Source organism: Urocitellus parryii, chromosome 5, assembly GCF_045843805.1.
Source record: "Urocitellus parryii isolate mUroPar1 chromosome 5, mUroPar1.hap1, whole genome shotgun sequence".
Classification (NCBI taxonomy): Eukaryota; Metazoa; Chordata; class Mammalia; order Rodentia; family Sciuridae; genus Urocitellus; species Urocitellus parryii.
This window is the reverse complement of record NC_135535.1, coordinates 94,792,360-94,864,448: the sequence shown is the minus strand read 5'-3', so window position 1 is coordinate 94,864,448 and position 72,089 is coordinate 94,792,360. Positions and strand designations below refer to the sequence as shown.

General features: G+C 38.6%; 2 protein-coding genes across 4 annotated transcripts; both read right to left on the bottom strand.

Moving 5' to 3' along the window:
* Positions 1-34,170: 34,170 nt before the first annotated feature.
* On the bottom strand, positions 34,171-50,869 carry Erp27 (endoplasmic reticulum protein 27). Of its 2 annotated transcripts, XM_026414177.1 has the most exons (7): positions 50,776-50,869; positions 50,332-50,432; positions 48,410-48,547; positions 40,057-40,173; positions 36,394-36,519; positions 34,626-34,823; positions 34,171-34,224 (listed from the first exon to the last, which is right to left on the bottom strand). In XM_026414177.1, exons 1-7 carry the CDS (start codon positions 50,867-50,869, stop codon positions 34,177-34,179), a joined length of 822 nt encoding a protein of 273 aa, XP_026269962.1. In that variant the 3' UTR covers positions 34,171-34,176. The 2 variants fall into 2 exon arrangements, with proteins under 2 accessions (XP_026269962.1, XP_026269964.1); XM_026414179.1 differs by lacking the exons at positions 48,410-48,547; positions 50,332-50,432; positions 50,776-50,869 and adding an exon at positions 43,073-43,098 and having other exon boundaries at positions 40,057-40,177.
* An 891-nt stretch (positions 50,870-51,760) lies between these two features.
* On the bottom strand, positions 51,761-70,250 carry Arhgdib (Rho GDP dissociation inhibitor beta). 2 transcript variants are annotated; one of them, XM_026414166.2, is made up of 6 exons: positions 70,106-70,250; positions 60,583-60,766; positions 59,858-59,941; positions 57,730-57,806; positions 55,253-55,316; positions 51,761-52,433 (listed from the first exon to the last, which is right to left on the bottom strand). In XM_026414166.2, the coding sequence occupies exons 2-6, from the start codon at positions 60,758-60,760 to the stop codon at positions 52,234-52,236; spliced, it is 603 nt and encodes a 200-aa protein (XP_026269951.1). In that variant the 5' UTR covers positions 60,761-60,766; positions 70,106-70,250; the 3' UTR covers positions 51,761-52,233. The 2 variants fall into 2 exon arrangements, with proteins under 2 accessions (XP_026269951.1, XP_026269952.1); XM_026414167.2 differs by lacking the exon at positions 70,106-70,250 and adding an exon at positions 69,892-69,949.
* Between the last annotated feature and the right edge of the window lie 1,839 nt (positions 70,251-72,089).

Below are 72,089 nucleotides of genomic sequence, written 5' to 3'. Positions count from 1 at the left end.
ATCCACAAAGAGGGGAGTTGCCACAAACAAATGTTTGCTTTTCTAATTTCTTCTCTGATCTACCCTCCTGGCCCTGACTGCTGGCCTTTGGGGCTTGATTCACAGACAGAGCCACAGTGTTCTGTTTGTTCCCTAGACGGAGGAGTAGGACAGGTCCCTGGGGGGAAAAGAACTTCACTTCCTAACTGGCTACAACTTAGACATCTTCACAGTAGGGCTGAATTACCAATCCTAGACCCCATGCACCTTTTGCATTTTTCCAAGGGCTCAGCTGGCTAGCCAGAGATCCCAGAGATCTCATCAGTTCTGTTTGTTAAATTAGCTCCCTTGTAACTTATCCAGTTTTGTGATGCTAGTCCAAACCTGTGAGGTAATGTTCTCTTAGGCTGATATCATTGATGGAGAAAGTGCAACAAGGAGAAGAGGGTTCTCATTTTCTGAAAACAATGTGTTGCTAATTAATTCAAGAGGCTTTTAGTGAGTGGCAGAGAAGGTGCGAAGTACTTGGTTAGATGCTGTGTGGGGGCTACAAACAAGACACACCCCTTAGTAAGTAGTAGCTCCTCACTATAGGCTTTGCTCTTTGGCTATAGTGTATCTTCACATACAAGTCTTCACTTTTACAATACACTGAGGGTCCTGGGGTGCTATGACTTTTCTTAAGGAGGATTTCCACTTGGTGCTTGTGGGTATCTTGTAGATTTTTCTTTCTCTTTCCTTCTTTTCTACCTGATATATCTCTGTCCCTTGGTAACCCAGGAGTTATCTTTGCAGATAAACAGACCTGAGTCTCAGAGCAGCTTGGGGATCTCCAACTCTTGAGTGGAATGGCAAAAGGGCTGAGCTGCCTTGAAATAAATCAGAACCGATTTATTTCAAGGAGCAGTGATGGACCACTGGACAGAGTCTCTCATCTTGTGAAGAGCTTTCACAAATACTAAAGGGTTCCCTGTTAAAGCAAAATAGCTTAATTGTAATCTGGAAGATTAGTGAGTTCTGAGGGACTCATAAAATTCAGGTTTTCCCCCCAATTTTTTTTTCACATTAAGACAAATTCTTTGTGATAAAATCTTCAAGATGATCTCAAAGGAAGACAATGTATGTCTATCCCTGACAAATTCAACCATCACAATGTCCACTAACAAGATTGTGGTCATTTCTCTCTTTAAATCACAAACTTTCTTTCAGGGTTGCTCCTGGGTCCCTTTTCCAATATGAACCACTCAAATAACTATGTTATCAATAAATAATTTAAAGTGCAGGAGCCATTTTCCCACATTGCATGGTTTTGGAGGAACAACTAGCCATGGGTAAGCATTGTATATAAAATCAGCTCAGTTAACCTAATATCACACAAGTACAGGTCCAATGTTTCACCCTTAAAATAGAAAGTTTTTCATGACCTAATCCTATTTCTAGAATTAAGGAGAATTTTTTTCCTTTTCCCAGCTATAAACAAGTGATTTAAAATAAAGTTTTTTTAAAAAGTTTTTTGGTCTAGGCTGCTTAGGGCTTGCTAAGTTGCTAAGTCTGGCCTTGAACTTGCGATCCTCTTGCCTCAACCTCCTGAGCCACTGTGCCCAACTTAATAAAGTAAAATTTTAATCAATACAAATGTAGTGTGATATTTCAATACATATAAACAAATGTATAATGATCACAACAGGATAATTGGTATATCCTTCACTGCATGCACATTAGCTCACTCATTCCAGCCAGTTTCCAGATGTTTCCTCTATTCTCAAGTTCAGATGCAACTGTGCTCTATCAGTTTTCTGACATCATGATTATTTTTACACTCTCTGAACCAAACCTGAAAATCTTACACTTCTTTTCCCAACTAAGATTTTCATCTTTTATCACAGTTGTTTTACTACTGCTTCCACTGTATTCCTGGGCTTATAAACATTTCTCTTTACCATCTTGGTTTTTGTAAGACTCAAATTTTCTTTTGGGAACTGCCCCTCACCAGTTCTTGTCTTTGCTTTTCACTGTTCTTCATCTGTTCCTGAGCTCTTTTTATGGGAAATCCCATTTATATATGAGTTTTAAAAATTATTAATGTATAGAAGAATTCAGCGCCCTTCTTTTTCTCTTCCTCATGTCACTCCCTATCTCAAAGAAAATGTTGTAGATGCTGACTTCATTCATATGCCTTTTTTTTTGTAATGGGTGCTGAGAATTGAATCCAGGACTTCATATGTGCTAGACAAGTGCTCTACCACTGGGGATCTACATCCCCAGTCAAGTTGGCTGTATGTTTTTATCAAGAGGGCTGGGACTACTAATAAATCAGGGATGGCACTTTCCAATGGAAGTGGCCAAGACAGATTCATTTGGATGAACAAAGAAGAAAAGAGTGAACATAGAATAAAAATAAAAAGTGCAAAACGAGAAGAGCCTTGCAGATTTAGTTTGCTGGGTGAGTTTTAGGTAGAGTTCGAGTTATAAAGAGGAAAATGTTGAGAGTTTTAGAATGTGAAAGATATTTAAAATGAGACACAGGAAAAGACAATTAAGAACTACATTGGTTGAGAAAGGATTATCTAAGATTATAAAACACTGAAAATTATCAGGAAATATTAGAATCTTAAAAATAAATTTTTATTTATAAAATTCACTTTCTTAATGGGAATGTCTTGTAAAGAGTAGACCACATGAAACTCTTACTTACGTTTGGATTTTAGATAATTAAAAACATTTCTATAACATTTTCCCTTAGTAAAGTATTAATTAGCTGAGAGGATAATTGAAGACCCTTCTAGAAGTGAAAGCAAAGATAGGACACAGTTATATGATTGTCAGTTTCACAAATTTTACAGGAGTCTACTCAAGTGAGATTGGCAATGCAGAAACCTAGGCAATAGAAGTTACAGAACAATTCAGGATCTCCTATCCCATTTGCTCTCAGGAGGAAAAGAGGAGCCTAGCCATGTTTGCCAAGACCAGAAGTAGCCCATGGTTTTAATCATCCAACCATCCACCTGTCCATGCCTCTATCCAATCAATATATTGAGCACTTACTGTGAGCCAATTCTAGGCTGGAAATACAGTGGAAAAAAACACAAATATGGGTCCTACCCCATGCATTTAGTTTGCTTTTAGGATACAGATTGAATTGGTGGCTCCTCTTATTTAAAATCTTGTTTAGGCAACCAGCTGGCCTTAGAGAGGATCAAGGGATATGCTTTTTTATTGGGCTAACCTTGCCCAGGGGGATTCAGGAGCACCGCTGTTTCCAGGCCATTCAGAAAGACAGATATGACAAACTGAGATAATTCTGAATTCAGGGAGAGAATGGAAGAGAAGTTGGCGAGCTGCCAGGAATCACTGTGGGGTGAAACTTCTCAGAAAAATACATTTGTTGGAGGATCAATCAAAAGAGTCATCCCATTTCTAGAAGATTTCTGTGTCTAAAATAATAGCACAGGTATAATAAGGTTAATATATTTCCCATCCAATTCTACCTCTTTTCTCTGTCCTTGCTCATCCTTTTTCTAAACAACTCTTTTTCAGGTGGCTGAGCATTTTGTCTCTTGGAGGAATTTTCCTGGTTCCCGTCAGACTTTTTTGTTTGTTTGTTAGTTTTTTCTTTTCTCTACCCTCGCCCCACCATGTTTCATGAGATTCAACTTTATTTACAGAATATTGGTTTTATGAGTTCATATTTATTTATTTATTTTTATAACCCAAAACCCCTAAATTTTTACCCTTGCCAATAAAGGAAAAAAGCAAATAAGAGTTAGGAAGCAGCCTCCCTGAAGATAAAAACAGAAACCACTGTCTAGGATACCACAGGACAATGAATGGAAAGAGAGAAATCTGGCCAGCTTCACGGGACAGTGATGACCTTTCCAGTCTATTCTTTTAAGGGAAGCTCCTTGAATGGGTTCTGTCTCCAGTTTCTTAATTGACATGGTTTCCCAGACATCTAAGATCTCTCATTCCTTTTCTTAATTTGTTTTAAATAAACTAGGTGAAAATAAACGCTTGTCCAACTCAGTCGTGGATGGGATATCTGGAGAATCACAGACAGAAACTTCTAGGGAAAGGTTAAATTAATGGAGTTCTTGGTTGGGGACAGCTGTGATTTTTCTTTTTATGTAGATTATTTCATCACCCTTTTCCAACATTTTTATTGAAAGTTTCAATTTTTTTTAAAAGATAGTGCTATATTTGGATAGTGGTATAGTAAGACCCATTTGCAAAAGGCTTGATTCTCAGAGTAGCATTATTGGGAGGTGGTGGAACCTCTAAGAGGTGGGGCCTAGTAGGAGGCCTTAGGTCACTGAGAGCATGTCCTTGGAGGGGATGGTGGGATCCCCCCGCCCCCCCCCCCCGCCTTCCTCTACCTCTTTACTCCCTGGCTTGTGATGTGAATAGTTTTGTTCCACCACATATTTCTGCTGTGATGTGCTGTCTTCCCATAGGCCCAAAGCAAAAGGGCTAACTGATCATGGATTAGAACCTACTGTGAATCAAAATAAACCCTTTCTCTTTATAAATTTGTTATCTCATGCATTTTGTTATAGTGATGGGTAGCTAATACAGATATTAAATATCAAATCAGAATTATACAACTATTCAAGTACTGTTATCTCACACCAAGTGTTTGCTGTATACTAGTTACTCTGATAATAGCTTTTTACTCATTGTATTATTGATTTCTCATAATAATCCTATAAACTGATCATAATTACTTACATCTTCTATATAAGAAAATAGAGGCTCAAAGAGGTTCAGTAGTACACATAGAAACTAAATGGCAAAGGCAGTTCAAACACAGAAGGCTGATTGATGCCAAAGAATATGCTTTTAGTCATTGATATAACCATGAAATGTTTCCCAAGGTCTGACACCTGTGTGAGTTATTTTGTGATTATGTCTATAGGTTTCCTTGAGTCCCTAGTTTCAGAGTTAAAGATAAAATTATACAGCCAGGCATGGTGGCATACACCTGTAATCTCAGTGGCTTGGGAGACTGAGGTAGGATTGTAAGTTCAAAGCCGGCCTCAGCAATTCAGTGAGCAACTCAGTGAGACCCGTCTATAAGTAAAATATTAAAATGGGCTGGGGATGTGGCTCATGGTTAAGCACCCCTGGGTTCAGTCCTGGAACCAAAAAAAAAGATAAAAGTTATATAGAGATATGCATATTTGAAGTGATAATTTCTTCAATGTCCTTTAAAACAGGACAATAGGAATGAAAGACTTACATATTGCCACTGAAGCCCAGAAAGTTAAATGACATGTAAAAACAGAGACAGAGATAAGTTTAGTATTGGATCCTACAGCCCCCATCTCTATCCTATTCTCTGCATACTGAAGTGTCTGCCCCAAATAAGTTACTTTTCAAAAAACTTTTAGCTTACTTGGAATCACCAAGTCTGACTGTCACCTGACACTAATTCTGTATTGGTATAGAAAATGCCATCTCTTCGTGTCTATAAAGCCAATTTCTGTAGTTACTTATATCTCAAGAAAAATTGGAAATCTAGGCTCACTTTACAAAATACTCCTCCAACTCAAAGCAAAACAGAGAGCAAGTTCTGTGTCTCCAGTCTTGGCTTGGAAAGCCTGGCTATTTATTCATCAGATTCTGGCTGCTTTTTCTGGATGAGATGCACTGAAGTTAGAGTCTGGGTAATTTCTCCCATAATACCATTGTCTTAGTAGGAGAGGAAGGAATCCTTTTATATCTGTTTTGCCTTCATTTCACACTCTGCCACTTGTTTGTAGTCTGCTTTTACTATTCAAATTCACTAAGATCAAAATTGTTCTTCCTTTATTAAAAAATATGCAATACCAAGAAATGGAGCCAAGTAACCTGTAGGAATTGAGGGAGATACTGGTGAGGGCTAGAGATGGGTATCTCAAGAGTAGGATTGGTGAGGAGGTGGGATGTGAGAAGCATGGTGTGACATATCCATGAGTGAGCTGGAGGCAGAGTGAGAGCACGCTTGCCCTTTGTAAAGACATGAAGGAATGGAAGAGGATGACAGCTTTGCTACCAGATCACGGTACACAAAAGCTTAAGAGTACAGTTGTAAGTTGCAAGAAGTCATTTTAGGGATGACAGAAATGACACCCTGAACAACAGCAAGTAATTGAAGAAAATGTAAGTAAATATAATAATGAAAAAAATAATTGTTAAAAGAAGGTAAAAAGGTTACTTTTAACATTGAAATAAGAAAATATTCTTGAAATACTTTAGCCACAAGTACGTATCTAAAAGGACCTTATGTCTCATCCAAGAGTACTTTTTAAATGAAAATTTTAATTTTTCTTAAGGTGACTTGAACTTCTGGTAATAGATTAACTAGAAGAAAATCTGGTAGCTGCATAAATCAGATCTACCAAATTCCTCCTGTGCTCCAACTTGAGGCATTTCACTTATTCTTCAATTGCCCTCTTGAATCAAACCAAACCAAAACAACAATAAAAATTAGGAAAGCGAGCATCCTGCAACTCCACTCCACGGTGGTGTTCTCTGCACACCCTTCTACCTCCTGGGACAGTCATCGCATAGGCTGGCTGGGATTCTGAGGAAAGGCTCTGTGGAAGGGAAATACCCCTCTGGCTAAGGGATGTGGGCTTTGGAATAAGAAAGCCTTGATTTGGATTCTGGCTCTGCCACCTACTTTTGTGTGACATTTCACAAGTTATTTAAACTTCTGAGCCTCATATTTCTCAGTGATCCAATTAGGGATTATAAAACCCAACTTGGAACACTGTTGGATGGATTAAATGAGAGTACACAAAGAGCTCCCAGCTTAATGGCTGGCACGTCATACCATGGGGTACACCACACGCACACACACACACACACACACATACACACACAATTGCACACATGTTATTTCAAAAACTATTGGTTCAACCTCATCGACTTAGTGTTACTTCTGCCTCCCTCCACCACCCTGAACTTGGGGGAATAGATTGCTTGTGATAACCGAAGCAGAGGAAATGAAAAAAGTGGGAGAGACGAATCAGTGGGATTCAATCATTCTTGTCCTCGGAGAACAAAAGTCAAATCTGGAAAGCTCAGTTTGGTTCTGACACGGCCACTCAAATGGCTGTGTGACTGTCGGGCAAGTAAATTGTTTATGTTTTTAAACAGAAGCATTAGAATAGACCTTTATAGTTTTGTGCTTCTAAATTACTGTATCCATGAAATGGATAAAAGAGATAGAGAAGTCATTATGTAAGGCAGTGTTTGAAGGAACATTCTGTTCATAATGCAATTTTTCAAGTGGTTCTTCCAGAGCTGACTGGTGTTTGGATGTCTGCACCGAGGTCTGAAAACCACTACGAAGATATGTTCCAAAAGTTGCATTCAGATCTGTGCCTGCCAATGCCCTGGTCTCTGGTACTTCTCAATCATAGTCAAATAACTTCATTTATTTGAAGTAGACGTTCATGTGCTTTGGAATCCTTGAGACAAGAAAAGCAATCTTTGCAACCAGGGTTTGCTGAGAGAAAAATCTCCTTGCCATGGAAGAGATCTGAAACTCTGAAATTCCTCTCCTCAATTCATCATCTAGTTGTTGCAAACTAAGAGGTGAAATGAAATTCAGAAATGCAAGTTTAAAGAGGACACAGAGGAAACATTTCCAGGGTAACAATAGGGGGAGTACGGGGTAGAGCATGCTTTTGCTGATTTAGCAAAGCAGTGAATTGACCTTGAAACAAGATGCTGTCCACACTTGATTTCTCCCTGAAAGAATTGTGATGGAGAAAAGGCCATGAGATGCTGCTAGGCTGACCCGTGGAAATTTATTTTAGCCCTGCCCTCTGGCATTGCTTTAAGAGGTCCTCGAATAAGCATTTTTTTAGATCTTGGTGGGCCTCACTTCTGACTCCAATTCTTCTAATTTATCATTCTCTGTGCGTCCTGTTTTCTCACATTCCTACTTTATTTATTTCCTGCAATTATGGAATTTTGAAACTTCTATTCTGTTGAGAGAATGAAAGGAAACTTTTTACCAGAATCTTTCTCAGTCCTACATGAGGGAGAATATGAATAGGACCAAAAGGAAGGGAAGGTAAACCCATGGGAACAAGATGTAACGGGATTTCTTGTCCCTTTTCTGAGTAAGCGATAGAAGGACAGGTGAGATGGATCTGGGTGTGGGATGAGTGAGGATGAGCGTCTGACCTGGGCACTTGCTGACCTCGTTTCTTCACTAGGCTGTGAGCTCTCTAAGGCTGGCCTCTGGATCAAATTGATCTTTAAAGTTCACAACAGCTTCTCATTATGTACTGAATTATGCCAATTTCCTCAAGGCATATTGAAAGAGTGGAACAGAGCCAGGGCTCTGGAGTAAAGAAGGCTCAATATGAATTTGTTCTTGCTTAAAGAAGAAAGAATTATCGTACTGATTTTTCATATTGAGTTAAAGGCCTCTAGTAGTATTTTGATACTAATTGTATGACACTTTTTTTGTGAAGCTTTTTTATTAGAGCATTATAATTACACATAGTATTTGGGTTCATTGTGATAAAATCATACATGCAAGGAATTTGATTTCAATCCCCAATGCCCCCTTTCCCTTCCTTCCTCCTTCCCCCCTTTCTCTTTCCTCTCCTTTATTGACCTGCCTTTCACTCTTTTATTTAATTTTTCTTGATTGTCATTTTCTTTTTTTAAAAAAATATATATTTTTAGTTGTAGTTGGACACAATATCTTTATTTTATTTATTTTTAATGTGGTGCTGAGGATGGAACCCAGGCCCTTGCATATTCTGGGTGAGCGCTGTACCACTGAGCCACAACCCCAGCCCTTGATTGCTATTTTCTACATACGCATACAGGTGAAATCTTTTTGGTACATTTATAAATGTATAGACCATGATATTGCTAAATTCATTTCTATTTTTACCCCTGTCCCTCTTTCCTCCCTCTCTCTCATTCTCCTATTTCAGCTCTTCTTTGTGATATCCAATCTCTTCCCCTGCCACCTTCTTTCCCTTCTTTTGCTCTAGCTTCTACATACTAGAGAAGACATTTGACTCTTGATTTTTCTGAGTCTGGTTTATTTCACTTGGCATAATCTTCTCCACTTCCATTCAAATGCCATAATTTCACTCTTCTTTATAGCTGAGTAAAACTCAACTATGTGTATGTACCACATTTTCTTGATCCATTCATCTATCCACAGGCATCTGGGCTTGTTCTATTACTTGGCTATTGTGAATTGGGTTGCTATGAACATTGAAGTTATTATATGGCTATAGTAGGCCAATTTTAGTTCTTTTGAATAAATAGGGAGAGTGGGACAGCTGGGTCATGTTGTTACATCCCTAGTTTTTTGAGGAGATTCCACATTGCTTTCCTTAGTGGTTGTACTGATATGCAGTTTTATGCAATTTCCTTGCAGAATACTGAAGTTGTCTGCTTACATGATTGCATTCAGCTTTGGATTTTAAGCTCTTCAAAGGAAGTCAGGGGTGTGTTTTACTCTTTTTTTTTGTAGCCCTCATCCCTTATACTTCCTCAAGCATGCAGTAAGTGCTCATTTGTGTTTCTTGAACTGAGCTTGTCTGCAAACCTAGTATAGCACTCGAACACCAGAAAGGCTCAATATAGTTGGTCTTAGCAGTCTACTACAATAGTCTCAAAACTTTAACTGAAAATATCCTTGCCTTTCAATTGTAGAATACATTCAATTTTTTTTTTGTGAAGGTAGGAAATGACTGTAATGGAAATACTAAATAATTATAGAGTACACTCAAGGGGGCAAATGCTGTTTCACTCTGATTTTTTTTCTACTTTTGACTTGTTTAGCAATCCAACTATTACATTGAAATGAATATCCTTTTATAAGATAACAACATTTCTAAAAATAACGTTGCAACAATAAACTATAATTTGTCTTGAAGGAAAATCTCAGTGAAAACTTTTGAATAGCAAGAATTCCTCCGGAAAAGTAAAAGTAAAAAAAAAAAAAAAAGTTTTCATATTGTGTTTGGGATGTAGATTCCCTTCCATGTGTTTTTCTTTCCATTGGGGTTTTCACGTCTCAGTTACTGGAGTGAACCTGTGCCTGCTACATGAGGTTGCGTACAGAAGCTGACTCTGTGTGTAGTAGTACCAAATGTCTGCAGGTTCTGGATATAAGAAGTTCAGTGGAAAGAAAATAAGAAGCTATGAAGATTGCCAAAGTTGTAGATTCAATTAATTTAATTAGTTACTTTTTCATTGATATGAATAATTAATATTTATTAAGAAGTGTTTCAATTCTTTCTTTTCTCACTTTTTTTTTCTGGCCCATCAAAACAAGCCTCTCATCTATGCCAGGTAGTTAAAAACAAAACACAACTTTTGGGGTAAAAAGGAAAAAAATATGAATGTAGTATCTATAAGTTAATTCCTGAAAAAGAATATGTCTCTCCTGAAGTTTCTCCCTTCTCATCCATAGTGAATAGCTGAAGTGAAGAAAATTCTGTCTCACTTTCCCTTTTCCAAGAAGTTGTGCTGTATTTGTTGGAATGAATTTCAGTACTTCTTCCTCATCCTTGGATGATGATACCATATAAACTCTCTCACAAGGTCAGCAGCCAGAGCTAGAGGATTTCTGGGGATACGTGTTTTGAAGCCAAAGGTTTTGGGAATAAATAGGAACTCAGACACAGATATTGGCTCTTCTCTATACCATGGACTCTGGAAGAAAGCTGTTTAAATGCTTAGTTTAATATTCTGTTGCCAGAAATTAATCAAATGGACAATGGATCAAAAATAAAAATGTTCCTGGAACAACTGAAGGTCAGTTTTGACCTTAGCTCATCTGGCAACTGCACTTGGATTTCTCAGACCCCATGTTTGATCTTTGTATTATGCCTTGTCCTTGGACTCACCCCTTCTAAGGCCAAGCACAGTTCATCTGACTAGAAATTTTCCTGTGCAGCCTCAAAGATAAATGAAAACCCTGACTCACTTCTCATCTGCCAGTGTGTCTTTGTGTTGCATTAAAACAAAGCAACAACTTAGGCTGCTGTGGAGAGATTGGCAAGATTGACTTGCAGGAATGGTTTCCATATGGTGTAAGATTAGTTGCTCAAACACAGGGCAGTTAAAGAATCCGGAGGTATTTTGTGTGTCCTGAAAGAAAGGTCAAGAGAAGAGATATTAAGGCATATCAATGATTCTCTGTATAGAATCATACAGACCTTGGCACATATCCTATTCTTTAAACTATCCAGGTCTTTTTAAATGATGCTTTAAGGAAAAAATTGCCACTGACAGTATGCACCAATGTTTTAAAAATAAAATGTATGCATAAAGGGGGCAATTTTTTTATTACCTTTACATCCAATATAAGCACTTTTGATGAGGTCCAGGAATTAAAGGTATGCAAACAGCTGAACAAATCTGTAATTTTGGCCTCTTAAAGGTCAGATATTTCTAGAGCTCTAAAATTCAATATGCATATTGTGTTAGTTAGCTTTGCATTGCTGTGACCAAAATACCCAACAAGAACATCTTAGGCAACAGAAAGTTTATTTTGGCTCATGGTTCATGGGTTTAGTCCATGGTCATTGGAGTCCATTGCTTTGGGTCCAAGGTGGGCAGAGCAGCATGGTGGAAGGGTGTGGTGGAGGGAAGCTGCTTAGGACATGGTAGCTATGAGAGAGAGAGAGAGAGAGAGAGAGAGAGAGAGAGAGAGAGAGAGAGAGATCACAGGGAAGATGCATATGCCCTTCCAGAGCATACCACTAGTGACCCGCCCCTTCCAGGAGACACCTCATATCCAAACCATACATATATGGATATAAAATATAATTCAAAGTGTTATCATGATAGAGATAATGTAATTTATTTTTATAAAGTACTTATGGGGAAACAGAGGCTCAGAGTTTTCAGTTGACTCTAACCAGAAGCTTTCATGCCTTGAGCCTTACCTGATCTTAAAATAGTTCTTAGTGTGCATATTTATTTTGTGTATATCATTTGCAGTAGATTGCATATCATTCATATTAGATTATTAATATCTGAAGAGTAAAAATTAAGTTCAACTCATATCTGTATTACCATATAACATGTTACATTGCTTAGCAAACAGTAAGCATTTAATAATTCTTTGCTAAATTGAATTGATAAATACAAGTTAATACATTGATGAAAGGGCAACATCTATGCATAATAATGATATTTTAATAATTTGTTCATTTATTCACAAAACAATTACTATCTACATACTCTATACTCCATACTGTTTTAGAGTTGATATCTTTTCAGAAGAAAATTACATTTTATAGAGTAAAACAGGAAGACATGTAAACAATTAATTACAATACTCTGAGAAAATTTTTAATTGATTGTGTAAAAGTCATTACAAACAGACAAAACATGAAAATATAACCAAGATAAACATGAATGCATCTCACATTTGACATGTGTGTATCTCATCTTGCACCTTGAAATAGATCAAAGAAGAAGTTACACAAGTTATCAGGTAAAAAGATTCTAAACCTGGGTATTTTAACGTACCTTTCCTAGAAATTCAGAAGCTGCATATCAAAGAAACAATACCCATTGTTTTTCTAACACATTTAAAAAAAATAACCTACATCATGACATAAAGGAAGCTTTGATAATTCCAAAGCATCAATATCATATAAGCTGCATTTTCTGATCATGATGCAATAAAATTCGAATTCAATATCAAAAGATTAGCTCAAAAATTCCCAAGCATTTTGAAATTAAATAGCATATTACTGAATAATCCCTAGGATAAAATAAGATAAAGGAAAAAATAAAGTAACACTTATATCTGAATAATAATGAGACTACTACATATCCAAATTTGTGAGAACCAATTGAAGGGAAATGTATAGCATTATTGTATTACATACATTAACTGGAAAGCAAATGAGGTTGAAAATAAGTGAGCTAAGAATGCAATCTAAGAAGTTGGAAAAAGAACAGAGCAACCCAAGGAAAGGAGGAAAGAAATAACAAGGTTGCAGTAAGAAAATCAGTGAAAAAGAGAACAAAATGTAATAAATAAAATTATAAACTCATTGTTTACATGACAAATAAGAGAGATATCTCTGCAAATACAAATGTAGCAAACCCAAAAGTGTCCTGAGAAAAATTAGGAATTTTGAACAAATCAATAAATGTCAAAAAAACTAAAATGTCAGCCAAATAACTCTCCCCCAAATCTCCCAGCTCCGATGGCCTGTAAAGTGTAGACCTATGAATATGAATATGTAGACCTATGATACTATTTTTGAAAAATAGTATCTATTATATAAAAGTTGTTCCACAGAATTAAAACAAAAAGTTAAGGATGTTTAACTCATTTTGGGAAACTAGTGAGCTCTTGATTTTAAGACTAAATAAAAACACTACTGAAGAAAACAGATTTACAGGCAGAAATATGGAAGCTGTTCATACTAGATTACTAAATAAAGCATTAGCTGACAAAATCCAAAAAATTGAATTAAAAAATAGAAATTATATGTACTGGTCAGGTGGGCTTATCCCAGGAACTGAATTTTTTTTAAAACACTAAAAAAGTCTATCAATGATATTCACCACATACTAGATAATAAGAAAAAAATCATATAGCATCTCAATTGATGAAGAGAAAAATCTATTGATGTGTATCTTTTGATATATATATGAAATATGCTACTAGCTAGAAGAATATATGTATGATATATAAAAATATTATTAAGTTAGAGATAGATGAGAAATTCTTTAAATTGGTAAAGGTTATATAATAAAAATTTACAGAAAACATTCCTCCTAATGCACAAAGTAGAGATGCATTTTAATTAGAACTAAGGATAAGAAAAGAAACCTCCTGTTATCACTATGATTTTTCATCAGATTGGAAGACCCAAACCATGTTATATAGACAGAAAAGACATAAAATTGTGAAAGAGAATAATAAACAGTTTTTGGAGACAATATTATCAAATAACCTAAAAATTAATTGTTAAATCAACAAATTATTAAAAGTAGTGAGTTTTGCCACCTTGCTTATACAAGAGCAACTGACATTAATATCTACATTTATCTGTAGCAACAGTAACTAGAAAAAAAAGGATGGTATACATGTCACAATATCCACAAAAATTTTGAAATCTAGTTAAGTTAATTGAACAAAGAATACATGGAATCTCTATGAAGAAAACTCTGAAAGTAACAATAGTGATGGAAGGTAATCTAAATTGATGGATATATCTTTTATACCCACAGGTAGAATGATTTTCTGTAGGAAAGGTAGCAGAATACAACAGTTACTAATATGGCATTATGTAAAAATGTGGATGTGTAACCGATGTGATTCTGCAATCTGTATACGGGGTAAAAATGGGAGTTCATAACCCACTTGAATCTAAAGTATGAAATATGAGATATCAAGAGCTATGTAATGTTTTGAACAACCAATAAAAAAAGAATTTACTGTCAAAAAAATCAATTTTCCTGAATTTAATTTATAAGCTCAAAGCAGTCAATTAGAAACTTTGAGATTTCATAAAGATAATCTCAAAAGTTTTTCATTTAATTTTTTCACATGTGGGTCTTCAATCCATCTGGTAATATTTTCATATGGTGTAAAGTAGGGTCTAATTTTGTCTTTTTCCATATGAATGGCAAATTTTCGGAGCCCTCTCGATGTAATATTCCATTCTCTCCCCATTGATTTGCAATGTCTTTAAGCTCCCATAAAAGAGGATCTATATCTAGTTTAAGTGTTTCATTATGTTGTCCTTGTCCCCAAAATGTATCTTCTAATTTTCCAAAAAATTTCGAAGCTATCTAGAAGAGGAAGTACATGGTTTGGATATTGTTTGTCCCTCAAGTTTCATGTTCTAGAAATTTAGTCCCCAATGTAACAATATCAAGAGGTGGCAAGAACTTCAAAGGCACTTTGGTCATGGGCCCTCTACTATCATGGAAGGATTAATAGAGTTGGTATAAGAGTCTGTTAGTTTCCTTCAGAATGGGTTTTTATAAGCTAATTTGGCTTCCTCAGCTCACTTTTTTTGCCTGTTTTCTTACCTTGTGACCTTTTCTGAATGCACGGGCTTGCTTTTCCACCATAACGTCCTTACCAGAAGCCAAAAGATGCTGGTACTATGCTCTTAAACTTCTAGAACTGTAAGCTAAATAAGCCTCTTTTTCTTTACAAATTACTAAGCCTCAAGAATTTTGTTATGATAACAGAAAATGGACTGAGACAAGTTCTCCCCCTTTTGTTCTTAAAATTAGTTTGGCTATTCTTGATCTTTTAACTTGTCATATAATTTTTTATTAATTTGACAAATTTTATTTAAAATATTACTGGGATTTGAAATTTGACTTTAAAATTTGAAATTTTAGTTGGCTTTATTGATGAACTTTGGAAGAAATGACATCTTTAGAATACTGAATCTATTCATTTGTAGTCATCATGCATTTTAACATTCCTTTCGTTATTCTATATTTTTCATAAAAATTTACAACTTTTCCCATGAAGATCTTTTATGCCTTTCTTTTAATTTGTTGTGAATTTTATTGTTTTTGTGAATGGCATTTAAAAAATTATGCTTAAATATAATTTCTGTTAGTGTATTTAGGAACGCTGGATTAAAAAATATGCTGTTTATATAATCTGATAATTTCATTGAGCTCTCATATTAATTTTAAAACTTTGCCTATAGATTCTTTAGATTTTCTACATAGGCAATTGTCCAATCTATAAATGTTGACAGTATATTTCTTTTAAAATAATATATCTTAAATTTATCTTTCTTGTTTTGTTGCCCTGGTAGGAATATGTCAGATGGTGTTTATCCTTGCATTGAAAGAAAATGCTTCTAAGACCAACCTGATGATAATGTGATATGTTTTTAGGTTTTTTTTTTATGGATACCCATTAACAGGAGGATCATCATAATTTGTTGAGTTATTACTTTTTAAAATCAAGTGGTGTTGAATTATATCCAATACTTTCTTCTTTATTGAGATATCATTCTCTCTCCACTCATGTCTCAATACAATGAGTTATTATGACCAATTTTCTAACATTAAGCCATCTGTGTGATTAGAATATCTTACTTGTTAATGATCCATTAATTTATACTAATAGTTTTAAAAAATTTTTTATTAAGATTTTGTTAGAATTTTATTTGAGATTTTTGCATCTGACTTGACAAGAGAAATAGGCCTCTGACTTTCCCTTAATACACTCTTGGCCTGTTACCCTGGCCTTATAGAATGAGTTGTGGAGATTCTTTTTCTTTTCGTTTTCTGTTATAGTTTATATAAAATAGGAATTTTTTTTTTTAAAGAGAGAGAGAGAGAGAGAGAGAGAGAGAATTTTAATATTTATTTTTTTTTAGTTCTCGGCGGACACAAGATCTTTGTTGGTATGTGGTGCTGAGGCTCGAACCTGGGCCGCACGCATGCCAGGCGAGCGCGCCACCGCCTGAGCCACATCCCCAGCCCTAAAATAGGAATTTTTTAAATTATGAAAGCATTTCAAATATTGTGTCAATTTTGACTTGTGAATTATTGTAGCAGTGTTAAGAGTTTGCTGAACATATTGGTTTAAAAATATTTTGGGGGGTGGGGGTGATAACTACGGTTTGAACTCAGGGGCACTCGACCACTGAGCCACATCCCCAGCCCTATTTTGCATTTTATTTAGAGACAGGGTCTCACTGAGTTGCTTAATGCTGCGCCATTGCTGAGGCTGGCTTTGAACTCCTGATCCTCCTGTTTCAGCCTCCAGAGCAGCTAGGATTACAGGTGTGAGTCACCGTGCCTGGCTTGGTTTAAAAATATTTTGATATTGGTTTTTAATTTTATTGCATATTGTTCAGGGAATGTGGTCTCTATGATATTTATTCTTAGGTATTTTTTTAAGACTTTCTGTCTAGGCTTAGTTTGTGATCAATTTTTATAAATGTTACGTATTTGTCTAAAAATTATTCTTTAATTGTTGAATGCAGAGCTGCATTTATACTAATTTTAGCAAGAATATTATTGAATTATTTATTAATTAAATTATTCAATGCCTATTTTGGCCAAATCAAGTTATTTTTCTTCTTGATTAACCCATTAAGGATTAAAACTCCAGTTCTAATTGCAGATTTCTCAAATCTTGCAGTTTTTGCAATTTTTGTTTTATGTGTTTTGAAGATGTATTTTTAGGTACTATGAATAAGTTGAGAATTTTTATAGTTTCTATCAGTGAATTTTTCTTCAAATTATCATTCAGTATCTCTCTTTGCCTATAACAATACTTTCCCCCTTAAAATTTCTGATAACATATTAATTTAATTTAGCTATAATAGTTTTCCTTATCTAAGTATTCAGTTGGTATGACTTCTTCCATTTATTTCTTTATACTTTTATAAATCCTTATATCCTGTTTAGTTGTCTTGTTAATACATATTGAGAGATTTAAAAAATCAAGTTAACTCCCATTTACTGTCATTACTAAAATATTTAAATTTATTTCTAAGATTTTATTTGATAAATCTTTAATACTTATATTAAAACTTTTCTTTAATGCATCCATTGGCCTTTGTGGGACTTCTTTATTCCATTTTATCCCTTTATTAAGTTCAAAATCTTGCATATTATATCTAATCTTTACAAGTGTTTCCCTGAATTACTAATATTTATATTTGTGTAGCATAATCCAAAATTAACCAATAGTTCTACATATCTCTTGAACAACACAAGGTTATTAAAAGATTTCAGTGCTTATTGAAGTGTTCCCATAATTAGTCACTATTATAATTAATGCTTTATATATGGTCATTGTTTTGTTAACATGTATCTTTACCAGTCTCTTTGCAATCATTCTTCCTGTCTTTGAACAATTTTCTGAAGTAAATTTTCTTTCAACAAGTATTTGTGAATAGTGAGCAATTATAGTAGTTTTCAAAAATGTGTATTTTTTTGTCTTTCCTCTGAAAAGATAGTTTATGGAGGAATAAAATTTTAGTTTGAAAGCTGCTTTCTCTTGTACTTTGAGGATGTTTCTTTTCATCATTTTTCTGGCTCCTTTTGATGCTGTTGTAAAATCTGAGGTCAGTCTGATGGCTCTTCTCATCAATGACTTTTAGATGATTCTCTAATTCTTTAGGATTACATTTCACTATGATGTGGGTATATGTGGCTGCATTTACATGGCTGATGAGTGCACTTCTCTGATTTAATATTTATGTCTTTCTTCAATTCAGGCATATCTTACTTAAGGCTTTATATCTTCAAATATTGCCTCTGTTACACCATCTTAAGTGCCTTCTTCAACTTTTACTACTTTTTGTTGGATCTTCTCATGCTCACTGTGTTCTCCATGTGGTCCATTTCTTTATCTCCTGGCTGAATTCTAAGTAGTTTGCTAAAATCTTTCCTCCCATTCTCTAATTTTCCCTTCTTGTTTATTATATCTCCTAATTCATGCTTCTGGTAGTTATTTTTCTCATATGTTTTATAACTTTAGATAATGAGTGTATCTTATTTGGGCTGTTATTAAGTGCCCAAGTGGGTAGAATTTCATGTTAATTTATCAAGTTGGAAATTTTGAACACAAAGACAATATACATTTAGAACCCAGTCTCATCTGCAGATTCATTTGGTTCTCATGTGATATTGTTTTCCCTTCCAGATACCAACAAGCATCCATGCAATCTTTGTTTTGGTAGATGAACTTTTTTTCTGGTCATTTATTATCTCATTTGTGCAACAATATTTACTGCATATTAATCTTGTACACAATGTGCTAAATGCTAGCTCTTTCAATACCAAGATGTGTCTGGAACAGATCTCAAGAATCTCAGTGTGCATAAGAGCTCAGTTGGTTACTTAGATATCACAGTAGCAAGCACATAGAGGTATCTGTATCTTGAGGAGGTGTAGAACCTCCTCAAGAATTAATTATTAGGCTCAGTCTGTACCAGGGCCTGCAGACTGTACTTCCTTCTTCAAAATCCTGAGCCAGAGAGTTTTGTTTGTATGTTTTTAACTTTTCAACCTGGAAGGAATGCAAAATTGGCATGGTCTGTCTATGCTGTTCATCTAAGTTTTGAAAAGTTCCTCAGCTCAATCTAACCTGGACTAATGGCCTTCCACCTACGTCAGAGGTCTGCCATGATGCAGTTTAAATTTAAGCTGCTTAGAATATGAAAAAAGAGTGGAACAAATATTAGAGGTTTACTCTTCACCAGAAATGGTTATTTGGGTAAATACAACAAAACATGCTGATCAGTACCTTTCTTTATGGCTACTAGTTTATCCATCTGTATTAAGAGTAATGAAAGAGACTTACAAGGATGCATTCAACTGTAATAATATAATCAGCATCTCACAGCTACTTCCTGTGTCCAAGTGTTTCTATAGCTACCTTTCCAGCTATCCATCTCCACTTTCCAGTCACATGTATTATTCTTAGACATGGACTAACCTCGCCCATTTATACTGATTTCTAATTACAGACATCGTTTGCTTCTTTCCTGGGGCACACATTCATTTTCAGCATAGGAACCATTTCTCTTAAATTGGCTCATTAATATTTTTTTCAATTTAATGTGATATTCACTAACATTCATTTTTCAAACCATCTATTTATTAAGCCCCTCTTATGTATAGGCGCTGGTCTAGGCACCAAGAATATAGCACTCAGCAAAGCGGGTAAAACCTCTGCTTTCAGGGATTCATTCTAGAAGAGGAGACAAACACTAACCAAATAAAAATCAGTCATTTTATATGATGTGGTGGTAAATGCTAAGAGGAAACAGGATGGTTACAAGAATGACTGAGAGGGTCTGCACCTGTTCTACATGACCTTCAATTTACTTTTTCATATTTGGATGTTCTTTGGATTAGTTCACCCCATCTCCCCCCTATCCATCAGATAGTCATCACTGTGCCATGCAAGGCTAATGAGAAAGATTGGTAGATCTCTGCCCTGGTGGAACACAAACTTTTGTGGAATGAGATAATTATGAAAATGCATGATTATAAACTTTGATAAAATTGATGAAGAAAAAATACAATTAGGAAAGTACATGACAGAGGATCCTGACTTAGTTCAGGAGCTTAGAAAACAATTCCTTAAAGAAGAATATTTGATCTGAGATTTGAAGTATATGTAGGTGTTAAATGGATAAAGCGGGTGAGAAGTACAGGAAGAGTTTTGAAGACCTAAGGACAGTAACTGTTCAGGTTGTAGGTAGAATAGGCTTGGGGTATTGAAAGACACAAGATGAGGCTGGAGAACTGGGCAGGACCATGTAAAAGTGCAAATGACCGGATTTAAAAATACTTCTTAAAGGAAACTGGAAAACATTGAAGAAATTTAAGAAGGAAAAGAGACATAATCCGATTATAGTTTTTAATCAACGAGTCTGCAGCTCTATGGGGAATGGATTAGAGAGGGGCAAGTGCTAATGCAGTGAGATCAGCTAGGGGAAGGAGAAGTATGATAGTCCAGGGGCAGGCAGTGTACCTTCAACTAAGATGTTGCTTAAGAGGGAGCAAGAGGGAGAGGCATGTGCCATTTATTCAGGAGGTAATGGTGAATCAATGAAGGTAGGGATGAAGGTGTGGTGTCAGGACCAATTGGTGCTCGTCTAGAGTGGTCCCGCAGTTCGTGGGAAGAAATGAAAATGGCAAAGAGTTGAGGTGTTTTGGAGATATAGAATCTGAACTGGAAATACAAATTTGGAAATTATCAGCTGTACAATAAAATACATTTATTTTTCAACATAAATGGAAACATCCCTACCCCTAAATGGGTTCCCACCTGTCTTCCTCCATAGAACAAACTGTTTTTATTCAGGAATAGATTAAAAGCATTAATCCTTAGGAATAAGTGACTGTCATTTCCTTTTTACTTACTTTTTAAAGAACTTCTTCACGAGTAATAATAAGACCAAAAACATATTGCACAATTTCAACAAAATTATGTTAAATATAGAAAATTTAAACTGCATGAGTCCGTGGGTGATTTACCTAGACTAAGCAATCAATCCACATTAGTTGTTTCACAAAGTAACACTGAAAGTATTGCTAAATCACTTCCTTAATGAGAGCTTATACTTGGGTTTGTTTTAAGAAACACACTGTGACCATAAATAGTTCTGTGCTCCCCCTCTCAGAAGACAAGAGAAAACCCTACCCATCCTGGGGGCTGGCTTTGTCTACATAAGCAATTCAGTCACTTGGCAAAGTTACAGTCTGTCACTCAGCCTTTGGTGGACCATGGGCTTTCTCAGCTAATAGAATTTGGCAAACCCAAAGTGTTTTAGGAGAGAGCGATGTGGAAAGAACTCAGTAATTTTTCAATTTTGCCAGTGCTTTTAACCACTCACCTTCCCAAATACTTTGCTTCAGGCAAGTTGATTTATGAATATCTTGTATTTTCCACGTCTTTTTCCATTCCCTCTCTAGGGACCAAGGACTTGGCATGAACCTCAGCCATAATAGTCTCATGGGAGAAAGAGTTATGTGGAGGAACCATAAATAGACATGATTTAAGAGGCAAGTTCAAATTCTTATCAAGGAAGGGAATAGAGGGAGAAAACCAGAACGATACTGTGTCCTGAGTCTGAGGGTGGAGTATGAGGCTGTAGATGGGAAGTCAAGAATTGATGGAGCAATCAGTCTGAACCCAGAGTGAGGATATCAGAAAGTGGAAAAAGTTCAGAAGTTATCTCAGTGCACAAGCATGCCTGGGGTTTGTTCCAGAGCTGCTGGAAGGTGGCAGGTGGTGTTTAAGGATTCAGGATCATTTCAGACACTCGGTCGCTGTGCTTCATATCACTTCATTCTTTTGAAATGCTTTCTGTTTCCTTTGTCCATCTGAATCCTTCTGTTTTCTGTGAACCAGCTCAGATGAAGTATTTGATTGTCCTCAGAGCAATTTGGATAAAAATATGCTTCCTAATAAAAATGCCAAGTCATTTTAGTTTGTTTTTGGAGGCAACTTTTATAAACTTTTATGGGTCTTTCCCAGTAATTTTAGAGAATTTTTAAAAATTTTGCTTTTGAAAAATTCCTACTTGTTTTTTAGAAAATAATTACAAAAGATGATTTAGCTATATTTTTAAATTAAATGTATTTCATGTTCATTTACTGTGAACCTCCCTGAGGTCAGGGATCATAACTTACATAGCTTCATAAGGCTAGTAATAATAATAGTTACTATTTTTGAGTGCTTATTGTATTACAGACACTTCACTTATCTCGTCCTGATTTTCACAGAAACTCTTTCAGGTGTGGGTGCTGTTGCCATTTTAGGCATGAAAAGCTGAATTTGTTCAGAGATAGAACTAATAAATGCTGGGATGGCAATCAGAACTCAGATCTGAGCCCTTTCCCTACTCCAGGCTACCTTAAAGTCATTGACTTCATCAATCTGAATTGTGTTGGTCACATAGTTTATAGCCTTTATCTCCTAGAGCTTCTGTGATCATCTCTAGAACACAGGAGCCAGAGGGGGGGTGGGGAGGGAGGCAGGAGGAAGGGAGAGAAAGAGAGCCCATTTCCCCAAAAGGCAAACACTTTGTGTCTCCTATTTCACAAGGGAAGAAAGCTCTAGTTTCTTTCTTCATTTTTCTTTTTATCTGTCTCCATTTCCTCATTCATAAACTGGTCTATAAAAATTTATTTTCTTGTATTATACTTCAATCCTTCCTCTTACCTCCCTGATATAATTTTCCATCAGTAAATTCTCCGTTAAACCTATGCTTAAAACTTTTCTGAAGATTCTTTAGATAACTAGCTAAATTCCAAAATGTTAATCTGTCTGGAGGGAGCTGATTTTTATGGGCTTCCTTGAGTCAGGGACCAAATTTTCATAAGACTAATAATAATAATAGTTGTTATTTATCCGGTGCTTTTTATATTCCAGATATTTCGACTTTCTAGTCACAATTTTGGTAGAAATTCCTCCAGGTGTGGGTGATGTCATTATCATTTTAGGCTTAGAAAGCCCATGCACGTTCTCAATATATATCACATGCTTTTTAAAAAAATAGATAAATGCATAAATGAATAGTGGTAGTAAGGCGTGATGAGTGCTGTATTATCCAGGTATATTATCATGTGTTTGGGAGCTCAGAGACTTGAGGGAAACTCCAGAGAGACTCGTTTGTGGGACCCTTGATGGCTGATGAGTGGCTGCCAGCTAGGGAAGGCAGGGAGGATATTCTAGACTGAATGAACTGTTTGTACCTTAGCACACACCAGAAAAAAAAAGAGAAAGAAAGAAACACAGAAATCTTGTGCAGTGTGTGCCCTCTGACAACTCTGGGATATTCCCCAAGTATAATAATTGATGTTCACTCCGTGCCAAATGCTTAACCTGGGCTATTTTATTAAAACCTCACAATAAACTATGGGTTAATTCTGTTATTGTTCCCATTTTACAATGTAAAAACTGAGGCACATTGAAATTAGGAAATTTGTGAAAATTTGCATTTAGTGAGTACAAGAATCGGTTTGTCTGACCTCAGAGCCCCCGTGCCTAACTATCATGTCATGTTGCTTTCTACACACTCTTCCACGGGCTTGTTGGTGAACAAGAGTCAGTTATTGACACACGTATTTATGGGGGTCACTTGTATACTTCCCTAAGCAGAAACTTCTATGCTTTAATAGCGCTTCACAAAAATCCCCTAAGGAGAAAAGGAAAAGGCAGACCCCAAAAGGAAAGGAAAATCCTGAAAGGTGGAAGGATTAGGAATCAAGCAAACTTGATTCTGAATTTAGTTACAGTACTGGAGACCTTCTTGGGACAGGAAGTGATAAGGCCACTGTTGTTAATTAAAACCAGGACAGTGAGTGCCAAGAACCACAGTATGCAGGACTCAAGACAGAGATATGTCTTGTTCTCTGGGATTTGTGTGCCAACTTTTATAGAAGGAAGATGAAGGATCCTACCAAGTTTCAAGTAATCATTTTTGATCACATTCAGCTTATTACCTGCCTTTAAGGATTTTCTTGTATTTTTGGCATTATTATTCACAAAGGGGTCAGCTGTTGTACATGGGTCTGGAGCAATAATCACATGTTGGAGCCCCAGATTCCAAGGGATTTTGGAACAGATTTGTGTGAAAAGGAAGTAAGAAGGAGGATGTTTATTTTTAATAAAGAGACCCTGCCCTAACTTCCTGACCAAAAACCAGTCTAGACTTTTTTTTTTTTTCCATTTTACACAATGTCCGCAACAACAGAATAAATTTAATAAAACCAAACAAACTGGGGGTTGAATTTTGGCACAGAAAGTCAGACTGAAATAGGCTCAACTGCTTTTGAGTTGAGACTAGTGACTGATTTACAAACCAGCAGTAGATTAAAGCTGCATTGGCCTTAACTGAACCAAGGTTGTTTTCATTGTAAGTAGACAATAGAGTGGGAAAATGTCTGGGCTAGTGCTTGGGCATGCACTGTTCAGTTCATCAATTCTACCCTCCTTGTTTTTTTTTTTTTTTTTTTTTGATTCTCAAAACCCCAAATGTTACATCAGAAAAAACCTTTACAGTCATTTCTCCATCACCCTATTTTAGGTGGAGGAAATAGTCTCAGAGAAGTTAGATGCCCTTCACTCCCCACTCATAGCATGCATCAGAGCAATGCATCCCTAAGTTACTAGACAGTACCCAAGAATGGGGTAGATTCGGTTTTGACTCTGCTGCCTGGGAAAGTAAGTGCTGGAACAAATCCATAAGCACACACTGGAACGCAGCTTCAGGGAGCCGACTCTCTAGTCATTGGTAGGCTATGTTTTGGGATTATTTCTTGTCTTTCCTCTTTCCTTAGCCGCTTTAGGGTGCTTTACTGTGTCTTCAGCTTCTAAACACAAGTGGGTGTGTCTATGGAGACCTTGTTTAAAGGAGTTTCTGAGCCTAGGCCAAAGTCAATGTGTATTTTTACATTTCAGAATGTTTTCCACTCTTCAGAATATTTTATCCCTACTATATGCATGTGAAGAAAGATAAGGTTAATTTTAACTTTATTTTACATGTTGTAAAAAATGAGACACAGTAATGTTCACAAGATGACATACTGGGTTTAAAGGGAAAGTTGGGATTAGAATTCAAACATCTCATTCCTCCTTCTTTACTTCAGGCCAGGCCCTCCCACCAATCCCCTCCGTTAATATGAATTACAGAATTTGTACAATAAATGGATACAGAAAGGTATATCTGCTTCTACAGTCAATTTTACAAAACATGTTCCTAGTTTATTTGCTTCCACATTGGAGTCAGTTTGGAAGAAATATATAACACTTGGAACATAACAGCCAGGTCTATTCTGGACTCTGATGTTTTTAAATTTTACTATTTGTGCCTTAAGAGACAAATCCTTTCCTGGGCTTTCGTGTGATGAAATGTATGCCATTCCTTAGCTACATGTTGAAACATGAAATTAGATCCCTATCTATTACCGGACAGATATCAACTATAAATGAATTAAAGATTGAAAGGTAAGAACTGAAACATTTGGGAAGAAAATATTTGGGAAAATGCTTCAGCACATTGGTCTGGACAAAGATGATCATCTCCTCCTCCTCCTCCTCCTCCTTTTTTTGTATGTGATCCTAAAAGCATAAACAACAAAAGCAAAAATTTACAAATGAAATTACATCAAACTAAAAAGCTTCTGTACAGCAAAGGAAACAACAGAATCAAAAGATAATAGACAGAATGGGACAAAAATATTTGGAAAGTAATACATTTGCCAAGGGATTAATATCCAGAATTTATAAGAAATTTAAGTAATGCTCAATATCTCTAACCATCAAGGAAATGCAAATCTAAACCCTGGTTAGAGTAGCTGTTATCAAAAGCACAAGCAAATGTATGGAGGTTCCTTGAAAAACTAAAACAGAACTACTGGACAATCGAGCATTCCCACTGCTGGGTGTACACTTAAAGGAAATGAAATCAGCCTGTCAAAAAGATCCTTCACTCTGTAGTCACTCAGCATTATTCATAACAACTGGGATACAGAACAGCGTAAATGTCCATTAATTGATGAACAGATAAAGAACATGTGGTATATATACATAGTGGAATACTATTCAGCCATAAAAGGTCAAATCCTGTCATTGGTGACAGACTGGAGGACATTATGTCATGTGAAATAAGCTCTAGAATCTGAAAATGTTGATCTCACAGAGAGGCAAATTCAAATTATTATCAAGGGAGACTGCTTGATGGTTATGACGGATTTCCTGACTCATTCATTGAAAGTGGGATAGCGGCCACCAGAGACTGAGGAGAGGAGAGGGAGCAGGATGGGGAGAGGCTGGTTAGGGGCTACAATCTACAGTTAGATAGGAGCCAGGAGTTCTGGTGTTCTTTGGCACAGTATGATGAATATAGTTAACAATAATATGTTGCGTATTTCCAAATAGCTAACATATAGGATTGTGAATGTACTTACCATCAATAAATAATCTAGGTTTAAGGTGAAAAATATGTTGATTACATGGATTTGAACATTGTACAGTATATACATGCATCAAAACCTCACCTTGTAATTCATACATATGTACAATTATTGTGTCAATAAAAAATTATTCCACCTCTGACATACATTTATTTATTTATTTATTTATTTATTTATTTATTTATTTATTTATTTATTTTAGGGGGTTACTGGGGCACTTGGCCACTAAACCACACCACCAGCCCTGTTTTGTATTTTATTTAGAGACAGGATCTCACTGAGTTGCTTAGCACCTTTGCTTTTGCTTAGGCTGTCCTCCCGTCTCAGCCTCCGGAGCTGCTGGGATTGCAGGCGTGTGCCACTGTGCCCAGCCACCTTTGACTTCTAAAGCACACTTGTTTTCCTGTGGTGGGTTATGAAAAATCTAGATGTCTTAAATAAGCAAAACCTATGGTAGTCCTTGAAGAACTGAACAGAGAAATAACTCTGATGGGAGCAATAGCTGCTTAGAGAGGTGACTTAATTCTCAGGAAATTTCTCCATTCACTTGAACTTTCTTCCTTTTCATACAATTGTGACCATTTTGCTCCTATCTTAGAATCTCAATCTCTCTACAGAAGAAAAACAAACAAACAAAAAACCCCCTTTTTATCTTGAAGAATTTCTGCATATCTGTTGATGTAAGGGGTGTGTCCCTTATAGAAACATGGTCAGGAATTTGTAGAAGAGCCTGAGAATTGAATATCAGCTCCACAAACAAAGCAGCCTTTGCTGTGGTTTGGGTCCTATTCTGGTTTGGGTGACTAAGAACTGTAACTAATATATGGCCTCTTCCAAATATGTCCCTTTTGAAATTCTGCTTGATGGTTATCACAGATTTCCTCATTCATTCATTAGTTATCTGAAGACAAAGTACTTAGAAGCTGAAAACATTGTTCTTAAAGCAAGACATTTTGAGAACCATGTGGAACTTGTGTTGTGTGACCTGAGCTTTCTGGAAATGGCTCATGCTGAGATACTAAGTTGTAATTAGAATCACACAGTTTGGGAGATGGTGAATTTCTTTTCAAGGAAGCCAGCCCAGAGGAACTTGAATATTCTGTAATTTGGCAAGTGGGGAAATGAGATGGTGGAAAAACTAGAGGTTATAAGCTGATGACAGTTCTCAAACTATAGCTTTAGTAAATTGCCATTTTCACACTTGGTCTGGCTTCCATCATCCCATCCAGACTTATGGGCTGCCATTCTTTCTCAAATGCCAGCTGGACTCAACAGAGCAATGATTCTCTGGCCCTTGAACCTCTTACCTTACAAATCAATATCACCTTATTGACCACCACCATTCTTGCATTTCACAATCATGAAAATACCTTACCACAAACCACCCTGCTCTTCCATGAACACTGAACATTTCTACTTGTTGACTTAAACTCTTTCCTCTCCATCTCTGGTATATCATTAGTGGTGTTAGAGGGAAAAGAGATTGTGGAGTGAGGAGAATGAGTCAATCCAAGAGAGGAATTAGATCACAAGTGATTGTTTCTCATTTCCACTTTGTGACATGTTTTCCAAAGTGTGTTAGAGTGAAGGTTATGTGAATCACAAAGGAGTACCCTTTGGGACCAGTAGGATTCCGATGGTCACGTTGTGAGTGGTAGAGATTACAAGACAAGGCAGAACTGCCAATGTTTTTGATGTGTATCCATTTCCCTCCAATATTTCCTTCCCAGACCATTCCTTTTTGGTGATCAGCCCTGATATTATCACTGAACTTGTCTGAAACATGTCACGACATGGAACAACATCCTAGGAAGAGCTGGAGATAAAGGAAGAAGTAGAGACAGAGGTCATGAGTTTGTAGGAATGCAGCTAAGGATGGACAACAGAGTGGGTAGCGATTAGCAAGGAGAAGGACCTACCAGATGGGCTGAGGGGGCAGAAGTGGAACAGGAAGGTAGGACTCTGGTGACTATAGACATACAGGGAAGAGATATTTAACAACAAATGTGATAGGCTCCAAGACTTTTAGTTTGTATAAATGAGCATTATGGTCACAATTTAGAGGTAAACCTATCATCAGTTTTTGCTAACTCACTATTTACTAGTCAAGTCTTTGCCTTCTCTTTATTAAGTGAATGTTATCATCACGGATATATTTGAATATTGACTAAGTACATTAGAAATTCAGACCATTCTTCAGATTTCCGGTGAGTTTCATATTTGTCCTGTACTGGGGAATCAGAAGCCTGGGGCAGAAAAGGAGTGGAGTCAACATTAGACTACCTGGGACTTGTTCTATTCCCTGATTGATGAAGAGATGAGTGAGTGTGAGAGTGAATGCTCCTTACTGTTGTAGGAAGTCTGCTCTAATTGTGTTTGTGAGGACAACAGACTTCTCCTCTAACTCCAACCCAGTGAAGGTGCTACCTATTACTTACACACACACATACTCATACAACTTCATCCTGCCCTCATTCTTTTGGATAGCATTGGTGCAATGATTATGGTAGTTTGAAAGAAGACAATGCTCTAGGCTTGTATTGAGCCTCACAGATTATCCCCTGCCTCTTGAAGACAGAAATTCTCTTCCCCCACCTGCTGGGTGTGTTGGCAGCTGACAGCTCTTAGCTGAGTTTCACCCACCAGATCTCCAACCTGGAGCTGACCCTCTGCTGAAGTGAGCCATCTTGCCCATGAGCATGCTCCTCACCTATGTACAGCCCTCATCAAGTGATCAATGCTGGGGTACGGGTATAAAGGCCTAGCCTCCTTCTCTAAGTTAGGATGACTTCATAAGGACATCTCAGCCCCATCCTTAGTGTGAAGCTGACAAAATCCAATTTTTTCTTCTGTCCAATTCTACTTTCATTTCCCCACAGGTCCCCTCTCTAGAGCACTCCTCACAAAGGATTTAGTCTCATATTCTTTTTCCTCGGAAACACGACCTATAAGACAACATGCTGATTATTTTTAAAATTCTTCATGCACCACAGCTTGAATTATGTCAAATATGTTCTAGATTTTCTTCCTTCAACCTAAGCTAACTCTTTGTTACCATATTAAGACCAGTGGGGTCTAATGTAGGGATTGAATCCTGCTATTAAGACTTGGTATGATTATTTGGACAGTTAAACACTAAGGTCTAAATTCCACACAACTTTTTATAACCCATAGAAGCAGCTTATCCCCCTCGCCCTTCCCACACTCCTGATGATTCAGATTTTTCCTTGTTAACCCACAATAACAAGGACCTAATGGTTCCAGAATGGGAAGAAAAATGTGACCTATCTTATAAATGATTTGAATAAGGGTAAATTTGTTTCAAATGCTCAGGGATAACATAATTCACTTGTTTCTTTGTTTATAGACTACGTTTTCTGCAAAGATTCAAAATTCAAATGATGTTGTTTAACTCCCCCCCTTTTCTATTCCCTAGGTTTCTCCATGTTAAAGGTTCTGCAGTTAGGAGCCATGGGTCAGATTCATGCCACTTCCTATTTTATTTTTCTTTGCTTAGAAAACAAGATATTTTTAGAAAGATGAAATAAATAGTGCTGGTTCTAAATTCAATTGTGAAATAAAGTTTGTCCATGATGAGCCTCTTCCTTTTTGTGTTGGACTTTCCATTGTGGTTTATCCTCCCCCAGCTCTGGGGACCTCCTCAATCTATTGCCAGTGTCTTGTGTACCCCTCTCCACAGGAAACTCTTCTTCTTTATCCAGATTTCTCTGTTCTGCTGCTCCCTGACCATGGCCCAGTCTAGTGGCGTCTATGTTTCCCTGTGATAGAAAGTTCTCTGTTCTACAGTTCATCACCCAAGGCCAAGTTTACTCCGCCCTTAGGAGGCACCATTGCCTGCACATCCCTAATTGGTTAATAAATGTTTAAATGGATAGATGAGAATATGAATCAGTGAATGCTTTCCCATAACACACCATTCAACACCCAGTCCTACCTACTATCCACCCAAGGGCATGTGTATTAACCAAGGTCTGATGAAGACAACCTTCCTTTGTAGCATGACCCAACTAGGCACATTGGGAGAGGAATCTTCTGACAAATGGGTGCTAATTATATTAACCATGTGTTTCTTGATGTTTTCACATTTGGGGCCTTACTGACCCTGGAGAGACCCATTCCTTCCTAGAGTTAACAACTTATTTGTTAGCAATCTTTTATATGCAAACCAACCAATCTGGAGTCCTTACCTTGACCACCTCCCTATAGGACTCTCAGGGCTTTCACACTTGGGGAGCTCACTATCTACCTGCCCTAATCACCCATGAATGGGTTTCAGGCAATTAAGGACAGCTCCTGTGTCTGAGAGCTTGGGGAAGCTATTCAAACCTGCCAGTCCTCAGCATCTTACCCTTCCCTGCCCACTGCTTTCCCTGGAAACCACAAGGAGCTTTGGCCTGTGTTTCCCCCTTGCTCCTTCTACCTCCTGACCCACCCTGGTGCTTCTCATGCCCATTATATAACATGCTCCTTCCTTGGGAACTGTGGATAACAAGTGATCTTTTCAGTGGTAATTGTTTCCTGATCTGTAGGCCTCATTATACCTGAGTAAAAGGTTCATTTTAAAACAGTTATTTTGAATACTCTTCCAGTCCAGCTGTGTTCCCCGATACTGGAAGCATTCAGTCTCCACTGTAACTGAATGAAGATAATTTTCTATACGTTATAAAGATTTCTACTTTGGGTAGAAGGTTTGACCTAACCATATAGAGTAGCCTCTTTTTCATAGTTTTACTTTCTGCAGCAGTCATGGTCAGAAAATATCGAATGGGAATTTCCAGAAATAACCAATAAGTTTGAAATAACTTGCACTGTAGCATATTGTTAGAGTTGTTCTATTTTATAATTAGCTATTATGTCATAAGTATATACATATAGGAAGAAATGTAGCATATTTAGATTTCAGTACTATCATGGTTTCAGGCATCCACTGGAGGTCATGGAAAGCAAAATAGTGAACCTTTATTAAGCACTTACTATCTGCCAAGTGCTATACTAAAAATATTAAATGCATCACCTTATTTACTCTCCACCTCTGCCTTCCACAACAAAAAGCCATTCTGCCAACAAGAAAACTTGAGTCTCAGAGAGGCTGTGTAATAAGCCAAAAGCCACACAGCTAAAAATACCACAGGTAAAACTTAAAACTTGTTCTCTCCTTTTAAACACCCTGCCCATGAGCTAATCCATTTAAGAAAAATCTAGGAGGAGGCCTCTCCTTTTCCATAAGGTCTGACAATTGGAGAAATGACAAACAGGAGAGGCAATAAAGTTTAATTTTTTAAATTAATTCAGTTATTAAAAGATTAATAACCAAACTTTATATGTGTCATCACCTTGAGCTCTCATAAAATCTGATGAATTATTGTATTATATTTGAACTGAAGTTCCCAAAGTCACAGAAGATGTGAAAGTCAAACACAAACTTTCCTGTCATTGCTCTGAGACCTGCCCCACTTGCATGCCTTCTTTCTATCCTAGACTTCCAAATCTTCTAAAGTTTTATTGCATAACATCACTGCTTCCTTCATACTTTAAAGCAAAGGAGCGGCAGCTTGACAGTGAAAGTCAACAAGTGATTCCATGATGAAAAGTAGCTGAGATGTGTCCAGATTTTCCAAGAACAATGTACCCTGGGGTGAATTAATATAGTCTCTGGAAGAAGTTGCCCAGAGACAGGGCTAGAAATTGTGGAAGTTTATAACACTATGTCAGATCTTTAGTGAATGGATGAGAACCTATAGAAATCCCTTTATTTAAAGAAGTTCCATTCATTGGGCACAAGTACTGGTAATGGAGATAGGCGAAAATAACTGGCAGTTTTGGACAACTACAAGCTGAGAAGGAATCACTCAATTAAATACTTTAAACATGCAAATACACATATGTAATAAAATAATATATAATAAAATTGCTGTTGAATGCCATCAAGTAGCAAAATAGACTGTGGAGATGTTAAAAATCTATACGGCCAGGGTTGACCACAGGCATGGGGGCCTTTCTAGCAAAATAATTGAAAACGTAACTGACTATCAAGCAAAACATAATTCATGGGTCCTACTGAAGTTTGGGGTCTGAGAAATTGAAGCAAGAAAGAGGAAAAGTTGGAAAGAAGGAGGAGAGAAAAAACAATTTATTGAATGAAATAACTTGGAAATGTTAAAAAAAAAATGATAAAACAATTGGCTTATGAGTACCAGACAAAAGGAGGCTGGATTAGAGGGCTTAGGAGCTGCTTGAGCAAGTCACTGAAAGTGTCTTTTGGGGATAGGACTGGGCAGCCATGAGGAATTTCCATGGAGATGGTAAGAAGAAACAGCTTGCCTGGCGGAGGACCTTGGCTGGGGGATCAGTTAAGACTCTGGCTCACAGGATGAAGGCCGTCTTCTGGGATTCGCCTATCCTAGGACTGTTTTCCAGCTTCCAGCATGAGGCTGTTGGGGCGATTTCCTGCAGCCCTGGGATGGACAGATGACCCCTCAGAGCCCTTGGCTCTCATGTGGCTGAGGCATGCCATCCCGGCTGCACTCAAAGGCCACGGCCAGCTGCTGGCTCCCCACCCAGGGGCTGCGGAGTTTTCCCCACAGAAAGGAACAACCAAGCCTTTCACTCCCGGGTCCCTCACTTGGACGGGGCTGTAGGTGTACATCTGTGGTTTTTCAGTTCTTTAGCACTTAGGCACTTTTCTGCAGAGCCAAGGGCCTTCTGGGAACAGTGGAGCATCTGTGTGTTGACAGTAACGACCTGCGGGCCAGAGACACTCAGCCAAACTCTCCCTCCGCTCCAGGAGCCGGACTGTACCCCTCACCTGCAGTGAGCCCCAGCCTGCCCAGCGCCTAGTGCCCCCCTTCTCTCCCTCATTGACTTCCTAGCTCCTCTGCCACGTTTGTACCAGTTCTCACCAGGATGGTCTCTACCCACCACCCATCCCACACACAGAGTGAACAGTCACATGCATGTGGCTTAGGGCCCGCTGCTAAACTGTGAGCGCTGAAGGGTGAGGGACACACGGCTCGGCTGGGCAGCTGGGTGTTTACAAAAGGTTCGGCCTGCAAAGAGATGCCAGTCTTCTCCTATAACATCATTGCCTTTATTTATTGGACGGGTTGTTGATTTACATGGGGAATTGGGGATGCTAAACAAGCATAGAGTTTTCACATGGTCTGTTTATGCTGAATTCAGAAACTTGGGGACATCATTTAACGTCTGACAAAAACACAGAAGAGTGCTTAAAAGCCATCCTTTGATTCTTGGCCCTGAGTCAGAGAGAGACGGGCGCTTATGAAGGAAGGTCGAGTTTCAATCCTTAGACAGCCTCCAAACAGCAGGAACTATGTTGTGTGGATCATGTGAAGTAGGCAAACTCAGTACTAATGATACATTGCAACAATTTCTCTCTAGGAATGGCTCTCCTTCATACAGGTGTCATAGGATTTCTAAAGCTGTCCACCATGGGTGGGCCTACACAGTATGAATGTGCAATAGCAAAATAGGTGAGTAGCCAGAGAGTAAAGGGAGTTTAAAAGAAAGAAGAAAAGCCAATGAGATTTTTAAGGAACAAAATGGAATAAATTCTCTTTCTCTCTCTCTCTCTCTCTCTCTCTCTCTCTCTCTCTCTCTCTCTCTCTCTCTCCATGTGTGGTTGAAAGTCCTGGTGAATGTGTTGTTTGGTATCCCTCAGGTTTAAATGGCCTGTTTTTGTTCAGCATAAAGTATGTGGTAATAAGTGGAAATACCAAGGAGAAGTCAGAGTTCCACTTTTGGAGTTTTTTCTTCTGATGTTCGATTTTCTCTCTGAAAAACATCATAACACTGAAATTTAGATTTGGAGTTAATTCTTGCTTTAGGCTTAGAAAACTAGGCCATTTTGATTACTTTGGGAAGTGCTAAATCATTTTCAATTTTTATCTCATGAGCTCTTTTATACGGATTTTGATTCATTTCCCATTGATACCTTAAGCAAAATGGCAAAATTCCAAATTCAGCTCCTTTGAATATGCAATACTTTTCCAAAAATACTTTGTTAGTTCTATTCCCATAACTAGTTCTATTCCCATAACTGTTCCCATGAGCATCCCGATTCTGACCAGCATACACCCTTATATTCATTTGCTATTGATCAGATCCACTAGTGCCCAGAAATCTTATTCAGAAGGAGAAAATGCAAACTGTTTTACCTGTACCCTCACACTTACCAACAATTTCCCTTCTAGAAATCCATCACAAAAGTTTTTCACATGCTCCACTGTAACTTCAGTTATAGGCAGTGTATCCCACTGATCATCAAAAGTTCGGTAAATTGCCAAAGCTGGCAGCTGAGACTTCTTTAGTTTGAAAAATGATATCACCTTTTCATTTTCCTTCATACCACTGTCCACCAGAACAAAGAGAATCTGCAGTTGAAGAAGTTTGAAAAGAAAAAGCTCTATCAGAGATCCTGGGGATAAACAGATTCTTTGTAATTGTTGTCGTTTACACTGATTAAACTTATGGTGTCATGTCAGTTAAATCTCAGTTTAAATCAAAATAAATTTTGTGTTGCTTTAGTATTTTATTCCTTTGGTCAGATTTATTTAATTTTGAGCACACAGAATTGGAAGAGATTTTATTGATTCTAAGGGAGGAAGTGGGGCCTACAGGTTAAAAGCAAAGAACAAATTTTAAATTTTACCTCTGGTATATTTAGTTGTGTGGCTTTTGGCCTATTATACAGCCTCTCTGGGACTCAGTTTTTTTTGTTGGTAGAATAGATTTTGTTTGGGGGCAGTGTGGAGAGTAAATGAGGGCATTTAATATTTTTAGTATAGCATTTGACAGATAGTAAGTGCTTGATAAATATTAACTATTTTGCAATCACATTCCAAAACCCCTTGTGGATGCCTGAAGCCTCGGATAGTACTGAAATCTAGATATACTACATTCCTTCATATACATATATTCTTTTGATATAATAGCTAATTATAAAAAATAAAATAGATAATTGGAACAATTCTAACAATATGCTATAGTGAAAGTTACTTCAAACTTCTTATTTCTAAAAATGTCCAATATTTTCTGACCATGACTGACCATAGTGAAACTATGAAAAAGGGGGCTACTGTATATTGTTAGGTCAAACCTTCTATCCAAACTAGAAATCTTTATAATGCAGTTGAGGATCATCTCCATTCAGTTGCACGGAATGCTCCCAGGGTTAGGGGAGCTGCCTTCAGAAGGGCAACTGACTTTATTATCGGCTGGTTGTCATGGTTAGAAAGGTCTCTAGCTGAGCAGCCTTGAAGTAGTTAAGTTTTATTGTTTTGGAGATATCAAGCAGAACTTCATGAAGGAGGAAAAGGGAAGAAATAAGTATTTCTTGGCTATCTAGTAGGTCCCAGGGCTCAACAGGTGTATATGTGGAGTAAACCCTAAGGTCCGTCTCAAACTTGATGAGAGTATGGTGGGGGGTATTAACAAATGGTGACTAGTAGGTGATTTTATTTTCTGTATCTTTATGTCTCTATTTTATTTTATTTATTTATTTATTTATTTTTACTAAGTATATATGCATTTTATTTTTATTTTTTTTATTGTTGGTTGTTCAAAACATTACATAGTTCTTGACATATCATATTTCACACTTTGATTCAAGTGGGTTATGAACTCCCATTTTTACCCCATATACAGATTGCAGAATCACATCGGTTACACATCCATTGATTTACATATTGCCATACTAGTCTATTTTATCCCCATCTATCAATGCAGAAAAAAATATCCTTAACCACTGTGGGAAAACATGATTATATAAGCCTTTAATGTTACCAAACATAACATGTTTGATTTCAAATGATGCTATTTTTTTATGACCCACTCTTTCTTGATTTCTGAAACATACTGGCTTTCCTTATTTATCTCTCCTTCCTAGCCCCATCTTTCTTCTGGTGTTATTTATTCAAATGTCATGTCCCATTCCCAACTTACCTTTCCCTGGAAGAGCCTAGCTGCTTTCTGGTATCTGTTCATATTCTCGGCGTACTCTGGAGATGCTTTGCTTATCACCAGGAGAAGATGAATCTCAATCATGGTGTTAAATAGGCCAAACCCAGTCTGGCAAGTGTGTTATAGTAGAAAGAGAGAAAGGGGGGAGGCATTAGTGTCAATTCAGTGAATGGTAACACAAATGCAATTGGCCTCCAAGATAGCTCTCAAAAATCTCCCCACCTGTTTTTTTTTTTTTTTTTCATGCATCCGTGTAGGTCCCTCTTTCCCACACTGCAGAGGTTGGATGGAGAAACCAAGAGGATATTGTAGAAATGATGGAGTGTGACTTTGAGGTCATAAAAGTCATCATAAGTTCTGCCTTGCTCTTCCCAATATCCCTCACTCTGGGGAAAGCCAGCCACCAGTGTGGTGCACTGAAGCAGCCCTATGGACAGATTCACAGGGCAACAGTGGGGACCAACTTGCCAGCCACATGAGTGAGCCCTCTTGAAAGAAAATCTTCCAGCTCTACTCAAGCCTTCCAATGACTGCAGTCCTGACCATTGGCTGCAAACTCACCAGAGATGCTAGAGCAAGAAGCACCTAGCCAAGACACTCCCAGATGGTTGACCTACAGAATTGGCATGAGATAATCAACATTTACTGTCTCAAGCTAAAATTTTAGAGTAACCTGTTACATGAAATAGACAACAAATATGCCATGAAACATATCAGTCGCTTTTTTTTCCAACTCCTTTTCATGTTGCAAAAGGAACACTTAAAATATGATTCTTGACTACAAATTAGTTGAGCATACTTATTGAATATTTATTATGTGCAAGGAACTGTCTTCAGCTTTTATTCTTATAATAACTAATTGAATCCTTAAGATCCTGGTTTTTCAAGTGAGAAGACTGAGGCAGAGATAGATTAAATAGTTGTAAAAGTTACATAAATGATGGCTTGGGATTCACATTAGGCAGTCAGGTGCTAGAGTCCAAACTGGCTGGATCAGAATCACCTGGAAGAACCCCATGCAAATCAATTTAACCCCAAGTGTGGTGGATCCAGTCCACCTCAGGTCAACATGAAGGTGAGCTCTGCAGGAAACCGGAAGCATTGATCTTATTTGGTGATCGGCCATTCGGCATGAAGTTGTCAATGACTTAGGGGACTGGGATAGCCACTAGCTGGATAAGAAGGGGAGAGGAAGGGTGAAACTGTGCTATTGACGCCATTCATTTCACTTTCCCAAAACTGTGTTGTTGCAAATCTATTTTAAACAAACCCCATTGCTTTCTACCTCTCCTAAATACAGAAATCATTGCTATAAAAATCAACATGTGCATGATAAGAGATTGGCTCCTCAGGGGGCCAATAGGTGGACAAGGAAGGCCTATGGAGTTTTTATCCTAAATTCTTCTCCTTGGCATTTTAGAAAGAAAATGTGTTCTTCATTATTGCTGCTGACACAAGATTTTACATTTGGGAGAACAGATGATCAATAATTGACTCTTGTTTTAAATTCGTGTGTGTCCAACTTCCTAAAGCAGAGATGGAGGATAATTTTTGGAAAGAGTCAAGAAAAAAAGTGGAGTCAATCCTGTCTTAGCAGAAGGGATTGGACAACAGAGGTGATTAGTGGAATCTGTGATTAGTGGCACAGCCTGGTTTTTCACCTTGAAGTCATCCACATGTTATTAAAAGTGCATGGCGGGCCAAAGGTATGGCTGTGATTTTCTGCCCTTCATTACTGGTGCAAACTTCTGCAATACCAGTAGAAGACAAATAGCTGTAGAAGAATGGGTAGCTTTCCAAATGAGAAAAAGAAAATTTTTTTTTGAGAAAAAAGTCACAATAAAAATTGAACTTGTTTCTGTAAAGAAATTCTCTCCTGATTTCTTCTTGAGGTGATTAGCCTCCAGTAATAGGGAACTTTAAAAAGATACATTATTACTATGCAAGGTGACAGCTGGCCCAGGCTGAGAGCTCAGGCAGGACAATCCTTGCCCTGCCCTGGCTGGGCAGGATTCAAGCAGGCTGGAGCCATTTACCTTGGAAGTGAAAGGTCACTTTTCTGGGCCTCTCTGCACCCCTTTTAGCTGAATAGACACACAATCACAATGACCTAGGCTAAGAATGTGTTCTTCATTATTGCTGCTGACACTGTGATATGTGTGTGTGTGTGAGTGTGTGTGTGTGTGTGTGTGTGTGTGTGTGTGTGTGTGTGTTTGGAATTTTGGCCAAAGTGGAAATGGAGTCAACACTCTCTAAAGATGGTGTGAGAAGTGGATGTGATTTTAGTCAACAGGAAAAGGGGTGTTTCCTCCTGTGTGGGGCAGTAGAAAAACCACAGAATGCACTCAAACAGACCCAGCACGAAAAACAGGGTAAGTGCAGAGGCTGTCTCTGAAGTTCAAGTTACTAACCTAATGGCTCTAGGAGGTTACTTAGCTTCTCTGAACTCCCACTTCCTGTATTATAAAATGGAAATAGACAAGATGAGCTAATGTTCTGCCTTAAATTATGTCTTTTTAATTTATTCATTGTGTGACATTTGGTAATGTCATTGGGTCTTGAATGTTCTCCTCTACAAAATTTCCTCCCTTTCACCTTAAACAATCAATTAAATGATTAAATAAGAATTAAGGGAGGATTAAATGAGAAAATGAGTATGAAAGGGCTTCATAAGTTCTGAAAAAAATAATGTGTGCATTAGGTATTGTTTCTAGAGTACGCCTAGCACTTCTAAGTTGATGTAGGTCACTAGGAAATAAAAGGCAGGACATGTAAGATAACTGGATAAGCTGTAGAGTGTGAGAAGGCCAGAGGATGATCCGGAGGGTCGGTTGACACTTTTCTTCATATTGCTTGCAGCATGTGACATCAGAGGAGGACAAACCTAGATGCTGAGGCCCCTGAAGATTCAGACAATGCTAGTCAATGCTATTTCCAGACCAGGAAATGTTAGTGTCCATAAAGAGGTACACACAGAAAATAGGGAATAGATGTTTGAAAATTTTATGTTGCTCTGGCATGCAAATATGTGATCAGTGGGCTTATTTGTTTATTTTTCTTTTTTGAGACTTGGTTTGGCCAACCTACCTGGGCTAGCCTCAAACTTGAGATCCTCCCTGCCTCAGCCTACCGAGCAGGTGGGATTCCAGGTGTGCAACACCATGTCCAACTAATCGGCCTTATTTTTTAAAGTGCATTTGTCTAATAACTTACTTTTATTTTATTTTATAAAAATTTGGGTCACCAGTGCCTTAGGGGGGAAAAAATCGACTTTCTGTATGAATTGGAATCTAACTCAAGAAATGTGATCCACAGCGTTGATCAGGGTATGGAGGCAGCAAAACTCAGAAGGTTTTTGAATCAGTCACGTAACTTTGCATTTTGGTTCTCTTATTAGTTGTGTGATAAAACATTTGACTTTTCTGTCTCTGTTTCTCTTTGTTAAATAGGGAAAAGTCCATCAGTCCTAAAAGGTTACAGTATGAATGTTAATATAAACAACATACAAGGTTTTCAATTAAGGATGGATACTTCACCTTCCTGGTTAAAAAAGCAGAGCTCTGGGAGGAGAGGGTCTCTGCAGTGAAGACAAGTGCCCTCCCTGACACAAGAGTTTAGGGGGCTGGCCCCAGGGACGTCGTTTACCTTAGTGTTGTATTCTGTCACCAGTCGAAGGCTGTTGGTCTCAATGAAAAGGCTTAATTTGGCAGCTTCCAAGTTTTCAACTTCTTCACCCTCTATTTTCAACTGTTCATTATCCACCTGGGAAGCACAAAGAAGGATCCAGTTGTCACCATTTTATCTTTTTTTTCAATAATTGCTAAATATTCTTAGACCACTATGAAACAAGCCTCCAGTAAAGCTTCAAAGACAGACAGAAAAGTGAGCCAGGAGGGTTTTCTGCCCTTGAGCGACATGTTTCTTTTTTAAAGATTATTTTTATGTAATGCAATTACTGATATATTTAATTATGAATTTTCCATTGGTTCTGCCTGTTCCAAATTCTACTTTTCTTCCTTTTTTGCTCAGTTTTGAATTGACTGAATTTATATTATCCCCCCACATTTTTTTTTTTTTTTGGTTTAGAAGCCACACAAGTTTTAATTATTCCTTTAGGGATTACTGGCATGCATTATACAACATGAATTTTTACATATTAGAATCTAATATTAATTGGCTATTCCATCCTTATCTTGACTTTAGAACATTCTCATATAGTTTATCTTCTGACTTCCTTTCCTGACCCCACAGTTGACTTACAGATGCTTGTTTTGTGTTTGAATTATAAATCTCACAAGACATCATCATGATTATTATGTAGTTTACACTTAAATTTATGCACATATTTATATTTTAGTGTTTCTTCATTCATTCCTGCGTTTTTGAGCTTCTACATAGAATGTTACCACCCCTCTGCCTAGAGAAAACCTTTTAATATTTTCTTTAGTATCAATTAACTCTTGGGTGACAAATTCTCTCAATTTGGTTGTTTAACATGTGATTTATTTCAAGTTTGTTTTTGAAGTCTGTTTTTGCTGGTGGTAGAATTCCAAGTTGACAGTTATTTCCCTTTGTGTTTGAAACAATGTAATGCTCAGTATTTTGTGTTCTATTATTTCTAGTGATAAATCAGCTGTGACCTATTTCTGTCCTGTCGAGATTACTTGGAGGGTAGTCTTTTTTCTCTAGTTTAAGATTTTCTTTTCTTTTGCGATTTGGATATTATACTAGGGCATGGCTAAGGGTGGATCATACACATTTCATGTGTATACAGTTGTATGTGTATAAGTGTTTGTGTGCATTTTTTCATGATCACCCTAGTCCAGTTTCGAGGATAGAGATGATTTGTGTCTATGCTTTGCTGAAGTCCACGTGAGGGCTGATGTGCTTATGATGTATCCTGGCATTAGGTAAAGATTGTGGGATCCAAAGGAGATAGTAAGGACGTTTTACTAGATTTACTTCCAACTTCCCCTGTGGGGCCTGCACACCAACATTTATTCTGTTGTCCCTTTGAGAATCTCTCAAAAATGCTGATAAATGTCTCATCCTTAAACTGTTTTTTTCCCCCTAGAACTAGAAAAAGCCCCCAAGATGGAAAGCTGCACCCAATATTCTTAGTTTCCATCTTCTAGACCTTGGTCTAGACATTTTCCCTTCTTTTACAATAACCTACTTGTAAAAAATTATCTAGGTACCTGGTCCATTTTCTCAGATTTGTATTTTAGTGTTCCACTACCCTCTGTGCCATAGTTTGGATCTGGAATGCTCCCTGAAGGTCCCTGTATTGAGAGCTTGATTGTCAGCCTGTGGTGCTATCGGGAGGTGGTTGAACCTTTAGAAGTTGAGGCCTAGTATAAGAAAGCTAGGTCTCTGGGGGCATGGCCTTGAATAGAATATTTCCTCCTGGACCCTTTCTGCTTCTCTCTGCTTCCCAGCCACCATCTCTGCTCCATCACATGCTCCCTGCCATGATGTGCTGCCTTGCCACTGGCCCAAAAACAGCAGGTTAATTGATCATGAACTGAAACATCTGCAATCATGAGCCCAAATAAACCTTTACCCTTATTAAGTTGACTATCGTAAACATTTTGTTGCAGTGACAGAAGGCTGACCAACACAGGAACATTAAAAGATAGAACTTCATGATTCTAGTTCTTGTTTCTAGATTTTCCATTATTTTCCCTCAGTCTACTTTTGCCCATAACAACATAAGATAATGCTTCCATTGCCTATAGCAACTATGCGTATAGATAAAATCACCAGTGTCAGCCCCTGAACAATTTTGTGCATTTCCTAAAATAGCTTGGGTTGCTTTTGAGATCCCTGGGCACCTCTTTATCCCTTTCCCCTTCATCTGTTATTTTATATGTGCTCTACCCAATCTGACCTTGCCTTAGTTGAAAATCACCCTTTTATTCAAGATACTTTTTTCCCAGTCTACCCAACAAAATCAGAAACAAATTTCACTTTAGTTTACATAGGAGAGAATTTAGGGAAAGGGAAATTTAAGTCCCTACATAGTAAGAATCCAAGATTAATCTTTACTGTCATACTGGTGGTGACCCTTATTTTCTATTTTTCATTTCTTTTATTTAAGTTGATTCTCCATTGGGCTAATTAAAGGCAATATAAACTTCTGAAAAGCTCAATGCTCAGGTTAAGATGACCCATAGGGTTAATTTTATTAATCCTGGATATTTTGTAGTCATTCTCTTATAACCCATTTGTTCTAGAATTATTCATCGAGCACCTGCTATACGTTTGGCATGCAGGCTCAGATTGCCACCATTCACTTAAAAGACCAATTAAGTGCTCTTTATTTTAAGACCTTTGTGAAATTTAAGTTTATGAAATAAATACTACAGAAAACGTTCTTATTTCTGAAAAAGATTTTGAAAAAAAGTCATCCAAACCACAGAATATTTTAAAATGTGAAGTCTCTGTATACATAACTGTTTTTAAATTCACAAAGTTCTAAGTAGATTACTTGGGAAAGAAAGAAAAAAAGCAAAAGCAAAAGTCTGAGGTGGAGACCTTACCCAAATTTCTACCCCCATCCCTACCCTGAATTATTAGAATGAGTGAAGAAATAAAATGAACACGCAGAAAACACGGGACATTTGAGGCTCTTCTGGATCTTTAAGCTGCTGAAGACCAGATTGCCAGCTGGCCTGTCTCCTTCATACTTAAGACTTTGCTATTGCAACCACCAAAATCATCATTATTACAAAAACAATCAGGGCCCTTTTAATATCAAATATGTCTAAATGCTTCCTGATTATTTTTCTAGGAAATCTTAGGCCTGGCGCCTGAGCCCCAGCTGACCTAGCTGTGGGGTGGGCCAGGAGTCCCCTCCCGCTCCCTTTTCCAGGCAGTACTTCTCATTTCCCAGAACAGGGAGAACAGGAAGCCCTGGTTACTCCAGGTGTTTCTGGACCTAAGGAATGCGGTATGGGGAGGCAGAGGAGGTGAACTGATGATAACATTCCCTGAGCAGAGAAGGAGGTTTAATAAAAGCCACCCTCCCGCAGTCTCTTGGGTTTGTCGTACCTCTTTTAACAAAACGTGTCCAATGACTGCATTGTTTTTTAAACTAATGAACTCTGGAACATTTATGTGTAGGGTTACTGGAAACAACATTGGGGCAGAAAATCTGCCTTCTGTGAAGATAATTATTTGCATGATGCACTGGAAAGAAAATCTGACCCTGGAACCAAGAACATTTTTTAAAAATATACTTCTCCAGTGTTTGGAAAGAATTTTACTTAAGATATCCTATTATTTTTTTCTTCACAAGAAAAGGGATACAACATAAAAGCAGAGCAGTAAAATGGGACGGTTTCTAAGCATTCCCCTGGATTATCTGAAGGAAATGTTTTTGTTTTGTTTTACATATTATATTATCAATTGTTCCTTTCCTGTTTTTTACTATTTCAGTAACATTTGTTTGAATTCCTTTGGATTTCTCTGACAACACAGCTTTTCAGAAAATGTATTAAAAATCATCTTAGTTTACACTCAGTTAAATACCAAGGTATTAAATACCTTGGGTGGCAGTGAAAAAATCATTTGTTAAACAGTTGCCCTCATGCCCCTGGGTTTGTTTTCCTAAGCTGCTCATCTTACTGCTAGTGCATATTTTAGAAAAAATGTTTTAATAACTTGACATATATTGCTTCATGCATTTCTTATCAGTTTATTTTTATGCACTAGTTCCTTCTGATTCTCTTTGCCTGGTAAGTTACATTTCTTATAATAGGCACCCAATAAATAACTGCAAAAGGAATAGAGAATGACTTACTGTGCTTCTTTTACTATCCATTGGGTCAAAGTTAGGCTAATTATATTTTTTAAAAATAGAAGTGACTGAGAAGACCCAAAGCAGGGGAAGCATTCAAATAATATCCAAAGTTCCATTTTAGGACAGATTCATCTACCCCAGGGATTTCATCTGTGTTCAGGAAACAGTAAGAATCCTTTGGGAGAATGTAGAGGTCTCTCTGTGGTCACACAAAAGGCAGACTTCGGCCCCCAACAGCCCTGTCGTGATCTACGGCTCAATATTGTTCCCTGAATTTTACTGAAACTAAAAACATTCATCTAAGTCATCCCTATTTTGGAGAATGATATGTTCCATAAATACAGCTTATTCTGGCCTTTTATTTCTCCTACATCTTAATCATCTATAATATCATTAGTTTTTCACTTAATCATGATTTCAGCTTATCTTTAAATATGTTCTTCTAATCGCAAAAGCTGTAAGTCTAAATTCTGAAATTTATTTACCAAAATATAGAAAACCTAGATTAAATCTTGAGATATGATCCTGGCTTTCAATTGATTAGTGACACAGGAATAGGAGAATGGTTTAGGAGAAAGTAGTTGAAAAGAAAGGTATGGGTTACAGAACAAGGGATAAAGAGACAGAATCCAGTGTGAAAATGAGGGTTTTCTTTAGGATTAAGTGCTTTTAGAAAGCCTTGATAGCATAATAGAAATGGTATGATTTGAGATCAACAGTGCTGGGTTTGGAGTCAGACATCTGTTCCTTTCTAGTTTTGAAACTTCAGAGAATTGAATTGATTTCAGAGCTCTATTTTTCTTACTGTCAATGTAGGGATAACAATCTTCATCAAATGCTTGTGAGAATTGTAATAGAACCAATCATAGATTAGACACACACACACACACACACACACACAACTAGCAAACAACTAAAACATAACAAACTGTGGATCTAAGATGAACAAAAGTACCAGAAAATTTGTGATAGGTTTATATTTCCCAAATCCTAAAATTTTAAGGGGTAGTGCCATCACCACCCCTTTAAAAAAAGTTCTTCTAAATTCCTGAACAATGATCCTTTTAAAATGTGTACTAAATTTTTGAAAGAATAAACTGAGAAAGAAGTGTTTATCTAAAAGCTGGCACCACATAAGTCGAGCCTCTCCCAGCCTGGCCAGTGAAGTGCGCAGGAACCGCTGTGTTGGTTTTTGGTATGGCACATAGATAATCGGGTGCACAGAGGTCTCAGGAGTTCATTTGGAGTAGGTCCATCACTAGTGGTAAACAGAAAACAGATGCTAGGGAGGAGTGGAAACCTCTGAGAAGTCATCAAGGGGCTTTACAAAGACTAAGTTGTAAACAGAGCTCATGTTCCTGTTAAAGAGTGTGAAGCCTGGAGAGCAGTTGGAAGCAACACCTGTGTTTTCCTTCCCGGTGGGTGTATCTTCTGAAGGCCCTTCATTCAGGCCTTCTTAAGATCTACAAACAAAAAACTGGGGAAGGTGAGCCTGTGGAACTGAAGTTGATGAGGACGTTGCATTGAAGGATGACTCTCAATGGTTCGATGGCAATGGGAAAGACATCTGCCTCACCGTCCATGTCTGCCTTCACAACGTTTTTCACAATAAGGCTGGGTTTCATTCTGTTTCTCCATAGTGAAAATATAGACTAGCAACTATTGTGCAAGTGGAAAAGTGGCTCAAAGGTGCTCTTGTAGCCTCAGACATACTTTGGGAGGTGAGTTTGGTTTCTCAAATGCTTCTTGGTACCTTTTAGGTGTTACAGGCCCGTGGATGTGGAATACAAAAATGAGACATAGAGGGATAAATGGAAATAGAGATATGGATATACAGAGGAATGCTTAGGCTGATTTGGGGATTCCAGAGAGGCTCTCTGAAGGACAATATGCCTGAACTGATTAACCTGAAGTATGAGGAGGAGTCAGCAGGGTGAGGCCCGGGGAAAGGGAGTCCTTGAGCTAGAAACATTCTGGGCAGAGGGGACTGGATAATCATCATGCGTATAATTGGGGACTGAGAGAATAAATGCCAGGGTAGAAAACTGCTAGAAAAGGGACTAGAAAAGCAGGTGGTGGCTCCGTCAGAAGAGGCCATAGGTAACACTGAATATCTTGCAAAAAGTGGGAAATGTTGAAGAAGTTTTAAGAGAGGAATGCCTTGGTCGAATTTCCATCTTAAACATGCCATAGTGGTACCAGTCTTGAAAATGGATATGAAGCAGTAAAAGGTGATCAGTTAAGAAGCAATTACAATCACAATGAAAATGATGCTTGGAGCCTAAATGGGAACGAAGTAGGAAGAGTGGAGTAATATAGATTCAAGATAAGAGGTACAATTGGCAAGAGAGAGAGAGTGAATGAACATAATCATTCAATAAAATAGTGTATTAGATGGGGGGAAATGATTTAGCAGGTGCAGACAATAAATTCAATTTTGAGCATGTCAAGAGTATAGTGCTTAGGATGGCATAAAATGGTTATCTTCAACGAGCATTTGAATTATGAGAGAAGTCCATGTCATAGTTAAAATATCCCAAATCCTCTGCAAACACATCATGGTCAAATATGAATTAGTTTGCTTAAGGAGAACATAGACATTCATTAATTGATTCACTCATACGCTCATTCTCTACAAATATCTCACGAGCACCTGCTCTCAGTGCTGCCACAAGGCAGACACTATTTTAGGCTCTGTGGATTCAGAAATGAACAGACCATCTCTTGCCTTCACTGAGCACAGATTCCATAACCTAGACTGAGAAGAGCATTGGGTCAAGAAGTAGTATAGGTAGAGGAAGAGAGGGCTCAGGAAGACTAACAGAAGTAGGCTCCTAGAAGTCAAGAAAGGAGAGAACACTGAAGACAATATCAACCAACACTATCTATATGGCAGAAATTTTGAGCAAAATAAGACTGAAAAAGCATTTTTGCTTGGCCACACAGAGGCTGGGCTGACCTGAGTGAATAGAGCTTTCATGGAGCCATGGGGCATATACTACCTAACAGTGCCCAGCTGAAATGAAGTCTGAGACACTGAGTATAACATACTCTTAAAGGAAGTTTGAATGAGAAGTGACCATGAGAAAGAAAAGATGGCAGCCACAGGGAGAGAAGGGCATTTGGTTCAGAAATCTTGAAAGCTCTATCCTGGGCTCTTGTTCTCATTTTCAGCATACTCTTGACATCTTTACTTTGACATTTCACCAGGTATTAAAAGTCAACAACCAACTAAAGCAGTAATAATCCCTATTTCTGCATATGCTTTCACTATTCCTGGACACCCTGGCTTTAAACTTTATCATCTTTCTGTAATTTTGATGTCTATTATTTGCTGATCATTTACTTAATCTAATTATCTAGACATCAATCTGCTTTTCTTTAATTTTGACCTCTCTACAGACCCTTAATACCTACCCAAATCACTCTCTTTTTATGCCTACTAATTCATCCCACCCACCATTTCTCTTACTAAAACACATTCCTATTCATGTTACTCCTATGATCTAAACGTTTTGGGGCTTTACGGTACCAACCAAATTTAGTATAACCAAATTAAATGGTATTCTAATTTCTCCACAGTATGTGTTTAAACAGTCTTCTCTATTTTGTATTACTTTCTGCCTAACATGTACCCTGGAATCCAGTCAAATTGGCCTGGTCATTGATTTCTAATTGAATTCGATTATTTCCCCCTTGGCCATATGGGTTTTTATCTCTCCTTTACATCCCAGACCAGTGCTCTTCTTCATATTTTTTTTTCCAGAATTCCCAGTTTTTGTCCCTTGAAGCTTGTAACACTTTATGGTCACACTGTTTACACTGGATACTTGAGTATTGGTTATAATCTATACTTTCAGATCTATGAAAGCAAAGATTTTTCTCCTTTTAATTTATAGATGAAATAATTGAAGCTAAAAGTGCTAAGTGAGTTGCCCAGCATCTGGTGGCCAGTGAGCCACCAAGCAGCTCTTCAGAATCCTGTTTCCCGATTCTCACTTGAGTCTTCTTTCCACTTCATCACAGCACCTGTTTGGCAACTCTTGGTTGAGTCACCATCCTTGTCAACAATGTCCCTGAATTTGGCACCAGCATTAGTGTTAAAGACATAGAGTTCTTTCCAGTCCCACAAGTTTATGAGTCCACAACCTGAACAAAACTTGGGAGGAGGCTTAGGTTGTCCACCCAACTTACCAGACGAAAGAGGGAAATGGAGTTCCTGGTGATGTTGTAGTGGGCCAGGACCTCAGAGTTATTGCTGATTCCAAATGACACATCTTGGAATTTTTGCACCATGCTATGGAATACAGACACTACTGGTATTTCTAGATCCTAAAAACAAGAGGGAAAATAATGCATAGGGATTATTTTGGAAGGAGAGAGAAAAAGAATAGAGAAGTAATATGCTCACTCAAACCAGAAGTCATAGAATTAATTTAGTGTTTAGTGAAAAAAAATTATCCTCTAGAACATAGGCTAAATTTGCAGTGGCATTTTGAGTTTTCCAGGATATGGCAATTAATAGGTTACTACTAAAATTGTGGCTAAGCCTGGGATTTTTGTCTGGCCTTATCATAGAGCTGAAGTTTATTAGTAGTCAAGAGGCTTCAAAATCAGAGGCCTGTGGAATTGGGCTATATTGACATTGATTACTTGAGGAGACAAATGTTTTGGAGACTATTTGTGGAGAAAAGAGGAAATGCAAAAATAAGAAATAGGTGCTATCAAAGGGGCCAAAAAAAATGAGAAAAGAAATGAGAATGGGGGAAGCTTAGAAATTTCATTAAGAATGGTTTGTGTAGGATATGGGACAACAGGTCCCTCTTTTCAAACCTCTTTCCTGAGCATGAAGCTGTGTGCTTTCCTGAGCTTTGTGCATGAAGATACTTTTCACGTGTCCAGCTCTGCAACCCAGAGGTCAGGGAGCAGGGAGGTCACTTCTGAGTGCTGAAATGGGCATCATGTCCCTGCTGCCACACAATGTTTGCCCATAGCAGCTCCAGGTGATGAACAGGTATGAGTGTGTTCTACCCTGCATCTCCCTTGGCTGAAGGTGATATGCAAGGAGAAAGAAGATGGCTAACTTAGCATTTGGGTTCAAGTACAGGAAGTTGGTAGCTTGCTCTTCTGAAAGGCCAACTAGAGTTTGGTAGAGGGTGTGAACACTTGTTCACCCAGGCTTCTTCCTCTTTTGTGATCTGCTCTTTCAGATGGAATTGCTCAAGGATCCAATGATGGCCTCTGGTGGCTGTTTAAGTCATTGCACACTCTTCCAGTTCACGCTTGCTCTTTCCTAGCTTTCTGAGTGTGGCTGTTTCTGTCTACATCTCTCTCACTACTGGAAACTAACTGCTCCTTGTCTTCCTTCCACAATGCATCTCCTCACAGCTGCTTCCAGCTGTGTACACCACGGACAGGGTTGGGATCAATGAGTGGAAATAGGCAAGAAGGTCTGTAGCGAGGAGAGTCGGGGCAGGATCAGCTGTGGAAATTGCCAGATGCCGCCACCAGAGAGTGCTGGAAAGATGCCCTCTCATTATTGGCTGCTTTAGTTGGTCAAGCAGCCAATCTGGAAGATGGAGGTTAATACCTTCAACATATCAAAGTCATCATTTTTCAATATTTCAGAGAAGGCAGAGACAAGGAAGAATGAGGGTCTACCAAGGGAAAGATTTTAGACAGAGGTAGCTAACACTTTGGAGCTTTGGCACACATAGAGAAAGTGTCGCCTGTATTATAAAAGGTTTATGCTTGCTTCTGCCTGTTTATATGAGAGAATAGACAAGGGCATTTAGAACAAGAGCAGGGTTTGCTTCAGGTTTTCTTCCTGCAGATACTAACTTAGTTTCCAACTATCTGGGGACAAGGAGATCCAACCAACAGACTCAGAACTCTTTGAAGCAAGTAGGAGAGAGACCTAATGTGGAGACTGAGAATACTGTAAAATTTAAAAAGTCTGAATACTGTAAAATTAAAAAGTCCGAATTGATAAGCCGATTCTGAGCCCCACTACTTCTAAGGCATTGTCATCTGGACAAGAGGCCACCACCATGGCTCCCTGTAGGAAAACGTTGCCTGGCTCATGGGGACACAGCAAGAGCAATATGTGGACAAACCTGGAAGAAGCCTACGATTGCCACCTCAGCAGCAGAGATGAATTCCTCAGCAGCTGGGACATCTGTGAGCCATATAGGTCCCTGGGCAGTCCCAGGACCATCTAGAGAGAGAAGCAAAAGATGTCTGGATTCTGCGGTAAAGAAGCAGCTCTGTAAGTGCAACTCATCTAAGGCCAAGGAGATTTTAATTTCTTGGAAAGCTGTTACCATTCCAAGGTTTTTTAAAAAAAATCTAACATATGGAAGTGACTTCCCCTTATGGTCACTCTCTGAAGGATTCTGTTAAACTTCTCTTTGCAAGGCAACACACATCTTTATCATCTTTATCCAGCATATTTTTGAAAAAACTTTCCAGGTTTAGAAGGAAAGTACCCAGAGAGCTATCACACTCCCCTCCCTTCTAAAATTTTTCCCTTATGGTCATGCAAGTGCTTTCCATTTTACCTGAGGGCTCTTCAACTTCTCCAGCAACTTCTGGGGCCAGTTCACACGTGAGGAGAAATAAGAGTAACAGGCACCTGGAGCAGCTGGCTTCCATTGTTCTCCTCCTGCTCCAACACTGGACTCTGTATTTGGGGATGCCAATCCAGGGCAGCCCACTCTGTGGTTAACTCCCTGTGCTTTGGGAACTTTGCAGCTGGCTGTAGGGGAACCTTCAACTTCTGAGATAAATGACCATGTTTAGTGACAGGGCCTCAGAATATAACCAATCAGAGTCTGACAGGTTCATTTGAATAAAAAAGGTTATGTACTCTCTGCCAAGTATTGACCTAAGCACTAAGAACACAAAGATAACTATGGATCCACCCAAGCCTTCCCAGCTGAGGTTGTTCATGGGAGAGATGGACACATAAGCAGATCATTTAAATATAAAATAGAAAGTGATAAAAAATAGAAAAAATCCATAAGGTACCCTGGTTAAGTAAGATTTTTACCAGCAACACAAGAGAATGATTAGTCATGGAGAATTTCAGGAAGGGAAAAATAATTGTGGGCAGAAAGGCAATGCTGGGACATGCTGGCAATCATTCTTTCTACGATAAGCAAAGCAGCCGAGTATTGGCTTCATTTTTGTAGGTGACGGGAACCTACTGAAAAGTCCTAAGCATGAGAGAAACTATGTTTGGTTTGGCCCACAAGTGCCTATGGGAAATCCAAGATAAAATTTCCACAGGCCTTGTGATATATAGGTCTCAAGCTTAGGAGAAACTCCCATAAGTAAATAATTATGAAAGAACTCAAATTCAAAGTTTTCACCATCTGTATTCTGAACGCTCATTACCCAATGTACTCTAGTAATCCATTCCCAAGGATGTAAATACGCCCAGAACTGTGGACCCCCAACCCCATTCCTCAGGAAAACTGGAATGTGAGCCCTTTGGTCACCATATTTGTTGGATAGAAGCAATCAGGGAAATGAGGGTCTCAGTCAGAACAAAAAGTAGTTGTTTTATTCTTACTCTCTTGTGTTGTTTACAGTAGTATCTCCCACAAAAGAAGAACCCCCACTGGCAGGGCAGGTGACAGGGCATGGAGCCAGCAGCAACAACCAAAGAATCCAGGAATTGGAATAAGCTACTAAACCTAAGGCAAAAGGACTGTTCGTGGTAGTTTGCCAATTTCCTGGCCTCTGGTTGCTCAGACAGGAAGAAGAGAGGGAAAGGTTAAAGGAGATGGAGAACTTGAAAGAACTGGCTCTGACTGGGGGTCCGAGGAAGCAGGCAGGGTAGGCCTGAGTATGAAGCCTCAAGGGCAAGGGTGGGATGAGGTTCATCCATGTGGAAATGTGGGTGATGTTGGAGAAGGAATCTAGCTGTGAACAGGAGGGAGGAGGGACAGGGTACCCTTGTGACTAGGAGGATTCTGGGTGGCAAGGGGAGGTTGAGGGATGGGCAGATGCGCTCATTCTGTCCAATCCTTCTTAATGGACAGGTTCCACTCCCAGGTGAGGTGGTCTTGCTTGTCGTCATCGGTGAAGAAGGACTTGTTGTGGTATGTGCCCCTGGCCAGCATGCCCTTGGGAGCCTCCTCAGTCGGGGTGAGGAATTCATACTCCTCTGGCCGAGGCCCATAGCTGCCAACCATAAATGTTGCTTTATCCACTAGGAAGAAAGAAAAGTTCATGAGGGTAAGAGTGGGCTAGAAGAAAAACACACACTACAAATTAGGGAATTTGGTGGACAGCCTCTATTAGAGGAAGCCAAGGACAATAGTTTCCAAGCCTGGCTGAATGTCAGTTTTACCTGGAGCATCTTGTTTTCCTTCACATTTCTGTTTTATTAAAGGGACTTTCAATAACAGTTTCCTTTGTCTCTCTCCCAAAGACTGTGGTTGAGTAACCTGCTGTGGGTCCCAAGAATCAGTGTTTGATGAAAGCATCACGGCTCATTCTGATTATCAGGAAATTTGGGAATCCAGGCTCTTTTGATGTAGCAGATTATACCATTTGAAAAATTTTAACAAGTTGATACCTCAGGTCTGGTCTCAGCATTGCAACTACCTAAGTCACCTAATGTTTTGGGCCTCTATTTCTCTATATAACAAACTTTGAGGACTGTTGTCTACAAGCTATCATTCTATGAACATATTAACTGGAGGAGATATTACAACAGGTAGTGATCAGAATAGGCAGAATTCATGGATGCAATAATTGGATGGAAGGAAAAAATCAGCAAGTTGGTAAAAAATGAAGCATTGTGGCAAATGATGAAAATAGCTAAACAAATTTATTTATGGGTGAATAACGGGATTAGAAAGTATAAATAAAGGTAAGGAGCTTCACAGGTAGTATATAACTGGCCCTTTAAGCGTTAATATATTTGCAGGAACAGCTACAGACACATAATCTTCCTCTTGCCAAAGTGAATCAACATGGTTTTCTATGCTAAAAGGGAATAGGAAATTGAACTATTCATTCATGAAATCAGGAGTAGGAAAGTCCAATTAGTCTCTTACTGGTCAACAGTTTTCTCTGGGATTTGAGTAATTGATCGGTTCTGCTGTCAAGTGAATTTATCCACGTCTTCCGGCTCCATTGTTTGTTAATTTGTGGGATTAGCCTGTGCAGTACTGTTTCCCCCCTGTGGGGAAGAGAGTCTGGAGCAGAAAGGAACTGTGAAAGTGCTTCTGTCACTTTCCCATCTTTTCCTCTGAACCCATATTAATCAAAGAAAACTGAAGGCGAGTTCCTGATGCATGTCAAGAATAACAACAGAATAAATAACATGGTTATACTATTTTTTTCACTTAGATAGCTTTTCTCAACCCTATAAAGATTGACTTACTTAAACTAAAAAGTTTTTTCTCAGCAAGAGAAACAATAAGAGAGGTAAATAGAGAGCCTACATCCTGGGAACAAATTTTTACCCCTCACACTTCAGATAGAGCCCTAATATCCAGAATATACAAAGAACTCAAAAAATTAAATAATAAGATAACAAAAACCCAATCAACAAATGGGCCAAGGACCTGAACAGACACTTCTCAGAGGAGGACATACAATCAATCAACAAGTACATGAAAAAATGCTCACCATCTCTAGCAATCAGAGAAATGCAAATCAAAACCACCCTAAGATACCATTTCACTCCAGTAAGATTGGCAGCCATTCTGAAGTCAAACAACAGCAAGTGCTGGCAGGGATGTGGGGAAAAGGGTACACTTGTACATTGCTGGTGGGACTGCAAATTGGTGAGGCCAATTTGGAAAGCAGTATGGAGATTCCTGGGAAAGCTGGGAATGGATCCACCATTTGACCCAGCTATCGCCCTTCTCGGACTATTCCCTGAGGATCTTAAAAGAGCATACTATAGGGATACTGCCACATCAATGATCATAGCGGCACAATTCACAATAGCTAGACTGTGGAACCAACCTAGATGCCCTTCAATAGATGAATGGATAAAAAAAATGTGGCATCTATACACAATGGAGTATTACGTGGCACTAAAAAATGACAAAAGCATGGAATTTGCAGGGAAATGGCTGGCACTAGAGCAGATTATGCTAAGTGAAGCTAGCCAATCCTTAAAAAAACAAATGCCAAATGTCTTCTTTGATATAAAGAGAGCAACTAAGAACAGAACAGGGAGGAAGAACATGAGGAAAAGATTAACATTAAACAGAGACGAGTGGGGGGAGAGAAAGGGAGAGAGAAGAGAAGGGAAATCATATGGAAATGGTAGGAGACCCTCAATGTTACACAAAATTACATATAAGAGGTTGGGAGGGGAAAGGGGGGGGAAACAAGGGAGAGAATTGAACAACAGCAGATGGGGTAGAGAGGGAAGATGGGAAGGGAGGGGAGGGGGGATAGTAGGGGATAGGAAAGGTAGCAGAATACAGCAGTTACTAATATAGCATTATGTAAAAATGTGAGTGTGTAACCGATGTTATTCTGCAATTTGTATTTGGGGTAAAAATGGGAGTTCATAACCCACTTGAATCAAATGTATGAAAGATGATATGTCATGAGCTTTGTAATGTTTTGAACAGCCAATAAAAAAAAGAAAAAAAAAAGAAAATTGAACACTGCCTTCCACGATCCTGTTCCCAACACCATAGGCCTTTCCTGCCTTGCATTTCTCTGACACTTGAGTTTTTCATCTAGGATTTTCTATTTTACTTTTGTGAGTATTTTTATGTCCTTTATCTCATGCAAACATAATTTGGTTATTTTTCCCATATGAATAATGGAGCTGAATTCCAGAAGCTGAGTGTTGAAGGTCAATGGATGACCCTATCTAAACTAGATATCCCAAATGTTGACCTTGCCAATAACGCCTAGGTCAGAGGTATTGTGTGCCTTTTCATAGGGCGGGCCTCCACAGCTTTTCTCAGATTCTTCTAAGAGTCTATTACTAAAATTTGTTAATAATCAGAGAGAAGCAGATTGAGATAGTGTAAAGTCTGGATTCCTTACCTTTCAGCCCAGTCCGGTAGGTGTGCTGGACATACTTCAGGCCTGACACAATATCCTTGTTCACCTGTTAGTGGGAAGGATCCATAATTCCATTATTTAATTCAGATTAAAAACAGGCTTTCACTTTTCCTCCTCTTTCCTACTGATCCTGCCTAGCTGTCTTCTCTGTGGATGAAAAAACTAAAGATTTAATCAGAATGAGTATGCCTATAATTACTTGGTGTGATCGCAAGGCAGAAATTGGAGAGAAGAGATCACAAGATTCAAAGTTGCCAATCCAATTTTAAGCATTCAGTACTGTCACTTTTATTGTTTGGGAGGAGAGGGGTGGTTAATTGAAACATTGTTCCAATATTCTTCATCATATTCCTCCTTCCTCAATGGTCTAATAGTCTTGAGCTCCCCTTCCTCAATATTACCAACCAAAAGACCTTCCTTGTCTCAGGAAAGGTTATGAAAATACCAATGGGAAGTATTTTGTAAATATCTTAAAACCGTCACCTCAGAGTGACCCACTTAGCATATGAAAAACAAATGACAAGGAGAAAAGTGGTAATGGAAAACCAGGTCTGGGAGATGGTCATGACCACCATTTAACTGAGTCTGGACTGGGAGTGAGATGATGGGCCACATGGACTCATCCTTTCCTGTAAGTAATGGAGGAAGTCCACTTGCATCAGGCAAGCATTTGGGGTGTCCGTCCTTGTCAGGTGTTGTCTGAGATTCTGCTGCTTTCCCCAAGACTTTCAAAGAAAATTCCCTAAAGCAGAATGAAAATAGAGACAGCCCAGCACTTTGTTTTTCCATGACTCATTTTACCGGGGACTGAACTGGGTTGTCTGTTAATTTCATACAGTGGTCATGTCTATGCAAACAAATCAGAGTGGACATGGAGTCATTAGCCGGAGGGCTTGGGTAACAAGTGACATGAAGAATTAAGACATCATCAAATAATTTTTCCCCAACCATAATTATGGCTCCCTTTACGTGTTGGCTACTGTAGTTTCACCACTAGAACCACAGTAGGCCACGTTTTTAGAGTGTTATAAAGTTCAGGCAAAAAATAAATAAATAAATAAATAAAAATAGAAGAGCCTTGAGAGCAACTGACAGAATGAAAGAGGATTTTAGGATGTGTTAGTGGTATTATACACGCAGATTTCCTTGGAAATCGTTCAAGAGACCTCAGTAAAGATTTAAATTGCTTTTCAATTGTTTTCAAGTTTGATCTGGTATTTCCTGTAACTGTAGCTTCATGCTGGGACAGACCACAGGCAGGTTTTGTGTGGATCACACAGAGCCTTTTTTTTTTTTTTTAATTAAAAAAAATTTAATGGTAGAATCTGACCAGAGAGTAGTTTTTCTCCTATTAGGGACAAGGGCCATCTTTACCTGCCATATTTCATTTGCTGAAAACTGGCTTACTAAATTGACAATGCAATAGCATAAATGATTAAAAATTGCACTGATGTGTAACTCATTCTAGGTGTTTTGAAGACAATGCTTTATCAAACCCCTGGGTGCTCTAGTAATAAATAATATGACAGGAAACAGAAATCCACAGTTCAGTGCCAATTACAGAGTACAGGTCAAGAAAAATATTTTCCCAATGAAATAATTCTCAGGCCTATTTGTATTGGTGGAGAGTAATCTTCATCCACCCTGAATAGTATCCTGTACCTAGGGGAAAGAAAGGCCCAGAATGCAAGTAGAGAGAGCAGATGAAGTCTTGGTGGAGCCCAGTCCCTGGAGAATATGACTGAGCGGGGAATACGGGGCAGCCAAGGCAAACACAGACTATGAAGCCAAACAGTGCATTTCTGACTTATTTGTTTTCAGAGTCAAGGCTATTTTTCTGGTGTTTGTGGTTCCTCGTTGGAATTTATGCCCTATTCGTTAGGTGTCAGTTCATCCCTTATTTAGTTTTGCTCATACTTGGTCACGTGCTCTGCAACTGCAATGGCAATTTTCAGATATTTAGCAAAGAAAACACTCTCTAGATTTGTCTCATCATTGAGCCATTAGAACTAAGGCTTTATCTATTCCATTTTTCTATCTGTTGATCCATTTATTTGTCTTTTTTCTCATTATAGATAACATTTAGAGAGCTTTGTGTGAAATATTGGAAAGAAAGGGTATACAATTTCACCCTGCCGCGAGGAGCTTAGGTGGCGCAAGGAAGAAATGTCACAAGTAGTACAGTGTGTAGCAGCATGCAGCTCATGGGTGTGTTAGGAGTTCACAGAGTGAGGGACCCTTTGGCTTCGAAGCATCCTGGCTACAAAAAGGCATGAAGCTAGGGTGGGTCTAGACAGGTAGGGCTCAGAGCTGAGAAGAGAACTTTCCAGACCCAGGTCAGGAGATAGAGTGGGAGACAAACAAAAAGTCTGCCAATGTGATAATGCAAGGAATTTAGTAATTGATTATAAGGATGATGAAAACCCTGTAGAAATAAATACACAGGGAAAGATACTTACTTTGAAGTTGATTTTGACTCTGTATTCAATACCTTCCTTTAGCACGAAGGTTTCTTTTTTGAGGGCTTCAAGATCCCCTGTGAAAAAAAGATTTAGAAAGAATTTAGTCTCCTCCAAAGCAGCTGCAGAAAGAGATGAATGAATCTAAGCATCAGAGCCATTTGTGGGGCTTATCAGAGCAACATGATCCACAGGGACCTCAGTTTCAAAGAGCATTTGAGATCTGATCCTGTGCAAAATCTTACAGTTCAGTTACAAAAGAATCTTGGTGAAGACTTTCCCTCTGAGTTTAATGACGATGCTAAATATATATAATGTTATCAGTCATGAGTTATAAAGATAATTTTTCCCAAATATTTTGACTTCAACTGATGAAGGTAAATCCTTTCTAATTGTCAATAATAAAATGTTTACACCATCACAGAGAAAATCTGAGTCATCTTTTATTCTATGGAAAGTTGATAAACATATATGTAATCTGACCTAGAGATGATTAAAATATTTGCCCCTACCCCTCAAATAAAGCTATAAGAAAAATATGTTCATGTAAGCTATTGTGTTTTTATAGATTTGGTAATGTGTGTGGCATTTTCTAGCTTTTAAAAACTGCTTCTTTGGATTCTTTTTTATCATTCTAAATAGATATTCACTTTGGCAATTGCTTTTGTATTTGCTTTTATAACCTCATTTTTCTTTAAGGAAGAGCATTTCAGTTGTAAATGTCTCAGGCTTCAAATAACTGGAATCTATCCCTAATACCTGTTCTCTGGTTCAGGAGGTAATTGTGCTATGTTCTTTTCCCGAGGTATAATTTGACATTCAGGGTGTGTGTGTGTGTGTGTGTGTGTGTGTGTGTGTGTGTGTTGTACAGCTCTGTGTGTGTACTTCATTATGAAAAGTAGAATACCTCTGCCGTGCAGATCAGCAGCTTCCTCATGATAGGAAACCAAATTGGGGTCTTCTCTGCAGGAAAAGGGGGACAGAGACCACACTTCCTCTGCAATATCATCAGGCCCTCTTGATCAGCTTCCCTTAGTGCTAACTCAGACTTTATCTTGCAAAGTGACCGTTGTACCTGGTAACATTGCATAATTTTGTACAGGAAGAGGTCTGAGTCCTGGTGAGAGACAGCAAGTGTCTCGGGGGAGAAATGCTGTAGCCTGGAGGTCTTTGAATGTGTGCCTGTGAGTCTGCTCTAAGGGTTTCAGTTGAACAGGAAGTGTCTTCTCAGCCTCTGATTTCCTCCTTCTGACAAAACAGTCCATATAAGGTAAAGAGTGGATCTGTCCTGTCAGAGGGAAGTTCCTCACTGCCAAGCCCACTGTTCCAGAGTCTTGCTTTGCTTTGCCTCACCAGAGTCCAAATTTTGAATATGGCAGTAATTTCTTTTTCATCCAAGATCTGCCTTTACTGCTCCCATGTCTGGTTCTGGGACATTTGCTCATCACCTCCCCAGGTGCCCTTTTCCCTCTTCACACTCAGCTCGCCAATCTCTCCCCATCTCCTCAAGACCTCAGACTCAGAAAAGGACTTGACTCTTAGTCACAACTGGTGAAAGAAAATCACCTCTTTATTTGTACATATTTTGCAGGAAAGCTGCTGATACAACAAGAATGAAAGCCCTAAGCTTGATTATAAAGTATTTAACAGTGGGATTTCTAGCTCTGTTCAGGAGACCTTCAGGTAAGTTTTATTGCTGATGTAACATTAATACTTTCCTTGGGGTTTAGATTGTGTAAACATTATGACTCCAGAAGCAGACAGATTGCTTCTTAATATTTCCATCTGTAGTCTTTCTTAAATGAATAATAATTTTCCTGTTATCATGGGGAAATAAACATCTGAAGTAAATATCATATAAGGAACTACATCAAGGGTCTCTGTCCACCTCTAACTCCTTCAGTTAAACTGAGTTAAAGTTGTTTTTTGTTTTTTTTTTGTCATCAAATATGGTAAATATTGTGTATTCTACCAGTATTGATCTACAAACTGGTCCCTAGCATGTATAACTCTGGGAGTCACCTCACTAGGATCTTCTTCAGCGAGGACAGGGAACAAAGACTAGATTTTCCCTGTGATATTTTAGGTCCTTCTGAACAGTACAGATATTTTTTACGTGTCCACTTACCGGTAAGATCCATAGTGATTGGTCCTGGTGCACTGTCACAAACCAGGGTAAGTCGGGTAACAGTGACATTGGGGACTGTTGGGTCTGCAAGATAAAAAAAAATAAGCACAGAGAAGATATATGTGTATAGTGTGTGTGCATTTCAAACAGAAGAGACCAAATATAAAGAAAAAAATGGTTCTCTATCTGGAGGAGTAGAAGTGACAGATTCACCATGCTTGGTCTCAATGGCCTTATAAATTGCAATGATGCTAGCTCTGCTCCAGGCATTGCAGGCTCATCTTAAAGAACAACATCGTGTATTTCACGAGTGGCTGTAGGTCAGCTGTTCTGCCCATTGGGCATAGCATGTTCATGTCTTTGGGCCCTGTCAAATCCTGCCATTGTGTGTGTGGAAGAGATGAATGGTCAGAAAAGGACTGAGCAAGGGAAAGAGAGAAAATGTGAGAGATAATGGAGAGAGGGGAATGCAATTCTAAGGGGGAGTCTGGAACTCTTTCTAAATCCTCTCTATGTGTGATTTTTACTGATCTCATTGCTGATTTACATCCTATCTCCTGTGAAGACTTAATTCTACAGTCTATAGCTTTATTGAGCATGTATAAATTGTGCCTCACCCACCTAACCCTGCAGTGGGTCCTCTTTCCTTTGCCTCTGCTCTTGAGTGGCTGCAATGCATGTCCCACCTGGGGCCATCCACCTGCTCCCTCCCTGTGCACACACACCTGCTATCACAGGACCGTCTCCCAGCAGCGTTTTCTTGTACTTAGTTAGACTTTCATCATCTTTATCCATCTCCTGAAGCTCCTTCAGGGATTTCTGAGGTGGAGGCTTATAATTGAGCTTGCTGTCTAGCTCATCGTCACCATCATCCAGCTGTGGCTCTGGGTCCTTTTCAGTCATCTTGATCTAGAAGAGAGAAGATGAAAGTCCTTTAGCCAAAGCCACTGGATATGGAAGATGTTTGAGAAGCTGCTGCTAGCACCTTCCTTATCCTAGTGGACCTCTGAAATTAGCAGCGATTTTCCAGATTTGTTCCTAACTCAATCTCATTATGTTTCATAAATAAGATTGTATTCTAGTCATTTCTCTGACCCTCCTGATTTTTCTTTACTGCAAAGAGTTTCTCCTATTCATTGAATACAACTGTCAAGAAATAAATGATCTGTGAACAATATAATACAACTGAAGAAAACATAGCACAAATGTTCCCCTAATAATAATAAATAGCCTGATTCAAATAGATACAGGAATGACCAGTCTTTCCAATCCAGATGGGCTTTCTAGTGTCAAAGCTCCCTGTATGCACACCTGCAGTTACAGTGATTTAAAGAGATAGGCAGAGTACCCACCAAAGAAATGGTTGGCTTCTTCCCATTAACTAACTCTTTCCTGAAAGCCTGCAACACTCAGAGGTGACTCATGAGGAACTGTGGACCTTTGTCATACCTGCCTGAAGTGTATGGATAGTTCCCCGCCCCCCAGCATTGTTAATAAGTCTTGAAAATGGGCACCAGGTTCTATGTTTTTCTTAAATCTCCAACAATGTAGGGACAGTTCAGGCATTATATACATTTTCACTGATTGACTCATCAGGTTTTAGATCTAAAGCCCTTCTGTTCTTTTTACTTGCCACAAAATAGCAAAGGAGTCTTGAATTCCCCTGGACAAAATTTTAAGTGTAAGTTTGTTTTTAGTACCCATCCATTTGCCTCCCCTTTCCCGACCCACTTATTCTTAAGTCCCTTCCTGGCCTTCCCAAGTTTCCAGTGATTTTTCTCTCAGACCCCATCTGGGTAGACCCTGGAATGTTTCTTCCTTTATCATTTCTTACATTGACTTGTTTTGTGTTAAAACACTAAAAGAATACCTACTAAATCTATGTATGGGTGTTAATGACTGAGAGCATATGTAGTCACAGATTTTCAGAGCTGACATGAATCTTGGAGGTGATCTATTCTATCCTATCATTAAAAAAAAATTGAGATTCAGAAGTTAAGAGAATTGCCTGCGTTCACATAGCTGGATGTGAGCTGCCATGTTCTCAATAAGAGGAAAAATCCTACTGGAAGAACTTAAGGGCCTCTGAGTGGTGGCAAGATGTCTGGTTGTCAGGGAGATAGCTGGGCCAGGAAATCTGGCTTCCTTCAGTTATCTGGAGGGAAACTCACTTCCAGCCTGTGGGTAAAGCCTTCATTCCTCTTAAGGAACACATTTTAAGACTGTATCCATCATAGCTTACCTGAGAGACACTGCACATTTCTTTGTAAAGTTCTTGAAAGTGAAAATATTTTCGTCCAAAATCAGTTGTGGTTTTGAATGTCAATGTCACTGTCATTGGCAATGGGAAGCAAGATGATTTGGAAGTGAGGCCAACAAAATCAATTTCAACAGAACAAAAAGAAAGAGGAAGGAAGGAAGGAAGGAAGGAAGGAAGGAAGGAAGGAAAGAAGGAAGAGAAGCCAAATACTAGGAGCCTAGATTAGTTCTGAAAGGAGTGTTGCCATGCCAGGTCCACTTCCTGTAGGAAGGAAGCCTGTAGGCCTGTTCCCTTGGCAACTCCAGTCTCAACTGAAGAGCAAGCATCACTCAAACCTGAGCCTCCAGAGACCAACAGAAAAACATAGCGACTAGTCGAACTCATATTCCAAGCTACACTCAGGGTTGGAAAAAGGAGGAGGAGGAGGAAGAGGAAGAGGAGAAGGAGAAGGAGGAGGAGGAGGAGGAGGAAGAAGAGGAGGAGGAGGAGGAGAATGCAGTGTGTGGATGTTGTAGTTATGGGTAGTTTAAGGATAATCGATCATGAAGGTGCAGATGAAGAACAAACCGGATAAGACTATTCAGATGAGACAGATTCACTTCTGGGGGCCTAGGAGACTAACAGCTAACCCAGTAGAGGCCACAGGATAAGTCTGCTGACAGGGCATCAGGAAGGCTATTTACAGTAAAGAGGGCACCTCAGCTGCCATGGACAGGCCTTTCTGGAATATATTGCTTACTTCTAATGAGTCACTGCTTAACGCCTGAGTATCAGATGGTGACATTATACTCAGTCCGTAGCTCAAGGTGACTTCACCAACCTGCAGGGAATTGAAATTCTGCAGCCTCAGATCTCAGTTTTAAAGGCAGTATGAATGAGGGGTAGTGGGGAGAGGCAGAGATAGAAATCGATCTGGTCTAGTGTGATAGATTGGGTCTAGTGGAATATTTGCTAACTGTGTGACCATTGGGAAGTCAATGTATCTATTATCTCATTAAATCTAATATTTTGTCAGTTCTGCACTTTCCCAATTCATTGCAAACATGATTGTTTCATAAAGATGAGAAATATTTTTTTCAAAGACATTGAAGAATGAAGGGTAATGAGGGGTTACTATATGAACGTGGTACTGTCAAGAGGAGGAAATTTGGGACCACATTTTAAAATAATTCGGTCTAATTACAGCATAAGAAAAAGAAATATGAGGCCATGTGATGCAAAACTAGCTTACTGTGGAGAGCTGATTAGAAAAACGTGAAAATGTATTAATACAACAAATAAAAAACTGGAAAAGCAGTTCTTGGAGAAAGACTTTTGAAACAAAATTGAGATCACAACTAGTTGGTAAGCACCTCTTGTTTACAAGACATTGCACTTTAGCACACACTGATGTTTATGATACTTGATGGAGTGGAGGAGCGGAAAGCTGAGCTATCCAGCCATACTGAAAAGGCCCTCTTGGTGTGATTGATGGTTCTTCATCTTTTGGGGTATTATAGATCTCTAAAAATCTGATAAACATTATGGTCCTTATCTCAAGGGAAAAAAAGAACAAACTCATGAAATTGTGCAAATGATCTAGGGGTCATGGACTCCAAAATCCTTCATAGACTTTACAGGAGCCCAAATTCTCTAGATTAGGAACATGACCTTGAAATGTAACCCCCTGGAAAAATGAAGCAGACAGTTGAGGGTTAGCAGGGAAGTTTGCTTCCCCAGGAGGTCCAGCCAGCTAGATCATTGGCACATACAGCCTCAAACTCATGATCATGTCCATCCATCCAAAATGTTGGATTGTAGAAGAAGATATGGTGACAACTGGGTCTCAGGGAGTGTAGCCATCACACCAGGCAAAAAGCACAGGTGCCCAGGGAGAGCCCATTAGAATACTGTGGTCAACCTATTTATTTTGGATGATTTTTCTCCTCATTAAATTGGCCTTAATGAGGAGAAAAATTCAAAAATTTAATTTAATTTTATTTTTTCACAGATGTAAACCTTTTCTTTCATCCAACATCCCTTTGCATAATAAAGGCTACAATATAATAACAGTAGATAGTTAACTGAACTCTTATGATGAGCTCCTAACTTAACAATTTAGTAGTAAGTGCTTTAAATGCATTATTTCATTGTAGCATCACCGTGTTGCAAGGTAGACTGTTCAAAATTAGAATCTGGGACAGAACACAATATTGAATATTTCAACTTCATAAAAATTTTAAATTTCTATTCATAAGTAGTAATACGTAGTAAAAAGAGTAATGGTTTAAGCTGTCAGGATGAAATATTTGTAATATATTTAACAAGAGATTAATATCTGGAATACATAAATACTTTCTAAAAACTAATTTAAAATTTTATTTTGTATATTTAAGGTGCTTTAGCATAATGTTTTGAAATAAACACAGATAGGAAAAACATTAAGAGTCAAGCAAATTAATATCCATGTCACATGGCTATCCCCTGCCACCGCTTTGATGACAGGAGAACCTAAAATGTATTCTTTTAGCAAACATTATGAATAGAGTAGAAAAGCATAGTACAATATCATTATCTCTGGGTAACCTTAATTCTCCCAAAGTATTTGGTTTAACAATGATTTCCTAAACAATATGTCTATATATTTAATGACAAAGATTTTCGCTTTTTAGCTTCTCATTTTACAGGTATTTGCTGAAGTAAGATTAGGAGTTTTATGCAAATTCAACAGGTTGATTTCCAATCCCATCATCTAAAGAACAACCAATTTTATTATTGATATTAATAAGTGCTTTCTTAAGTATTATCTCATTTAGTTCTCATGACAATTCTGTGTGCACCTTCGTTTACTTACAGATCAGGAAACTAAAATTCAGGTTAAATCACTGCCCAAGAAGATAGGTCATATAAGGGACAGAATTAATGTCTGAGACCAGGTTGTCTGACTTGTAGGCACTATGGTTTGCTGCTTCAATTGTCTTGACTAAGAAGTCATGGTAAAATTAGAGCTTGTTAGTCTTCTTGGGAATCTACCTGGGGGTGCACAAGCAGTAGTAAATATTTCTTTGCAAACTCTGCAGGGACAGCTTTAACAAAGCAGGGAAGTGTCAATATTGAGATGGTTTCAGTGCAACTATATTCCTGCATTGCCTACTGCAAGTTTCTTAACCTCTCTGGGTCTCCAGTTTTGTGCTCTGCAAAATTAAATTGTTGCATTAGACGATCCGGAGACCCCTTCTTAATTCCATGGCCCTCAAGCTCCCTAATTTAAAGAACACTGTGAGGGCTGGGGATGTGGCTCAAGCAGTAGCGCGCTCGCCTGGCATGTGTGCGGCCCGGGTTCGATCCTCAGCACCACATACAACAAAGATGTTGTGTCCACCGAGAACTAAAAAATAAATATTAAAAATTCTCAAAAAAAAAAAAAAAGAAAGAACACTGTGAAATTAGAAAAGAAAAGCGGAAGTGAAGAGGTTGTGGAGAACCCAGCCCATCAGTGTAGAATATTCTGATTCTGGTTGGGCTTTTCTTACTTTCCTCACCCACTACTCCACAAAGTGGGGTTGGTTTTAGTGTGTTTGCTTTTGTACTTTGGTTCTTTACCCACAAAAAGTGAAATGGAGAATTAGTCAAATATATGTTTAATGAGGCTGACGTGGACTCTGTCAGGCCCCAAAGCACACATGGCTCTCTGTCACCAGACATCTCTCTTCCACACAGGCTGACACAGGTGGATTTTCACAGTGGCATCCTCTCCCCTCCCCCCCTCATGCCTGCCATTCAGCAAAGCAATATCAAGTTTTAGATGTGCTGAGTTGGGGATTTAATCTTTTCAGGCTCCATTAAAATGCTAAATTGAATCAGGATGCTCATGGCATGCATATAACATAATAAAAACTGATGTTTTTGCTGGCAGATACAGTGAAAATGCGAAGACAGTGGAAGAGAAGCACACTTGAACATATACCTGATCTTAGGATGGCGCACGCTTCTCTGGTCTATTAACACAGCTCCAGGTGAGTTGAGGTAAACTCCTGGGTTCACATGAAACAAATCACCTGGGTAACTTAGAGAAGCATGACATTCCTATGTGATGGAACATGGACTTAGAGTCAGGTAGACCATGGATCCAAATCCTGGCTCTGACTTATTACAGGACTTAAGCAAGTTATTAACCCCAGTAAGCCTGAGTTTTACCCTCACCAGCAAAGTAGGAATGATAATCCTTCCTTGTCACTTTGAAAGGTTGAAGAAAAAAAGAAAAACTTAGGACTGTACTAGTCAATGGTAGATGCTCAACAAATATTAATTCCCTTTTCTTCTCTCTTCCCCTGCCCCAATGCTGTTTTGTGGCATAGCTTCAGTGATGCTGGGAACTGATGGCCTAGGTACACCAAAGGCTTTTACCCCAGACAGAAGCTGACCAGGTCCATACCTTCCTCCTCAAAACCAGATTCTGCTTCTTTGAGCAGTGGGCAAGAGGCAAGAAGTTATGGGCATTGCAAGGACTGTTTATAAACAGAATCAAACTTAATTGAACTATAACTATTCTTTTTTCTTTTGAAAACTTCCACATAATTTAATTTTAGATTTCATTTATTGTTCCCTTGCCTAACTGAAGCCAGAAGTCACTCTGAATGATGAGAGACGTCAGTGGACTTCAGCACCAGCCAATGGAAACTATTCCTTAGGGCACTGGAGCAACACTTAGCTCCAGTCCTCCCCAAGCTGGGTCTGTTGGAGTGTGCTATGCTAGATTATGCATCTAGACACATAGATCAGAGGTGGTGTTTTTTTTGTTTGTTTTTTTTGGTACAGGGGATTGAACTCGGGCACTGAGCCACATCCTCAGCCCTATTTTGTATATTATTTAGAGATAGGGTCTCACTGATTTGCTTAGTGCCTAGTTGTTGCTGAGACTGGGTTTGGTCACGGAATCCTCCTGCTTCAGCCTCCTGAGCTGCTGGAATTACAGGCATTTGCCACCCTGCCCAGCTAGACTAGAGTTTTAAAATATGAGGTGGAAAAGGAAAAGATAAGAGACATAGAGAGGGAAGAGGCAGAGTGAGAGATGAGGAAGGGAGAGGAAGGATAAGAAGGAGAGGGAGAGAGAGAGAGAAGGGGAGTGGCCAGAGAGGAGAGAGATGTGGAAGTACCAGAAGTAGGGGATTTCCATCAGAGAAGTTTCTACACAAGTCTCAGCATGCTCGTTAACATGGTGTCTCCACTCTGTGTTGGCTAGGTTATGTCTTCCCCCAAATCTGGGATTACAGGTCTAGAGCAAGCAGGTCACAGAGAGCTGGACCATCTCGGAAAGAGTGTCACCATTTCAGAGCTGGTCCAGGATTTGACTGCTCTGCTGCCTGCCTGGCAATTTGGTGCATTCGGGAGTTTCAAATCTGTTATTACTAAGGACACCAGAAGGTGCTGGGTTCTGGAGTCCACCCTGGCCTCTCAGGGTTTCCAGCGATATGGGGGACTCCCTCTGTTCTCTGTGCTCTCATTAGCTCAACCCCATGAACAGCCAAACCTTCAAAACTGGATAAGAAGAAGCACAGCAGTCCCTGAGAGGAGCACACCTTGTTAGATGCAATGAACTTTATAATTAATCCAGATGAGGCTACAAATTTATAGAAGTAGAATTAACATTCTTCTTCGTGAGAGAAACAGTAGATTATTTCTTTCTGAGTGTTCATAATATGCTCTTCTTTTAACCTGGCCTTTCTTTTCTTTTCTTTCTTTCTTTTTTTTTTTTTTTGCAGAAGGAATGAGAACTAATAGAACCATTAAGCATTTCTGAATTCCCACCACTCTTTCATGAGTTTTATTTTAAATAATCCTTTAAAAAATGATGCACTAAGGAAGCCACTACTAGGCAAAAGTTTATCTACTTCAATGACTCAATATATTCAGGGAAGTTTTAAATTAAGCATGAAATGTTACTATTCAAAAACAATTTTTTATGACCTTGTGTACTGAGAGTACCAGACCCTTGGAGGAAACCCAAATGAATTTTACCAGGTCTGGCTGTGGGAACCAGACTTAGTAAGTGCTTATGGAAAGATGGATATTGAAGATGTTTCAGAAGCAATAAAACCCAGGGCCTGCCTCTGTAGGTCTCCAACATCCTAGGTAACGGTAACATTATCTAGGAACAGGGACACTCAGAACATGGAATTAGAGAAAACTATTCCACTGGATATTTCTAAATGCTGTTCTGAGGTATGGTAGCTATTGATTTTTTTTTTCCTTTTCTTTTTGGTACCATTATGTGACTTTAGTGAAGCCATGTCTGAACATGTCTGAGCCTTAATATTCTTCCCCTGTCCTCTCAGGATAATAATTTGAATATACCAAATACGAGGCCTGGCACATAAAAGGTACTGAACAAGCATTGGTTCTCTTTTCTATCTGCTTCATTTTTATTCCCAGGGCTTCTCTCTTACTGTTAGCTAAAGTTTCTAATATATTGTGTTCCCATAAACTTCTCTCAGAATAACTTTGCTGTTCTGAGCTCCCAGGCAAGACAGAATCTTAATGTTGCTCAGTGCAAATTTCCCTAGGGACAAACACTCATGTTCTCCAAAACAAGGAAGGACTAAATTCCAGTTCCCGAAAGATGTCGACCAGAGATTGGTTGGCTAATACACGGTTATTCCTCATGGGTTTCATCTGCCCAGCATAGAAGGACAATGAATTGTTCTGTTCTCTGAAGTACACACATCTCACAAAATAATAAGTTGATCTTGTTACTAAATCTGTGCTATATTTGGTATTAGGAAGGACATTTTCTTATAAACTGAACAAAAGGAAAAGGCAAGGTTAATGATATCTTTGGTGACTGGACCTCCACCCAACAGGTCACCATAAAACCCTTGATGTCCCTTGCTTGATCATCCCTGCAATGAAGACTCAGGATGAAAGACCTCCTTGCAATGGCTCTTGGTGTCCATGTGAAGACCACCAAGTGAGGGTCTACCTCCCTCACCCTGAATGAAGAACTGCTCAGGGTTTATCAGATACCTGCCACAGATTACCCTGAGTCTAGAGTTCCATCCTGGACTGTATTTATAGAACATGCCACCTGAAAAGTTGGGAAGAAAGTACTTGAGGTCAGGTGTAGCACTTCTAATGGCAGCCAAACTTGAGACCTTCACAGTTTAAAGACCCAAGGTCCACTGTCGTAGCCAGGCCCACTTGAATTCTTTTAGAACCTGTTTCCTTTAATAAATTGCTTGGCATCTTCCATGTTTGCTTTGAGTTCTCTCCAAAGTAAGGGGCTATTTTATTTTTGGCAGTAACAGTAAACATCTTTCTGCCCATCCCTCTACAGGAATTTAACCCGCAGTTCTTGTTACTGGTAGAAATTCTATCACTGTATGACAGATGAGTAAGTACGTGTGTTCTACGGCACTTCCCCTTGCACTTCAAGGTAGGACTTCATTGTGCATTTCTCTCATACCACCAGTCAGGTCTTTAATGGAAAACAGTTTCGTGTTTGACAGCTCTGAACCATTTTTTTTTTTCTTTCTCTTTTCAACCAGTTTCTTTACCCTGTCTGCTTAAAAACAGGAAACCACACATCTCCACCCCAGCACAACCCACCTTCCACCAAGAGTCCATATCAGTTTGTATCTACAGGCTTTCGGTTTCTGAGCTTGGCCAAATGCCTGCCCCTGCCTCGCAGGAGACTCCCCCAGGCACTCCCCAACAGGTATCTTCAGGGCCCTTCTCCAGAACATTCAGGATTGCGTCTCCCCTCCCTCCACAACTGTCTCCCCTGAGTCATCCTTACCACTCCTGCTCTGACTTCCTCTTCTCTGCAGAACTGTTCCAGCAGCAGCTTTAGCGCTTTCTTATCATAAAGTTTGTGTTAAAAAAGAATGCCACCCCCCCCCAAGCCCCTCCCAAAATCTAGCTGTGGAGGGCAGTGGCTTAACTCAGTGACTTCCTACATCATCGCTCTGCACCCACCTGGAGCCTCCCCACCCCGAGGCATTTCAACTCACATTCAGTGCTTCACGTCTCTGTCCGGGGTGCCTCTGTCTCTCAACTCTGACTTCTGAGTACTGGCAGTTAAAACAGGAAGGAAGTTAGTGAGAAAAAAAAAAAAAAGTGTTTTAAACCTACTTGAAGAGGAAACCCTGGGCTGTCTCAAATCCTGTTCCTTTGCACTGCCTATCTCTTGATCAGCCAACTCTGAGCAGCATTCTTGCCAATTAATGGCACATGTGGGAGCCCATGTGACCTGATATGCATGAATGTACATGCAAGGGGATGGAGCCTATAGCAAACGAGAATTATGAATAATTGTGCAGATATGTCTAAAAATCAAGTCACTCCAGTGCTTAAGCTTAGTGAGGCAAGCAGTCTAAAACCAGCAGTAATGAATTCAAATAGCTTTACTTTGTTTCACCAACTTCTGTTCCTCCTAGGTGCCTGCCAGCTTCTTCATCAGCCAGCCATGTTGAAAGTGTGCTGGCAGTGAACGCAGAGTGGAAATTATGAATGTTAAGTGCATATACTTGGTGCTAAATTTAAAAATTTGTCCTCAAACAAATTTTTGGAGTTTTATAGGTTATAATTTCAAGATGTAGCTTCATATTGCACCACAAACAATAAAGTGTTGTTTGTTTTAGTTTTTTTTTCCCTAATTTTTCCTTCAAATGAAACAAAAGCTGAAGCACTCCCTTTGATCAAAACTAGGGATGCAGATTACAAAATAAAATGTGACTTCATTAATTCATAGTGTTCTAACTCAGAATCTGGGACAATTTCACAAGTGCTAAATTTGGTTTTATACCATATCTGAGGAAATGATTTATGAGACAATTAAATGGGAACAAGTTGCCAAGGCCATATTTAAATCACGTGAGGAAAAAAGTTTTTAAGCACCTAAGTCATACTCATTCTATGATATTGTCAATAATAAATGCTTGTTTGTACTAATATTTCAGTATTCGTATTTATATCAAAATGTTTAGAACTATTCAAGCAAATCTGTTTAAGAAATGAACATTAATTTCCACAATATATAGATAGAATATGGCCCTTGAAATGAAGTACATAATTTTATTATAAACAGAAACATATATTAATATACATAGAAGGTAGTAGATTTTCCTAGCTGCTGGCCCTCTGGAGGGGGCACATTTATTCATTTGATATATCTGCGATGACTTCTTTTCTTCCAGCTACTGTTCCAGGCACTGGTGTACACAGCAGACAGACAAACTCTCTGCTGTCCTGTGGAGTTTATGTTCTAATGAAGGAACAATTAAAAAATAACATATGCAGAATATATTAATTGAAACAAGAAGGATTTAAAATTATAAATTCCTGGTCTGTCTGATGCTTCCCATTTCTCACAATTTCAGGGAAGACATTATTAGCCTGGCATGACATTTTGTGCCTGCTGAGCCTGGCATGCCCTCACAATTTTTCTTAATGCAGGACTATAAGCAAAGATGTTGGAGATATTCAAGCTCCCAAATACTGCAGAAGCAGTGTGTATATGTGTAACCTATGTGCTACTGTTGGGGGAGGGGAGAGCATTCATAATTTCATCAAATTTTCAAAGTAGTCCCTGACCTCAAAAAAAAATTAGAAATTATTTAGACATCATTTTAATGATATAACTATGAACTTTCTGTAAGTTCAAGGGAAACTGATAGGGTCTCCTAAAATATTTTAGCATCATGATCAGGGCAGTGGTCTACCCCAAATGACCCCTTCTTGTGTTCTGTTGCAGGTCATTGTTCACATGTGTTATCAGATGGGAAAACTGAAGAGGTTCCTTTAAGAGAGTTAAAATGGCAGACACTCCACTTCCAGTCCATGCTGATGACGGTGGTTTATGTACTGAGACTCCCTCTTCCACGTCTAATATACTGGTCCAAGAAGGGGCCTGTCATGGTAACAGCCCGTAAACACTGCAATGCCTAATGAAATCAACAGATCTTGGAAACCTGCTTTAGAGTTTTTAGAGAAATC

What these genes read in the sequence shown, in the direction of transcription:
- Erp27 (XM_026414177.1), bottom strand. Translation starts at nt 50,869, where the DNA reads ATGGAAGCCAGCTGCTCCAGGTGCCTGTTACTCTTATTTCTCCTCACG. An exon ending in AGAAGTTGAAGAGCCCTCAG is followed by an intron (nt 50,433 to 50,775) that starts GTAAAATGGAAA and finishes TTCTCTCTCTAG; the next exon opens with ATGGTCCTGGGACTGCCCAG. An exon ending in CCATTTCCCTCTTTCGTCTG is followed by an intron (nt 40,174 to 48,409) that starts GTAAGTTGGGTG and finishes TGTGCTTCCCAG; the next exon opens with GTGGATAATGAACAGTTGAA.
- Arhgdib (XM_026414166.2), bottom strand. Translation starts at nt 60,760, where the DNA reads ATGACTGAAAAGGACCCAGAGCCACAGCTGGATGATGGTGACGATGAG. An exon ending in AGACGGTCCTGTGATAGCAG is followed by an intron (nt 59,942 to 60,582) that starts GTGTGTGTGCAC and finishes TTTATCTTGCAG; the next exon opens with ACCCAACAGTCCCCAATGTC. An exon ending in CTACCGGACTGGGCTGAAAG is followed by an intron (nt 52,434 to 55,252) that starts GTAAGGAATCCA and finishes CTTTCTTCCTAG; the next exon opens with TGGATAAAGCAACATTTATG.